Genomic DNA, 72,089 nt, shown 5'->3' with positions numbered 1-72,089 from the left:
GAAGCTTAAATTGTTGCAAGCTATTATGTTGGCTATTATCCCATCAAAATGGTCAACAGTCACATCATGATCTACAAAAGCTTGATCCAAAACTCTCATCAGGGCTTCCCTGTGGGCTTCTGAATTCAACAGCAATGAAAGTATTGAGATCTTTGAAGGAGTCTGCATAAGCTGATCCACAATCTTATATTCACTTCTTTTGATAAGTTTCAAAATTTCATCAAAGTTAGGATTGGCATTGGTTCCACTGGATTGACCAACATCAGTGTTTGTATTACTGACAGGAATTTCTACAGGACTCCCCACTGGTGTATTGACAGGATTTTGTTTGGTAGCAGGAGCAACAGGCTGCTTCGGAGGTAGTGGAGTATATACACGTCCACTTCTTGTTACTCGACTCACATCAGCGATGTTCACGACAGATGAAAGAGTAGGTAAAGGAACTTCTTGTCCATTCTTTATCATTGTGGCATTGTAATTGTATGGAACTGCCTTGTCAGAGTCATAAGGAACAGGTCCAGGTAGACAAATGATCAAAGGAGCAGTAGGAACCTTCAGCTTGTTGTAAGTAACTTCCATGCGCTCAGGCATGTTGAAATGAGGAACGATGACGTTAACTGTAGGCATTTCCGAGTTGATATCTGAGACTAAAAGCTCATGCGGATAACATCCTATCATGTTAACTTCATTTTCATCCCTATTTCTGTAGATCTGAATAGTACCATTATCCAACAGCACTTGGAGATCTCTTCTCACAATCGAACATCCATGAGGATCTACACAACATATGCTACAGGAACCATAGTGATGTTGGCGAAAACTCGGCCCTCGACAGAGAGTGGCGTGCATTTGTACCAAATCGGCTCTTGAGAAATTGATATTATAGACTCGGTACGGACCAGGACATCCATACACCATGTTTACAACATGCCCTCCATGATTGGGCAGCGGATTTGCTTGCACATTAGGATTCAAATTTCTGAAAGAGAGGAGATTAGATCTGACCAACCTCTGAACTTCATATTTCAAGGCTATGCAGTGCTCAAGATCATGGCCAGGCGCTCCTTGATGATAAGGGCATGAGACCTCAGCTTTGTACCACCATGGGAGTTTCTCAGGTACTGGTGGTGGTGCTTTAGTTTGAACAAGACCTCTTTCAATCAAAGCAGGGTACAATTCTGTGTAGGTTATTGGAATCGGATCAAACTGTGGAGCTCTTTGTACACGATTCTGATTATTGTTAAACTGCTGAGCCTGTGGTCGAGGCTGTTGTTGCTGAAACTGAGGAGTGAATCCCGGATTTGGTGTTGTATTAACGACTGGTGTGATAGAAGCAACCTGTCGCTGACGATTGACATTTCCTCTTGGCCTCCCTTGGGATACCATGTCAACACTTTGTTCCTTCTTCTTTGGGAAACCACTTCCGAACTTTTTGGTTCCGCTTGAAGATCCACCTTCTTTAGTCAGACGTCCGGTTCGGACTCCTTCTTCTAAACGCATCCCCATGTGTACCATTTCGGTGAAATCACTTGGAGCACTAGCAATCATGCGTTCATAATAAAACGGACTGAGAGTATTCAAGAAGATCTTTGTCATCTCTTTCTCTTTTAACGGTGGATTAATCTGAGCAGCAGTTTCTCTCCATCGTTGGACATACTCTTTGAAAGCTTCATGGTCTTTCTGAGCCATGGATCGAAGCTGATCTCTGTCTGGAGCCATATCCGAGTTATACTTGTATTATCGGACAAAGGCCTCGCCTAGGTCATTGAATGTTCGAATATTAGTGTTATCCAAGCCTGTGTACCACTTCAGTGCGGCACCAGTCAAACTGTCTTGAAAGTAATGGATAAGCAACTGATGATTATCTGCATAAGTAGACATCTTCCTGGCATACATCACAAGATGGATTTGTGGACAAGAACTACCTTTGTACTTCTCAAGGTCAGGGACCTTGAATTTAGCAGGTATTTGTACACTGGGAACCAAACATAGCTCCTGGGCATTCTTTCCAAACAAATCTTTTCCACGGATAGCTTTAACTTCCAACTGCATCTTGTTAAACTGCTCTTGGAGATCTTCCACAAGGTTACGCTGATTTGTGCTATCACCTTGATCATGATAAATCTCATTTCCATCGTAGGGAACAGTGTGAACCGTAGGGGTCGGAACTGTCATAGTGGGTTGAGAAAGTGCCATAGTGATTTGGGAAAAAGTTACCCCTGAATGTGGAATAAACGCCGAACCCTGTGCAGCAGGCGCTTCAATTGTAGCTGTTTGAACCCCGGAAAAATTATGGCGGAATCCTGTACCAAAACTGAAAGGCGGGCCCCAACCTTCTGGCATGGAGAAAGATGGAATACCGAACGCAAATGTAGAAACTGGAGTAGTGACTTCAGATGTCACTATTGTTTGACTGTTTGGTGGCGGCGGCTGATTCTGTGCGGCCATTAAGGAGTCAACCAGAGTAGTGAGACTTTCCAACTTTTCCTGAAGGGTGGTCACTGTACCACGAAGCTCAACATTCTCTTGTTCAGAGTGTTCCATTACTCTTCTTCTGCTTGAATGAGTATTGTATCTGTGATCTGATTGCGAGCGCGGTCGAGAAACTTTGAGACGCGACAGCTTGACGATCTAATGGAGAAAGATCCAAAATATGAGACTCTATACAACGGACTCAATATGCAAAATGATGTATGCAAAAAGAAATTTATGATTTTTTCCAAATATTTTAAAGATTATTTCCTTGCAAACATTTGAACACAAACAAATCTTTTATTCATTCATTTTTTTTTATTGCAATAATGGGAAATGTTACAACATTGGAGCGTAGCTCCTTACAAAAGCAAATGATAAATAAAAAAGCTAAACAAATCCTAAGCATCTTCATCAGACGAAGAACCAAATGCATTGTGCAGCTTGAGCTTCATGATTTCTTTCCCATAGTGAGCTTTCAATTCGGCCTTTTCAGTCCTCAGCTTGTCAACAATATTCTTCCAATCATCAGGAGTCGGAGCGTTGCTTGTTGAGCCTTCAAGATTCTTCTTGCTTTCTTTGATGTACCTCTTGATTGCAGCGTCTTTCTGGCGAATCTTCTCATCTTTGCTCATGAGCCATCCATCTTGATAATAGAGAGTTTCTTCGTGATCTTTCACTCTTTTCTTCAACTTTCTATTTTCCACCTCAGTGCTACGAAACTTTTCTTCCCAAGCATCTTTTTCTGTCCTTATTTTAGCCAAAGTGTCTTGGTATTCCTCCATAGTGGGAATGTTGGGTCGTTGAGACACTGCAGGAAACATGGGTTTTTCATAAGTATAAGGCATTTGAAACTCTTTTGCTCTTTTTTTTACCCAGCAGGTGTAGGCGTCCATGGCAATGCAATTTCTTTCCTTGTCTTTTTCTTTCCATCGGACGTCGTACCAAGCTCTCACCATTCTCGTTTTCAACCTTTTAGGATTATCCCCTTCTCGGTAGAAGTATCCTTCCACTGAGGGACCAACAGGTTTAATTGAATTTGCATACCCGAGTTGTCGTCGGGCTAGGACCGGATTATAGTTAATTCCTCCTTGTGTACCAATGAGGGGTACGTTGGCGAACTCTCCACAACTATTAATGGTTTCTGTACCACAGCGAGCCAAGGTATACCAATGAACATCATTATTAGTAAGAGACATAACTCTTCGAGGCCAACGCAAGCCTTCTCGGTTTTCCGTGAAAATAGGAGACTCAGGTAAGTGTGAAACAATCCATTTGAACAACAATGGTGCACAACATACAATGATTCCACCGCCTTGGCGATTCCTATGATGGACAGAGAAATACATGTCACCAAGTAAAGTCGGAACAGGATTTCCAATCAGAAAAATCTTTATGGCATTGATATCAACAAAGTTGTCGACATTGGGAAACAGAACCAACCCATAGATGAGCAAGGCTAGTATAGCTTCAAAAGCTATCATGCTACCAGTTTCGATGAAATCAAAGGCTTTCTTTATTAGGAAGTGTGAAGTTAAACCCGGGAGGTTTCCTTTGGTAGTCCAATTACTCTCTACTTCAGACTTTTTCATGTGGATACTTGATGAAATGACGTGTGACTTAGGAATGGCTTCCAAACCATTGAAGGGTATTTTGTCAGACACAGGAATACCCAAAAGATTGGCATATTCTTCCAAGGTCGGTACCAACTGGTAGTCTGGAAAGGTAAAACAACGGTAGACGGGATCATAGAACTGAACCAGAGTTTTGAAAAGTCCTTTATCAACATGAGTGTTCAAGATAGGCAAAAGCTTTCCATAACTTTTCCTAAAATTAGAAGGATCTTGTACAGAAGATGCTAACTCTATCAGTCTTTCTACATCAGGCGCTTTGAAACCGTACTTTTTGGTATACCTTTTTTCCATAACTTAATCCTATAATGTTTGCAAAGAAAATTCTCTAAATTTTTTTGGAAAAATCATGTTTTTTTTGGAAAAAGATGGGTTTTTTAATGAATGTATGAATGCATGGATGCATGGATGCCACATTTTCAAACATGGTAAAGCAAACATGGTAGTTCAAACATGGTAACACTAACATGGTACTACAAACATGGTACACAAACATGGTAACGCAAACATGGTAACGCATAGGTTCAAAGGTCCAAAGTCACGAGCATGAGGTCAGAGAACCAAAAATGGGATAGTTCTAGTTAATCACCTGCACAACATGTTCTACTGATACGTCAGAGTCTACATTTTTCTTTCGGATATTATCGGCCTTCCACAATTAAACTCATGAGCCAGTAATATTCTCAAGAAAAACTCGTCTGAGTGTGGTTCTCCGCATGACAACTAATCCAAGTCTTCACCTGAATAGTTTCTGCACCACAACCTAATAAGGCCAGGATGGGTTGGGGTTCTACGGCCAACTCAGCTTCTACAGTTCAATGAAAGTAATAATGTCTTCGCTACGAAACATGCTAAACATATATTACCAACAAGGAACCTCCACTGAGCGGAAGGATTCTCACGTGCGCCTGCACATGACTATACCCTCCACCTAATTTCTTATGTGTACTTAATCCGGGTTAGGATTTGTCCATAATGTATCACTTGTAACAGAACCACGCAAGTAACAGAACCAGAACCACACATATAAAAAATGAAATGAAAAATAAAGCAAATAGAATTAACCCTTCCTTTGGAAACAATAAAAAGATGGTCCCCAGTGAAGTCGCCATTTTTCTGTCGCGGGCGAAAAATCGTTTTGTTCCTCTTTTTTGTGGGATGAGACACCTGATGCCTTCTTTGGGCTCGAGTGCTCAAAAAAATGATTTTTCTTTGTTTCGACCAAACTTTTTATTATTTCCAAAGGAGGAAAAGGAAAAAAGCTGCAATAACCTAAAAGTGGGGGGAGAGATCTTGGGTAAGAGGGTTGGTTATACGAAGGGAAGGTATTAGCACCCAACGTATCTATAGTACTCTATAGGATTCTTTATTGTTTTTTCATTCCATGTTACGGTGGAGGTTCTGTTGTGAAATAGGTGGGACCTAAGGTGTTTGTTTGATTATGCTCGCAAAGATCATCGCAATCCTCTGCATACATATCCCTTAAAGGGAATCAGAGCATCTGTAGCTCGGGTCTACGGGTGCTAAGGTTTGAATGGTTTGAGAGAGAAGTTTTGCTCGCCAAGGATACGACCTTATGCCTACGTATTCTCAAAGGGATGTTGAGAAAGTCAGAGCAATCGTAGTTCCCACTTATGCTAGTGGAAGCAAAGGAAAAGAGACAAATGTCATCTAAATGTTCGATGTATCTAATCTATATCATCACATACATCTGTTTGTTTTTGTTTGAAAATCTTTTCATTATAAGCCCTGGGCCATGCCACTTATGGCGCTTAGAATGATAAAGATGTTTTTTTGTTTGTTTAACCAGCCTTGTGGCAAAAAACTTTCAATGAAGTCAGCCTTGTGACAAAAAGTTTTGATTAATCAGCCAGCCTTGTGGCAAAAGTTTCAATGAAGTCAGCCTTGTGACAAAAACATTGATTAATCAGCCAGTACGGTGGCAAAACGGTTTGATTGATTAGCCAGCCTTGTGGCAAAAAGTTATTTGATTGATTGATTGTTTGTGATGATATAGAAGAGATACTCCTATCATAGAGATGATAAATGTCTAATCTCCTAGGGTGTTTTGATTTGGATATTGGGGATGCTTATAAGAAGCCCGTGGGTCCTTGTACGAAGCCCAAGAGGAGGCTATCCGAGGGTCCTTGCATTGTAAGCCCAAGAGGAGGCTATGGGAGGGACAATCGAGGGTCCTTGCATTGTAAGCCCAAGAGGAGGCTATGGGAGGGTCACTCGTTTGTACAAAGCCCAAGGGGAGGCATGGTATAGTTGGTTTGAGCTCTTAGAGCGATTTCACCGGGAAACCATACTCTATGTCCTAACCTAAACTAGGGAGATTCTTTGCACGAAGCCCAATAGGAGGCTATGGGGAACCTAGTGTTGTACTAAGTTGAACAAGCACACATATCACACATATGAACAAACATGAACAAGTATGAACAAACGTGAACAGGTATGAACAAGCACATATATATGACAAAGTGTGTGTATATAATGGAGTTTATGAAGGAAATATACCTGTAAGCATGATCCATTTGTATACACAGGGGCTCGGGACTCATACTCGAGGAGAGGTCCACTTGAGTTTATTCAAAGCTATGTAAACAGGTATTTACAAAGGGCTTGGGACTTATACCTACATGGAGGCCCATGGTATTTTTGGGAAGATTTAAAGAAACCTTCATTTTGGTTTGTTATTCAAAGTTAAAAAACAGATTGAGATATGTACAAAAATGTGTGTGTACAATGAAATACCTAATTTCATGTACAGGAATGGGTATGTACAAAAGGGGCTTGGGACTTATACCTACATGGAGGCCCATGGTATATTTTATGAAACATGGTTGATTATTTTGTTAAAAGATGCGTCGTTTGAAAAACTGTTTCAAAGTTTTTGTTTTGAAAGAAGTTTATTGTTTAAAGAAAAAAAACTGTACAAAAGGAAAAAGGAGTGGGTCTTATACTCTCTAATATTCGAGAGGCCCCACATCGTTTTGAAAATCAATTGATCAATTAAAAAGATTTAATCAATAGTTTCAAAAAGAAATGGTTTATCGTTTTTGAAAAGAATCGCGACCGCTTGTTTTAAAATGGTTTGAATTTTGAAAGGAGTCAAATTAATCAAGATAAACAAAAAGATTATCTTCAATTAACACTTAGATGATCAGGGTTTGCTCAAAAAATATTTACAAGTGATTAAGTTTGAAAATCAAATGAAAAATAATATTTAAAAGTATTAAAAATACTTAAAAACAAGTCATTTTAAACTTATTTAAAAATGTATCAAATAAATATTTTTTGATGATCTTTTTTGATATTCTTAAAATATATGTGTTAAACAAGAAGTGTGTAAAAAATGAATGAAAAATGAATTAATTTGATGTGTTAAATAATTAATTAAAGTTGTGTGAAAAAAAGAAAGAAAAATAGTGTTAAAAAAAATGGTTTGTCTTCACAAGGGTTTGAACCCACGCCCTTATACTTACCAGCCAAAACAACAACCAACTGAGCTGCGCGTGCAGCTTGTTATTCACACGCGTCCATTCAATTATATTTTAAAACAAATATTTGAAAACTTTGAACAAAATCTGGCGCCAAGAACACACCCTAACTGGATTTTGAAATTCTTTGAAACTGAACCAAATTGATCAAGTGAAGGGTCTATCTTGCTCGGTTTTGGACGAGGAACATGATGGTAGCGTTTAATTTCATTTATTTTAACTCTAAGGCTATCAATTTTCTGATGAACACGAAGAACCCTAATATGACAAATTATTGTGAAATCGTGTATGATCATGATATGATGCAATTGATTGAGGGTTAATGATCCTCATAGGTGCAGAAACAAGATGGTATATCAATATTTCATTTATGATGCGTGCATGATAGAGTTTGAAGTTCATGAGCACTTACCTCAAAAACGGCCAAACTGAGAATTGAATTCTGCAAATGAGGAGTTCCAGTTGTTGTTTCTTGATCTGGACAGCATCAGTGGACCTTATGGAAGGTGTTTGAATGCTTGGAATGAATTGAAAACCCCTGGACCAGTTGGTGATGCTCGATCTGCAGTAGGACTCAAGTGAGGATCAAGCTTGATGATTTTGGTGTTTCAGATCATGGATGATGGTTGGAATAGTTCATATATGGTATATGGAATGTGTTTGGATGATTAGCTTGGACAGAATTGGCCTGGAATTGATTTTGGCATGATAAGGTTCAATATATGCAAATATGGAAGTGAGGTAGTGATTTTGTGATTTGAGGTGTTTTGGGGTGTATGAATGGATCAAACACATCCCATATGATGTTTATGAGTTGTGGGAAGCATCATTTTGCTCAGAACTTGCAAAGGATGGAACTTGCACTTTCTCCTCTTTGAAACTCATGAAACTTGCAATTCAAGAAAGAAGAGAGAAAACCTATAATTGTGAGGTTTTGGTGTGAATTGAAGAGTGGAAATGACCTCTATTTATAGGCCATGGATTCTGAATTCAGAGCTTGCAAGTTGATTCAAGAATGATGATTTGGCTTAAGAGATAGAAAGGAATCTTTTACATTAAATGCATATGGTTAAAGTTACTAAACCATGGTTAAATTCCAAGCTTCCTATCCTCTTCCATTCTGATCTTCAAATCAGAAAATATCATTCAATTATTGCTTCTATGCATCATTACTTGGATTATAGGTCATGTAGTCTTGAAACTTAGTGAAAAATGGTGAAAATTCAAGTGAAAATGATCACTAATGTCAAAATTCAAAACCATGGCTACACTCCATATTTTTTCATGCTCTTGGACATTTTGGAAAGCTCATGTTACACACTTCAAAACCCTAGTTGAAAGTTTCTTCAAGACCTTTAAGGAAATGGGTGAAAAAGATCCATGAACTTTGAAGAAAATGAAGTTTTAAGTGAAATTTTCCAAAGATGCCAACTTTGAAGCACCATATCTCTTAAATGGTTGATCTTATGGAAAAAAATTATATGTGACAAAGTTGTTTATTGGATCAAAATCTACAACTTTCATGTTGGAAGTTTTTTTCAGTTTGTAGGTGAAATTTTGAGAAATTCCCTTCCAAAGTTTGGAAAAAACCATGCAAAACACTTAGAAAATTTTCTAAGTATGGAAAGTCAAACTTTTGACTTTTTGATTCTTGATTGATTTTCTTGATTTTTCTTGATCAAATAACTTCATATATCATATATTGATGATTTTCAACTTCAAAAGTCATGGTTGACCAAAATTCCCAAAAGTCAAAGGTGTTCTTGTACAGTTGACTTTTTCAGACGAATCGCGTTTCTGGAGATTTCAAATGAAACAGGCTATCCTCACCAAATGAATGGTATGAATGGATCATATTGAGGCATTAGAGGATATTGAATCATAGTTTGAGTTGTGACATCTTGTCCTGATTAAAAAGTCAGTTGTTCAGATGAATTAGGTCAAAAACCCTAATTGTCGACCAGATGAAATTGATGACTGTAGGTCTTGAATTGAGATGTAATTTCCATTGGAGGTTGTCATAGGGATTATTTGAATATGATTGAAACTTTTGATTGACTTCCTGGGGATTTTTAGGGTTTCCCAAATGTGATCCCTGATTTCAGTCCCTGATAGTTCAAAACCCTGATCTGAGGATTTGTCTGATCAATCTTTGTGTAGGAGATGTCTTGAGCTAATGGATTAGGTCAAAATGATGTACTTGGGGTCTTGAGGTCTTGTCCCAAGTCATTGTGTCAAATCTTGAGCAAAAGTCAGGAGTATGCTATCTTCAGTCAAAACCCTAATCTGGTTGGTTCAGAGCCTTTGAGCTTGTTGAAATGAATCTCTGAGGACCAAATGTTGATTGTTGATGAAGATGATTCATTTGAGATGAAGGGAGAACAAAACCCTAGTTGATTGTTGCTTGTACTGATGAGTGATTTCTTGATTAAATCCCTGCTGAGTCACAAGTAGCAAACACAAACTATGCAATTTGTTAGAGATGCAAATGATGCATATGCAATGATATGAGGTGGTATCTTAGGTAAAAAATTGGGGTATGACAATAGTTCTCCATGATTCTTCTTCTGTGAGCTCTTGTCAGATATCGGTGTGGAGGAATCGTCTTGACTGATCTGATGGAGAGGAAGAGTGGTAAGAGTCTTGATAACCATGGATGCACATGCATGAATGCAAAAATGTTAATGAAGATGCAAATGTATCATAAATCAGGATCAAGGATCAAGGCCTCTTGGATAACAACTTCTCATGGTCAATAAGATATGGTCGAATCCTCCAGATTCAGAGGTTCGACGTTGCTCTCTGGATAAATAGCTTGTGCATAAGTCAAAGATGGTCGAACCCTCCAGATTCAGAGGTTCGACGTTGATTCTGATAGATAACTGATGTAGAACTTCTGTATAAGTCAAATGTCCCAGGATCAAAGGTTCGACGTCTTTTATTGAATAGCAGAAATCCGGGTATGATGGAGGTCAAGTTTCCTGTCCCACCCCAATCTCACGGGTATGTAGTCTAGACACGGACAAGTGGTCCCTAATGGTCACCAGGGTCTACAGTTCCCATGGGGTACAAAGTGTTTGAGGCAACAAGTGTGCCAGACACAGTGTTCCATGAAAGAACCTCGCCCAGTTGTGGTACCCCATTGTCATACCCCAAAATTTACCCGGTGCAATTCCCGTTCTAAATTACTAAGGGCATTAAAAATTAAGAGCCATAGGGTTTAATATACCTATTATTAAACTCGCTCTCTTATAAAAATGCCCGTATAAATAAGTAGAGTGTGAACATCAAATATTCAAGGTCCTTTTCAGTTTGGCCCATTTGTTTCTAGCCATTTACTCATTTTATTACAAATTTTTCATTTTTTTCTATATTACTATTATTAATAACTATTTTTGGTTATTATTATTTCTAAAATAATATGAGTTCAATTATATTAAGAATAATCATCCTTATCAGGGTTTTTTAATCTTAATTATCAATATTAGTAGTTAATTAGTTTGTTTTCGCTGATTAATTAATTGACTGATTAGTTAAAGTTAATTGGGGTTATTTTGATTTGGCGTTTTTGTTACCTTTTGGGCCACAAAGCAAAAGCAAATAAAAAAAGAGAGTCATTGGGCCTGATGGGTCACGCGTGGGTCGGACCGGGTCAAATCCAACCCGGTTCCTGTTCACCCTTCTCCCACATGCGGAAACCCTAGCTACCCCCTCCATTCCCAGCGGCGCCGCCGCTCCCTTCAGCTACAAACCCTAAGACCCTTCAGTTCCACCCAGGCCCAGAGATCCTCGATCAAAACGCAAACCAAAACGGATCAAAATCAAATCTTGATGAGAAAAACGGAATTTGAATCTAATATTAACAAAAACGAAATCAATTCGTATCAACTGTATTGATTCACAATCAGATTACAAGAAAGGAATTCCTAATCGAATCAAATCTGAATCTAACATTGCCTAAACTAACAAACTAACCCTAACTATAAATAAAAACGAAAAAGAAACGCGAATGGGGGGATTTTTCTGGAAAATTCTTCGGAGACACCTTGCGCCGCCACGGACTTCTCGTGGATCTTCATCTCCGTACCTACAAACACACGCGAAGAGAGAGATTAGGAGAGGAGCGAATACGTTCTGAAACTGAAGACGAAAGGTAACCTCAAACAAACTTAACTTTCTTTTTTTTCGTTTGTGCAGTTGGATCTGGGTTACGATTTAGTGTTAGGGTTCGTCAATTTGGGGCTTTTTAGATTCAGATGAAGAGATCTGGGTTTTAGATGAAGGAACTAGGTTAGGTGTTGAAGATCTCTGGGTTGGGGGATGAATGTTCCGATGAACATTCATCGGAAAACTGGAAAGGATGGTGATTTTGGGGTGGGAGTCGCGGTGGTTTGTGGTGTTTTGTTTGAATGAGGGGAGGACGAGAAGGAAAGAAGAGAGAGTTGAGAGAGACCGAAGGTGAAGAGAGAGAAAGATTTCGGAGAAATAAAATGGCTTGTTTTGGTTTTCTGGGCTAATTTGTCCCTCAGCCGTCAGATGGATGACATGTGGCTTCTGGATAGCCACATGTGTGGCACGAGGACTTTGATCCAGTGCTCATCACCATGTCGTACACCTCGTTCCAGGGGGACATGCAGGCCCTCGGATCTGGCACCAACGATCTGGATCGTTGAATGCACGCGCTTACCCTACACCTGCGCTGCACTAGATCAGGCGTATCTTTATTCCTAATGGGCTCAGTCCATTTGTTATTTGCACTCCCCAGGTTTACTACTCTAACGCAACATACACCCCCCTGCGCTAATAAAAAAAAAGAAATAAAATTTAATTGATAAAGACTAATTAATTTTTATATGATATTTTTTTTTATAATTGTTTAATATTCCTTTTGATAATTCAACATTAATTCTCTCCTTGAACCGACCATACCTATTGGTCGCATTAGGCGAGAGATGGATTGGATCAATTTAATTTAATTTATTAATTCTAAATTAATTCCCTCCCCGACCCGACTAAATCTATTAGTTGCTTTAGACGAGGGACAAAAATATCCAAAAATTAAAACACAGTTAATTTGCTGCCCGCGATGATCGAATCTATCGATCTGAGTAACCAGCAATGCTCATCAATCTGTTAGCTATACTGATTGAATCTATCGATCACCGCATCTAACAGTAACAAATTAAATCAGGGTTGTACGCCCAAACATCTAAAAAACACTAAACTACGTTACTACGGATTTTCATCCATTCACTGCGATTTCCAAACAATTTCAAATACACTTCAAACAATCAATTCAATTCTAAGGCGTACAACCCTTCCCCGAACTACGTTGACTCTGATTCTCCATAAGGAGATACGTAGGCACTTGGCAACAAGGCGAGTCCCCCTCCCTAAAATCTCAATTTTTCCCCTATTCACTTCCTTAGCTATAAACCTTGCCATAAACCTTTATCTTTGAAATGTTAGCCTTTAGGAAAGGGTTGAGGGTGCCTAACACCTTCCCTCGACCTGAATATAGTATCTTACCCTGATCTCTATACTACGTAGGGTTTCCTATTCGCCCTTCAGAATAGGTGGCGACTCTCTAAAGTTATAAATTTTTAGGGCAGGTTGCTACAGCTGGCGACTCTGCTGGGGATAACTCAAATGGTGAATACTATGCTCCTATAGGTTTTAGGTTTTGGCAGGGTTTAGGTTTGGCAAACTTTTTAGGGTTTAGCTAATTCGCCATTTTTATGGTTTGTGTTTCGTTTTATTTTTATTTATTTCTGCCTAAAATTATTTAATTATATATGTTTATATATTTGCATTTAATTGCCTAAATGTTATATTATATGCACTGTTGTGTTATTATGTTGTGTTAAAACCCTAAGTGTGGGAGTTAACTTTGAGATCAATAGGGGAGTATGAATCTCCTACGAGTCTCATTGATAACTCCACTCGGAGTGGGTTGAGTATTCGGAAATGTCCAAAACGAGACTTGACTTTGTTGAGGGCAGGACTGGATACTTGGCTGATCTCACCGAGAACCTACCCCAAAAACTCGAACCTCATGGATAAAATGAGTTGTTCTAAAATTCGAAGAGACAAAAGTCTCGGAGGTTACGAACGACCCCATGAGACCTTCTAGAACACCCCTATTAAAAGGTTGGCTCCCAAGAGCCACTACGTCGAACCTATGAACCTGGATTTCTTGAAATATTATGATATGATTTGCATTTTTGCCCTGTATGATTTGTTTTTGTTTTGTTTGTCTGTTGCTACATCTTTGTGTTTTCATGCATCATTCCTCATCTTCATTCTTGCATCATGTCTTATCCAAAAAAAAAAGATATAAAAAAAGGATTTTATCCATAGATGTGGGTAAAGGCATCAATATAAACAAAGCATATCACGCATGGCATACGCATCATTTTCATGGCATTAAGAGAAGATTTCTCTTCTATCTCCAGAGCAAGGGACCGTTGGGAAGGATAACCTAACATCCCGACCGTCTTATCAAACCAGACTTCAGCAAAAGAAATCGATGGAGCAGCTAGAACAGAATCAAACCGCTCTTCGTGAAGACGTGGATCAACTAAAGGTTAGTGTGGAAGAAGTTAAAGGAGGTATGACTCAGATACTAGAATTCATGAAGGCCCTCCTGGATAAACAAGAAAAAGCAAAAGAGGTTCAGTCTAGGGATACCCTGGTTCAGGATGAGATCCCCGATGACGAAAACCCGCCGCTAGGATTTGTTTCAGGCTTCGGCCCGGCTAAGGACAGACCTCAGGCTCGCTCTGTTAGGAGAGCTATCCAATTCCAAGAGAAAGGAGAAACCTCCCAAGAAGGATTTGTCCCCACTCTACAAACGAACGGGACAACCCGCACAGTTCGCATTCCTGCTGACGATCTCCCTAAGGACGAAGATTACCTGGATCTACAATACGGGGTGCAAGAGGTGGACAATACAGCCCAAGCACCTCAGACACAACAGTCTGTTCCTAACTCTAAGGAAGACTCCAAGGGTAGTGAACAAATCAAGGCGCTGGAGGAGAGACTAAAAGTGATAGAAGGATACGATGTCTTCGATGTGGATGCCTTCGAAATGAGTTTGGTCTCAGACTTGACCATCCCTCGCAAATTCAAGATTCCCGATTTTGAGAAATACAAAGGACTCACATGTCCGAGAAATCACTTGCGCATGTATGTACGAAAAATGGCTGCTTACGCCCACGATCAAAAGCTGATGATACATTTCTTTCAAGAAAGTTTAAGCGGAGCGTCTATTGACTGGTACATGCAACTAGAGAAGTCTTCTGTCCGAAGCTGGAATGATCTGGCCAACACCTTCTTAAAGCATTACAAGTACAACCTGGACATGGCACCCGATCGGATGCAATTACAAAACATGTTACATAAGAAGGATGAATCATTCAAGGAGTATGCCCAAAGGTGGAGGGAAATGGCTTCTCGAGTCCAACCTCCCCTAAAGGACAAAGAACTGGTGGACATATTTATGAGCACTTTGCAAGGACCATACTACGACAAGATGGTCGGATGCACATCTTCAGGGTTCTCGGACATGGTAGTCATTGGCGAAAGAATTGAAGATGGGATAAAAAATGGGAAGATACAAGGGGCACCCTCAGGTTCCTATCACACAAAAAAGTCATATGACGGAAAAAGGGAACCCAACACTGTTGGAGCGATCCTGGTTAATCAGACACCAGTATTACAACAAAGGGATCAGCAAAAGCACCAGGGTGGCCAACGCACCTGGAGGTCCAAGCCAAAACGATCATTCACCCCGTTGTACATGCCACTGTCTCAAGCTTTGCAACATCTGCTCAGTCAGAACTTGATAACTCTGCTGCCTCCATATTCAGCTCCGACTAACCCCGCTCCCGGGTACAAGCATCATGCTAGGTGCGCTTATCATTCAGATAGTCCTGGTCATGATACAGAGGATTGTGGTCCATTGAAGCACAAGATCCAAGATTTGATTGAAGAAGGGCTCATTGAGTTCGAAGATCCTAGCAAGTCTAACACCATAGGTGGCTAGAAGGAGGATTTCTTAGATCATTAGTTTTGTTTCCATTTGCAATTTCTTTCAGTTTGTTTAAACATTAGTCTTATGACATATGCTATGTACTTTACAACAATCATTAATGCATTGCTTACGTTTGTCTTGATTCATTCCTAGTGTTCTCACTATATTCAAAACTGTGTTTTTACTTGGTTTTCTCCTTTGTGATATTCAACTCTCGATTAAAGTCGTACACCTTTAGAGGGAGAATGACGAAAACGATACCACGATTTCACACACTACGCTTTCGAACAGACCGTGTTGACGATGTACAGGCATTTGTTCAATTCCTAAATAATGGAGATATAAGGATGTTAATCCCTCGTCAACCCCTTTGAGCCTAAAGAAGTAGGAGTTTTCCTTCATATAAAATAAAACCCTTAATATATAACCTGGGGTAGGGTAGCTGCTCAGTTAACTTAATTATTCCAAGTTGTTCCTTTGAACATAATCACCGATGGTTCCCCGTCATCATTAAGTCCGGCAGTCAATGTCCTCAAAGAAAAAGAAAGCAATGCAAAAGCCTGCTGAGTCAAAACCTATTAAGGAGACTTAGGCAAAACTGGGGCATCCCGCTGACTGTAGTTTTAAAACAAACAGTTCAGAAAAAGTTAGGGATAACAAATCCGAAAAAGGTTACTATGTACCTTCGACAAAAGGAAATACTACAAAAAAGGAGAATGACTGCCTCTGCAGATAAACCTTTGGTTTTTGAACCATCATAAATGTCAATGTCACAATTCCCAAATTCTTTTGGAGACTAAATGCATAGCTAACTGGGCATAGGACTGGAGAACATCACGAAGATGGGGATGGGTACAAATGAACTTTGAGCCTCTATCTTTTGTTTCTTTAAACCGTGAACCAGGCCACGTTACAACCCTTAAAAGTCCTAACTGAAGCATGGTTAGTTCGAAAGCATACAGTTACCAAAGGTATCCCGACTCCTTAAGGTCTACTATAACTCTTGAGTTGATATCACTTAAAAAAAAAAAACCTTGTTTTACTCAAAAGATGTTTTCAAACTTTCAAGACAGACGTATGCATTTGCATTTCATTATAAAGTACACTTGTCTATATAGATTTAAATGTTAACATCAGGGAGAAGTTGCATGGGGCATGGCTAATGACTAAAAATCCTGCCGACAGCTTCCAAATAGAAGCTTATAAAAAGAAGAAACATCTCTTACACATGACAGAGATAGCTGGGGTGCACACGGGGCATAACTCGTCATTATCCCATTTACATGGGGCGATCAAATCAAGATCCATGGAATCTCTCAAGGACGCTGGATAGCCCATGGGGCAAGCCCATTACCTGGGGGCACGTTGCAAAGGTCTCTCAGTATCAGATGACGTCAATGCCACTCTCACATCCTTTTCAGGAACATTTATAGGATACTTTTCAATCTGTCCATATAGTCTTCTTTAAGACGTGTTCAAATACTTCTTACCCTTTCTAGGAACCTTTTCCAAACAGTCTTTTAAAGACCCGCCTTCTTATCCTTTCTATTTTCAAACCCTTTCAGACAGTCTTCTCTAAGACACATTCCTTTCCAAGAACCTTTTCTAGGTAGTCTTCTGTAAGACATCTCCTAACTTCCTCAGTTAGTCTTTTAAGACATATTCAAACTTCTCTTGTGCTTCCAAGAACCTTGTCAAACTTTGTTTAAAGTACAGAGTCTTTTCTAAGACAATTCACCGTCCTTTCTGGGGATGATCTCCTTCAAGATGTCTTTTCCTAAGTTTTGTTTAAAACCCCACAAACAGTCTTTATCCTCTATAGGAATCATTTTTGACCATCTGCATAAACATATCCCTTCGAGCTTTGTTTAAAGCGCGGTCTTGTTTAAAACAATTTCCCATTCTTTCCAAGGACCTCTTCAGGTAATCTTATAAAGGACGTCATCGCATTCTGAGTACTCAGCAAATCACTATCCGTCAGGCGCTACCGAAACGCGTGACTCACTCTGAAAAGCTTCTGCTTCACATCCAACACTTACAATCAAGAATCCTATTGACTAGGGGCATTCTTTTCCAAGAATTCAAACACTGGGGCAATGCATATCAGGCAAGACATGGTGAAATTCGAGTTCCCTCGAAAGGTCCCTCCTTCAAATCCAGGGGCACATCTCTCAAAATTTCCGATATTCGGGAAGTCACACTGGCATCGTACAAGGAGCATTGTGGCATAATTGATCTTCCCACGCCTGTACTATTTACATCCCGCAATGTGGGATAAGCATACATGCATAATTCTCATTTATTTTGAGAATCTCATCACATGACACATGCATCATGACATTGCATAAAACTAACACTACCTTTTCAGGTCACTTCATAATCAAAAGGATGTTATCATCCAAAATACAGTGCAAATACGATCGTATCAACGATTCAATCTCAACAGATACAATTCTAATACCTTATTCCAAGTCTTTCTTCAAAGACAATCTAGGAGCAATCAAAGAATTTCTTACCTCTCCAGGTAGTCTTGTCCAAGACAATTATCAACCTTCCCAAGCAGTCTTGTTTAAGACGTATCCTAACCTTTCTAGGCAATCTTGTTCAAGATGTATCCTATCCCTTCCAAGCAGTCTTGTGTAAGACATATCCTGACCTTTTATAGGTAGTTTTGTTTAAAACGTTCCACGACCTTTATAGGAACCTTTCTAGGTAGTTTTGTTTAAAACGTCCCATGCCCTTTATAGGAACCTTTATAGGTAGTTTTGTTTAAAACGTTTCATGTCCTCTATAGGAACCTTTCTAGGTAGTTTTGTTTAAAACATATCGTTCCCTTTATAGGAATCTTTATAGGTAGTTTTGTTTAAAACATATCGTTCCCTTTATAGGAGTCTTTCTAGATAGTTTTGTTTAAAACGTACCGTTCCCCTTTATAGGAACCTCTCTAGGTAAGTCTTGTTTAAGATATCCCGTATCCTATCTAAGAGCCTTTCCAGGTAAATCTTGTTTAAGACATATCCTAAACCTTTCTAGGTAGTTTTGTTTAAAAACATTGCATGACCTCTATAGGAACCTGTCTAGGTAGTTTTATTAAAAATATATTGTGTCCTTTATAGGAATCTTTTTAGATAATTTTGTTTAAAAATATTTCATATCCTTTATAGGAATCTTTTTAGATAGTTTTGTTTAAAACATTTCATATCCTTTATAGGAATCTTTTAGATAGTTTTGTTCAAAACGTTTCATGTCCTTTATAGAAACCTCTCTAGGTTAGTCTTGTTTAAAACATGTCATCTCCCGTCTAAGAGCCTTTCCAGGTCAGTCTTGTTTGACACATATCCAAGCTAACCTTACAGTCTTGTTTAAGACGCTTTATACCTTTTTAAAAAAAAACCTCTATAGGTAATCGTGTCTAAGATATTCCATACCTCTCTAGGTAATCTTATATAAGATGTTTCATACCTCTCTGGGTAATCTTATTTAAGAAGTTTCAGAGCCTTTATAGGAACTTGTCAAAGTTGTCTTGTTTGAGACGTTTCACATCCTGTTAGGAGCTTTTTCAGGTGATCTTGTTCAAGACATCACACAATCTTTTTAGAAACCTCTCTAGGTAATATTCTTCAAATATTTATCCAGTCTTTTCTAAGACATATTTCAGCCTTCTTAGGTAATCTTGTTTAAGAATGTTCACACCCTTTAAAGGGATCTGTCAAGGACGTCTTGGTTAAGACGTCTCATATCTTTTTTAGGAGCCTTTCTGGGTAACATTACTCAAGAAATTTCATAATCTTTTTAGAAACCTCTCTAGGATAATCTGGTTTAAAACATTTCAGGAGCCTTTCTGGTTTCGTTTAAGACATACTTCAACCTCCTTAGGTAATATTCAAAAAAAACTTCCAGTCTTTTTCTAAAGACATCTCGCACTTCCAAAGAGTTTCCGCATTCAGTCTTCTCTAAGACATTTCTCCACGGAGCTTTGTCTAAAGCCTAATCTCCTTCACATCTGTTGATGATCTATCCTGTTCAGAAACCTCTTTAGGTAGTCTTATGTAAGACATTGCTTTATCTCCTCAAATACAATCCGAACTAGGATTCACAAACATCTCAAAGAGTTTCAACAAATTCAATGGGTAATCATACATACATACTCATTTGCATACATGCAACATTTTCATGCATAAGCATTCATACATGTACATTGTACAAACAGCATGATCATACACATAATGCATATACATTCACAAAAACAATCTTTTACACAACTGATTGCGAGTCCTCGCTATGTAAGTCTCAGGCTTTTAGCAGAACACTTCTTTCCTCACACACCTGAGCACAAGGTAAATTTAGGGGTCTTCCATTATTTAATAACTCTTCGATTCGAAAAGCGTGAGACCTGCGTATTCTCACGCCATTCAATCCAAGATAATTAAATAGGGGCAGCTGTCATACCCCAAAATTTACCCGGTGCAATTCCCGTTCTAAATTACTAAGGGCATTAAAAATTAAGAGCCATAGGGTTTAATATACCTATTATTAAACTCGCTCTCTTATAAAAATGCCCGTATAAATAAGTAGAGTGTGAACATCAAATATTCAAGGTCCTTTTCAGTTTGGCCCATTTGTTTCTAGCCATTTACTCATTTTATTACAAATTTTTCATTTTTTTCTATATTACTATTATTAATAACTATTTTTGGTTATTATTATTTCTAAAATAATATGAGTTCAATTATATTAAGAATAATCATCCTTATCAGGGTTTTTTAATCTTAATTATCAATATTAGTAGTTAATTAGTTTGTTTTCGCTGATTAATTAATTGACTGATTAGTTAAAGTTAATTGGGGTTATTTTGATTTGGCGTTTTTGTTACCTTTTGGGCCACAAAGCAAAAGCAAATAAAAAAAGAGAGTCATTGGGCCTGATGGGTCACGCGTGGGTCGGACCGGGTCAAATCCAACCCGGTTCCTGTTCACCCTTCTCCCACATGCGGAAACCCTAGCTACCCCCTCCATTCCCAGCGGCGCCGCCGCTCCCTTCAGCTACAAACCCTAAGACCCTTCAGTTCCACCCAGGCCCAGAGATCCTCGATCAAAACGCAAACCAAAACGGATCAAAATCAAATCTTGATGAGAAAAACGGAATTTGAATCTAATATTAACAAAAACGAAATCAATTCGTATCAACTGTATTGATTCACAATCAGATTACAAGAAAGGAATTCCTAATCGAATCAAATCTGAATCTAACATTGCCTAAACTAACAAACTAACCCTAACTATAAATAAAAACGAAAAAGAAACGCGAATGGGGGGATTTTTCTGGAAAATTCTTCGGAGACACCTTGCGCCGCCACAGACTTCTCGTGGATCTTCATCTCCGTACCTACAAACACACGCGAAGAGAGAGATTAGGAGAGGAGCGAATACGTTCTGAAACTGAAGACGAAAGGTAACCTCAAACAAACTTAACTTTCTTTTTTTTCGTTTGTGCAGTTGGATCTGGGTTACGATTTAGTGTTAGGGTTCGTCAATTTGGGGCTTTTTAGATTCAGATGAAGAGATCTGGGTTTTAGATGAAGGAACTAGGTTAGGTGTTGAAGATCTCTGGGTTGGGGGATGAATGTTCCGATGAACATTCATCGGAAAACTGGAAAGGATGGTGATTTTGGGGTGGGAGTCGCGGTGGTTTGTGGTGTTTTGTTTGAATGAGGGGAGGACGAGAAGGAAAGAAGAGAGAGTTGAGAGAGACCGAAGGTGAAGAGAGAGAAAGATTTCGGAGAAATAAAATGGCTTGTTTTGGTTTTCTGGGCTAATTTGTCCCTCAGCCGTCAGATGGATGACATGTGGCTTCTGGATAGCCACATGTGTGGCACGAGGACTTTGATCCAGTGCTCATCACCATGTCGTACACCTCGTTCCAGGGGGACATGCAGGCCCTCGGATCTGGCACCAACGATCTGGATCGTTGAATGCACGCGCTTACCCTACACCTGCGCTGCACTAGATCAGGCGTATCTTTATTCCTAATGGGCTCAGTCCATTTGTTATTTGCACTCCCCAGGTTTACTACTCTAACGCAACATACACCCCCCTGCGCTAATAAAAAAAAAGAAATAAAATTTAATTGATAAAGACTAATTAATTTTTATATGATATTTTTTTTTATAATTGTTTAATATTCCTTTTGATAATTCAACATTAATTCTCTCCTTGAACCGACCATACCTATTGGTCGCATTAGGCGAGAGATGGATTGGATCAATTTAATTTAATTTATTAATTCTAAATTAATTCCCTCCCCGACCCGACTAAATCTATTAGTCGCTTTAGACGAGGGACAAAAATATCCAAAAATTAAAACACAGTTAATTTGCTGCCCGCGATGATCGAATCTATCGATCTGAGTAACCAGCAATGCTCATCAATCTGTTAGCTATACTGATTGAATCTATCGATCACCGCATCTAACAGTAACAAATTAAATCAGGGTTGTACGCCCAAACATCTAAAAAACACTAAACTACGTTACTACGGATTTTCATCCATTCACTGCGATTTCCAAACAATTTCAAATACACTTCAAACAATCAATTCAATTCTAAGGCGTACAACCCTTCCCCGAACTACGTTGACTCTGATTCTCCATAAGGAGATACGTAGGCACTTGGCAACAAGGCGAGTCCCCCTCCCTAAAATCTCAATTTTTCCCCTATTCACTTCCTTAGCTATAAACCTTGCCATAAACCTTTATCTTTGAAATGTTAGCCTTTAGGAAAGGGTTGAGGGTGCCTAACACCTTCCCTCGACCTGAATATAGTATCTTACCCTGATCTCTATACTACGTAGGGTTTCCTATTCGCCCTTCAGAATAGGTGGCGACTCTCTAAAGTTATAAATTTTTAGGGCAGGTTGCTACACCCATGTCAAGCTCGATCGTAGCAAGGGCTACGGGAGTCGACATGAGCATCCACGCTAATCCTATGTGTCACTGGCCTGGGTAGTGGGCCTTTTACCTCATACAAACCCCCCACCTGCAAAACAGAACAGAAGACCCCAGGGAACACAAAATATTATCCATATGCATGATGTGCAAACAGAAATAAACATGATATGCAGGCAAAGAATAAGCATGCAAACATATATACAAGGTATAGACATAAAACAAGTAAACACCCAGTAAATAAACAAACAAACGCAGGCTAGGATCGACTCGCTAAGAATGGACCCGCAATAGGTCTAGCAACATCCCCAGCAGAGTCGCCAGCTGTCGCACGCTCGCGAAAAATGAACAGAGTCGCCACCAATATATTGATCCCAAAGAGGGAAAGGAATATCAAAAAACCTAAGGTGAGTAAGAATGAGGTCTTTCGACCAGAGATAAGGTACGGGAGTCGGTTACGTAAGGGTAAGGTGCTAGCACCCCTCACGCCCATCGTACTCGATGGTATCCACCTATGTTTGTTGCTATCTAAAGGGTGTATAACTCTAAAGCTTAATTACTAAGGGAATGCATGCAAATGAAAGAAAAGAAACACGGGGAAAATAAGGGTTATAAATAGTTGTGCTCGCTTAGGCCCCGCGACCTAATGCCTACGTATCCTTTTCAGGAATCAGAGCGCCGTAGTTCGGCTCTTTCGTTTTTGTTTATTTTTGTGTTTTTTAGTTGAACAGTTACATTCGCACTCCGCTGCTCGACCTCTGGAGTCTTAAGCTGGGAATGGAGCGGAAATAACGTGTCCGATTAAAGAATGCCTCAGAGGCGAGATAGAGAAAAGAGTTTGAGCGTTCAAGTTGCACCCTAAAGCAAGGGAGACTCGAGTTGCTCTTTGGTTTGTGTTTTTTAGAATTTGGGAACTTACGCTCGAATGGTTCCCTAAAGCAAGGGAGATCCAAGCACTCGAATGATTCCCTAAAGCAAGGGATATTCAAGCTTCCATTCCCTTTTTAATGATTTTCACTTTTTTATTAATGTTTTTTTTTAGTATTTTCTTGGTATTTTTTATGGGGATTTAATTTGGATATTGTTAGGTGTTTTAAAGTTGAAAAGGAAAAGAAACTAGCCTAAGTATGAAGGGAATTTCTAGGGGTGATCAAAACCAAACCAACCCAATAGAAAACCGCAAACCAAACCAAACCAAACCGAAACCGCAAAAAACCGCATTTGGTTCGGATTAGTTTGGGTCATCTTTTAACAAAACCGCATGGTTCGGTTTGGTTTGCGGTTTGTATTTTAAAAACCGAACCAAACCAAATCAAACCGCATTATGTTACAACCTAACTTTTATTTAACTCACATTCAACCCAAACTTAAATCTATAATACCTTAACCTTATGTTACGAACAATTTTCTCATCCTTACACATGATTTTAGTCTCGATCTTCTCAAATCTCTAATAGCATTATCGCGTTTTCTTTGCCACATACATCTTCCCTCTTTTTCTATAATCTATACTCTCTTGTATTCTTTCTTTTTCACCTTCTCATTTTTAGACAAATGTTCCCTATTTCAGTTTCGTTTTTATCGCACATCTTCTTCTCTAATCTCTCAACTCTTTTGTTTTTTCTTTTTCACCTTCACTAATCTCTCGTATCTTCTATTTTATTGTTTCATTCTAATAATTTTTATATTGTTTTATACTATTATTTTATGTTTGTTATTCCACTTTTGTCTAATTTAATTTTTACATATTAAATAGAAAGTTATTGTCAAAATATGACGGATATTGTTGTTATTTAATAGTGTATGAATGTCTCAATACAAAGTTATGTTATCATCTATATGTATATGAATGATTCAATAAAATATTTTTAAAAAACCGAACCAACCGCACCGAACCAAACCGCATTAGGTTGGTTTGGTTTGGTTCGGATTTTTTTTAAAAGCCAACCGAACCAAACCAAACCTCACGATTTTTTCTCTTGCGGTTCGGATGATTTTTTTCGTCAAAACCGCCCAAACCGCACCGCGATCACCCCTAGGAATTTCTACCTAATGTTATCATGGTTTCTACCTAAGGTTAGGAATAAAAGAACATGAAAAATAAAGATCACAATTAGAAGTCAATAAGTAGGATACATGAAAATAGTACAAGAGCATGAAATAGAACAAGTCAAAATATAGCACAAAAGTGAATTAAAAGTACTACTATTTTTATGTTGATTTTTATGAGAGAAATTGAATTACAAGTCAAGTAAAAAGACTAAAAAACAAATAGCCTAAGAGCTAATATTTTTTGAATATTTTTTATATGACAAAATATGTATTTAAAGTCTAAAAGTAATAGAGGAAAAATTAGCATTTTTATTGTCTAAAAGAAATGACAAAGTCTAGTTAAAAGCATAAAAGAATCAATTAAAAAAAAGGAAACAGGGGGTGCAATTCTGAATTGCAGGGTGTAAGTAGCAGACAGGGCGTAGGGCCCAGAGGGAAAGGCCCAGAAGTGTTTATACACAGATTTTGTTATTTACCATTATTATTAAAAAAAACAACTAAATAAAATAATTAAATAAAAATAACAAAAAGAAGAATTAGATTGGGATTAGGGTTGAGAAGTGTGACCATTGGAGTTCTCGCGAATCTTCTTCTCCCTTCTCGTGAATGAACGGCGCGGCGGCGAAATGGGGACGGCGTCGGAGTTTCGCCCCTCTGATCAAGACTTATGATTCAGCAAAGGCTTATTCACTTCGTTCTTCTCTCCGAACTCAGTTCTTTCGACCTCCTCTGAGCTTTTGCGTTGACGTTAATGGCACGGCGCCGTTGTTGGTTCGAAACAAAGAGCGAAGATGATGATGAGATACCGTTGTTGGTTACGTGAAGATGTCGTTGCAGAAACGACCGCGAACTGCCGTGTGATGAAGCTTGGTGTGTTTCTGTTAAAGATCAAATCAAGGAGAAGACGACAAAGATTCTTAGGTGAGTTTCAATCTTTGTTTTCAGTTCCCATTCTTCTGTTGTTCTTTCTGCTACATATTCTGAATTTGGCTATGCTGATGAAGGTGAGTTGAAAAAGAGAAGAAGATTGATGAAGATGATGAAGTGAAGGGACGGAAGCAGAGTAAAGGGAGTGATGATTGATGAGTGAAGAAGATCAAAAATGGTGGAGGATTGTGAACTGAAGATGGTGCTGATGAATGAATCCAGAGAGAGTGAGAATTGAAGAGTGTGTGAAGGTCGTGAAGATGATGGAGAAGATGAATGTGGAGTAGAGTAATGGTGGCAGCGGTATGGAAAATGGTGGAGAGAAGGGTGATTGAAGAAGTGAATTGTGGAAGTGAAGATGGGTGAAAGAAGAGTGATGAAGAATAATTATGGAGGAGAATAGAGAAAATGGCGTGGACTGAATTGAAGGTGATGATGTGTATATATAGAGCACAGGTTCAGATGATTTTGGTTTGGAGTTAGGATCAGAGTTTGTTAAGTGAGGTTGAGAGTTAGTTGGCTTTAGGCTTCGAGGAGATTCTGAGCCATTGGATTAGAGGGAGTTAGTTATGAGATCAAGGGTGAGGATTGAGTTAAGTGGAGAGGTTAGTTACATTCTGTTATAGGTTGTTATGTAGGTTAGTTAGGTTGAAATGAAAACTGTTAGAAAGTGAGGAAAAGTTAGTTAGGGGGATTGTAGTTAGTTTTCTGTTTGAGTTTGGTTATAGTCAGTTATATATCAGTAAGAAAACCGTTCCATTTAATTAACAGGCTAGTTTGAATGTCACTGATTTTGAACAAACTATGTGGTGATGAGTAATGCTGAATTAAGTGGCTGATTCCTTTTCTTGAATTCTGGATTCAAATTTTCCTGTAGAAATAGGCTGCTTGCACTTCATTTGATTCTTGCTTGCTTTGAACCTGTGTTATGAGCTGTTTCTTCTGATTTTTTTATTTGTTCTTGTTGTGCAATGCTGGACTGTTGTGTGCAGGGACTATTAGCAGGGCTGAATCATGAGACTGGAATTGATTTTTTTTTTGTTTTGATATGCAGGTTCTGATTTGCACTTGAATTGGTGGCATGCGTTGTTTACCGGCGAGTTTTGCCGGAGCTTTAGTATGCATCAGATTTTCCAGAAAGGAAGACTTTGGAGAAGGCCTTAAATCAGACATGGTGCAAAATCTTTACATCTTTGGTGGAGCTGAGAACACAACTGCAGATATATACATATGTATCGGGCAGCAAACTGTTTGATTGAGGCATAGGTTTAAGATAGCACCATTAGCATCTTGTGTAACTTAAATATAAAACACTTGTGAATCTGTATAATTCTAACTGAAAGGCATCTTTCTTTCCACCTGACTTTCCTTTTTCTTTTTAATGTGAATGACACTTGAAGTTGTACCATAGATTTTGTATAAGCTTGGAATTCTAGTGTCTTCATTATGTAATGCACCACTTTGAGAATGACTTTGGATGAAACTTGATAATGTCTTGGGAATGGTTAAATCTTGAATGAGCTATCAACTTAAGCTTCCTAATAACACAGAGAATGAGTTATGATCTCAAGTCCTCTTTTTGAATGATGATCGTATGTTGAATTGGAATTAAATGAAGAATTTTTGTCTTGTAGAACTATTCCATTGGATGAGCATGAGCCATTTTGGATTTTGGTGGACTTTGATGGATAAGATCAATAAAAGCCTTGGGTGACTTTTACATTCCCACTTTAATTCTCAATGAAAACCTAAATTAAATCTCCAATTCAAGTTACCTTGTACTACAATCAATAAGTAATTGAGAAAGTGACTAGATTCTGGATCCCATGTCCATGTTATTGATTAAATGTTATTGATTAAATGATGCATGATATGTTAATGACCTAATGGATACATGCAAATGAAATGTGCATCTTAAGCCAATTAGAAATAAAATTAGATGGGCAAATTTTGGGGTGCAACACATGGAAGGAAGTTGCTGATAAGCTGATGGTCGAGAAGACTCATTTGAAGGCCTTTTATGAAGATGAGTTGGAGAAGCTCCGTAGGAAGCTGCAAAGAGGAGTTGGATATTCATCAGAAGTGTTCCCTTCTAGTTTTTAGCTTTTCCATTGTTTTGTAATCTTGGATCTTTGAATCCTTTTGTAAGCTTTTCCATTACTAATGAAAGAATGATGTTATGTTTTTATGTTGTTTTTGCTAATGTTTACAATTAATGTCTTAAAGTTCCTTGAAAACCAAAAATAAAAATCATTTGCATTGCATTTCATGCATCATTCTGCATTTTGGTCTTGCTTCCGATAATATTCCCGAGGTCTTATTCAGTGTTCTTCATACAGAATCAAGTTGTCTCACCGGTATAACACTCGAGCTAACTGCAAGAAGAATATGGAAGGTCTTGAACAAGAGAACCGTGAGCTACGCGAAGAGGTTGTTACTTTGAGATCTTGTGTGGATCGTCTCACTACTCTAGTTGAGACATTGATGGCTGCTCAGACTCAGAATCAGAATCAGGTTCCTCCTCCCAATGCCCAAGCTCAGGGTCAGGCCACTGTGATTTCTGAAATTGCTGCTACAACAATTCCTGCTATTCCTGTTGGTGCTACTCAGCAACGTATGCCTAATGGATATCCTTGGGGTATGCCTGAAGGTTATCTGTCTGTTCCTGAGATGACTCGTCCGTTGACTCCTGTTATGGTCAACACATCTCCTATTGTTCATACTGGTCCTTTTTTCCCGGAGCCCAATTATGACGCTGCTCCAAGTGAAATTCATGACAGAATGGATGGTTTCCAAGATCAGTTTGAAGAATTGCAGAAAGAGATGAAAGCCCTACGTGGGAAAGAACTGTTTGGAAGGAATGTGCATGATCTCTGCCTTGTTCCCAATGTGAAAGTACCTGCTAAGTTCAAGCTGCCTGAATTTGAGAAGTATAAAGGAAATTCCTATCCTCAGGCACATTTGGTGATGTATGTAAGGAAGATGTCCACTCAGGCTGATGATTAACGTCTGTTGATCCACTATTTCCAAGACAGTTTGACTGGAGCTGCTTCTAAGTGGTATATGGGCCTTGATAGCACCCATATTCACACTTTTAATGACTTGGATGAAGCATTTGTGAAACAATACAAGTATAATATGGACATGGCTCCTGATAGGGATCAATTGCGAGCTATGATGCAAAAAGAGAAGGAATCTTTCAAGGAATATGCTCAGAGATGGCGTGAGGTTGCCGCCCAAGTGATTCCTCCGATGGAAGAGAAAGAGATGACTAAGATTTTCCTGAAGACTCTTGGTCCGTTTTACTATGAGAAGATCATTGCAAGTGCTCCTGTAGACTTCACCGAAATGGTGGGTATGGGTGTCAGGTTGGAAGAAGCTGTGCGAGAAGGCTGTCTGGTTCGGAATGACAGTTCGTCTGGTGGTGCGAAGAAGTATGGTTCTTCTTTCCATAAGAAGAAGGAATCAGATACTAATGTTGTTTCTCATGGGAGGAATAGTCGATCCAGAAATCAACCTCAACAAGTGGAATCAGTGACTCCTGTTGTGAATTCAGTGCCTGTAGCTCCTGTTAACCAACAACCAGCGAGGCGGAATCCGTATCCTCGAATTAATTTTGATCCAATCCCCATGACGTACACTGAATTGTATCCTGCTCTAATTCATAAGAAGTTGGTTCAACCAAGGCCACTGCCTCCTGTTCCAGAGAAAATCCCTTGGTGGTATAAGGCTGATGCCACTTGTGCTTTTCATCAGAATGCTCCTGGGCATGATTTAGAGAATTGCTGGCCTCTAAAGAACGAAGTTCAGAGATTGGTCCGTTCTGGTATGCTTTCCTTCCGTGATATTGGTCCTAATGTGCAGAATAATCCATTGCCGACTCATGAAGCATCTGCCATGAAAATGGTGCATGGATGCCCTGGAAAGTATAAGATTTATCGTGTGGAACACATCAGAGGATCATTGGTAGAGATGCATGCCACTCTATGTGAATATAGTCATTATGAGCATAATCATGCTGCTTGTAGGATTCGTTCAGTCAATCCTCGTGGATGTTATGTTGTGAAAAGAGACTTACAAGAGATGATATATCAAAGGCTCATTGAGATTCTGAGGGACAGAGATGAAGACGATGTCAATGTGATCGAGCCGTGCTTTGAAATTCCGGAATGTGTAGAAATTGGTTATTATGGAAAAGCTGTTGTAGAACCTCTTGTGATATGTCTGCCTGGATCTGTACCTTATAGTTCTGATAAAGCTGTACCCTACAGATACAATGCCACCATGCTGGAAGCCGGAAAAGAAGTCGAGATTAAGCCTCTGTCTTCTGTTGAGAATATAGCAGATGTTAGTAGAGTGACTAGAAGTGGACGAGTTTTTACTCAGCCCCACGCAGTTGTGGATGTCCATAGGAATCCTACTCAAGTGCCTGTGAATGATGCGACAAGAGTTAATGAAGGGTCGTCTTCAGGAAAGGAAATGGATGAGATTTTGAAGCTTATCAAGATGAGTGATTATAAGATCGTGGATCAGTTGCATCACACTCCGTATAAGATCTCTATAATGGAATTAGTGACAAGTTCTCCTGCTCATAGGGATTCTTTAATGAAGATACTTGATCAAGCCTTTGTGGATCATGATGTGACGTTGGATCAGTTTAATGGGGTTGTGAGTAATATCACTGCGTGTAACAATTTGAGCTTCAGTGATGAAGATTTGCCTGAGGAAGGAAGAAATCATAATTTGGCTTTGCACATCTCTGTCAGTTGCAAAGAGGACTCAATGTCTAATGTGTTGATCGATACTGGCTCGTCGCTGAATGTCATGCCAAAATCTACTCTTGCTAAGCTGTCTTATGGTAGCACACCAATGAGATTTAGCAATGTGATTGTCAAGGCTTTTGATGGATTGAAGAAATCAATGATTGGAGAGGTTGACTTACCCATTTGTATTAGACCATTTGTCTTCAAGATTACTTTTCAAGTGATGGACATCTTTCCCGCATATAGTTGCTTATTGGGACGCCCATGGATCCATGAAGCTGGGGCAGGTACTTCAACTCTTCACCAGAAGTTGAAATTTGTGAAAGATGGAAAGCTGGTCATTGTAAATGGAGAATAAGCTTTGCTGATTAGTCATCTCTCTTTGTTCCGTACTATAGAAGCTGATGAAGTGGTCATTGGAACTGCATTCCAAGCCCTGACTGTTAATGATGAATTCAAAAAGGATGAAGCTTCCATTGCCTCCTTCAAAGATGCTCAGCTGGTGGTTCAGAATGGACATTCAGGAGTCTGGGGACAAGTGGTAAGTCTGCAAGAGAACAAGAATAGAGCTGGTTTGGGATTTTCTTCCTCAGGCAAGTCTGTGATGAAGCCTGAATCTGCTTTTCGTCCTTATCAAGAGATATTTCATAGTGCTGGGTTCCTACATCCGACTCCTCCAGAGGTGGACGCTATCATTAAAGATGAACCAGAGCCAGAAGTGCCAAACTATGTGACCCATGGAAAGATGATCAAGAACTGGATCACCATTGACATTCCCGAGTGTACTCATGTTTCAAAGTAATTTGCTTTTACGTTTTTCAAAATCCTTTCATTCTGCCCAAGATGAAAATGAAGTTGTTGGGGCTTTTTCCTGTTTGTTTTAAACATTAAAATCATCAATAAAAGTCATTTTGTTTCTGCATATACATGCTTTTTATCTTTTTGCTTTTTCTGGAAAGTGGTAACACAAAAAACCTTAAAAATATTTTCATTTACCATAATCTGCACGATTACATGTTTGCATATATCTTTCCTTTTCCTGAAATAATAATCACCTGTGCAGATTAATCAATAAAACCGTTGAAAGTAATGACCCTGCACCCTCTCCTAACTTCGAGTGTCCTGTGTATGAGGCGGAAGAAGAGAGTGATGAATGTATTCCTGATGAGATTTCTCGACTGCTTGAGCACGAGGAAGACACCATTCAGCCATATAAAGAACCATTGGAAGTCATCAACTTGGGTTCTGAAGAGGATAAAAAGGAAGTCAAGATTGGGGCACTGCTTGGTCAAGGTGTTAAGAAGAGGATTGTAGAGCTTCTTAAAGAGTATGTTGACATTTTTGCGTGGTCCTACCAAGACATGCCTGGGTTGGACACAGATATTGTGGAGCATCGTTTGCCGTTGAAACCAGAATGTCCTCTTGTCAAGCAAAAGCTAAGAAGGAGTCATCCTGATATGGCGGAGAAGATTAAGAATGAGGTCTTGAAGCAGATAGATGCAGGATTCCTTGTCACTTCTGTATATCCTCAATGGATTGCCAATATTGTGCATGTTCCGAAGAAAGACGGAAAAGTTCGCATGTGTGTTGATTATAGAGATTTGAATAAAGCCAGTCCGAAAGATGATTTTCCTCTACCTCACATTGATATGTTGGTAGACAGCACGACAAAGTTTGAGGTTTTCTCCTTCATGGATGGTTTTTCAGGATACAACCAGATTAAGATGGCACTTGAAGACATGGAAAAGACAACCTTTATTACGCCATGGGGGACATTCTGCTAAAAAGTAATGCCTTTTGGGTTGAAGAATGCTGGCGCGACGTATTAGAGGGCCATGACCACTCTTTTCCATGATATGATGCACAAAGAAATTGAGGTTTATGTGGATGACATGATTGCCAAGTCCCAGTGAGAGGAACGGCACATGAAAGATCTTTTAAAGTTGTTTCAGCGTTTGAGAAAGTATCGTCTCCGCGTAAATCCAAACAAATGCACTTTTGGTGTCCGTTCCGGAAAATTATTGGGTTTCATTGTTAGTCAGAGAGGAATTGAAGTAGATCCTGATAAAGTTAAAGCAATTCAGGAAATGCCAGCACCAAAGACTGAGAAACAAGTGAGAGGTTTCCTCGGACGTTTGAATTATATCTCCAGGTTCATTTCCAATATGACTGCTACTTGTGAGCCAATCTTCAAGTTGTTAAAGAAAAATCAGGGATGTGTGTGGAATGAAGATTGTCAGAAAGCTTTTGACTACATCAAAGAATATCTGCTTGAACCTCCCATTTTGTTCCCTCTAGTTGAGGGAAGACCTTTGATTATGTACCTCACAATGCTTGAGAATTCAATGGGATGTGTGTTGGGTCAGCATGATGAGTCTGGTCGAAAAGAGTATGCAATATACTACCTTAGCAAAACGTTTACCGAGTGCGAAACAAGATACTCGCTGCTTGAGAAAACTTGTTGTGCTTTGGTGTGGGCTGCTCGCCGACTGAGACAGTATACGTTGAACCACACCACCCTATTGATTTCCAAAACGGATCCAATTAAGTACATATTTGAAAAACCTGCGTTAACCGGAAGGATTTCTCGCTGGCAAATGTTGTTATCAGAATATGATATTGAATACCGAGCTCAAAAAGCTGTGAAAGAAAGTGTGTTGGCAGAGTACCTCGCTCACCAACCAATTGATGACCATCAATCTATCAGAATGGACTTCCCAGATGAAGATATAATGTATTTGAGAGCTCAAGATTGGGATGAACCGTTGCCAGAAGAAGGGCCAGAGCCTGGATCCAAATGGGGTTTAATTTTTGATGGAGTTTATAATGTTCATGGCCATGGTATTGGTGCCATTATTATAACTCCGCAAGGATCGCATGTTCCTTTCACTGCAAGGATATGTTTTGATTGTACAAATAATATTGCTGAGTATGAAGCTTGCATCATGGGACTTGAAGAAGCCATCAATCTAAGGATTAAGATCCTTGATGTTTATGGAGATTCTGCGCTTGTAATTAATCAGATCAAAGGAGAATGGGAAACTCGTCATCCTGGTTTAATCCCTTACCAAGATTACGCCAGAAGGCTATTGACATTCTTCAACAAAGTTGAATTCCACCACATCCCTCGAGATGAGAATCAGATGGCTGATGCTTTAGCCACACTGTCGTCCATGTACAAAGTGAATTTCCATAATGAGGAACCTCAGATTACAATCAGGCGTCTTGATAGACCTACTCATGTATTTGCAGTTGAGGAATCAACAGACGAAAAGCCTTGGTACTTCGATATTAAGCATTTTCTTCATACCCAAGAGTACCCACTTGGGGCATCAAATAAGGATAAGAAAACTTTGAGGAGATTGGCTGGCAGTTTCTTCATCAATGCGGATGTTTTGTATAAAAGAAATTATGACATGGTTTTGCTCAGATGCGTGGATAGACACGAAGCAGAGATGTTGATGCATGAAATTCATGAAGGTTCTTTTGGTACTCATGCCAATGGACATTCGATGGCTAAAAAGATGCTTAGAGCAGGTTACTATTGGATGACAATGGAATCTGATTGCTACAAGCTTGTAAAGAAGTGTCACAAATGTCAAGTGTACGCTGACAAGATTCATGTGCCTCCGACACTTCTCAATGTTATTTCCTCTCCATGGCCTTTCTCCATGTGGGGTATTGATATGATTGGCATGATTGAACCCAAGGCTTCGAATGGACATCGGTTCATCCTGGTAGCAATTGATTATTTTACCAAGTGGGTAGAAGCTGCTTCATATGCTAATGTGACAAGACAAGTTGTGGTCAGATTTATCAAAAACAACATTATTTGCAGATATGGTGTACCAAGCAAGATCATCACTGATAATGGCTCGAATCTAAATAACAGTATGATGAGAACTGTGTGAAAATTTCAAAATTGAACATCACAACTCTTCGCCTTATAGGCCAAAGATGAATGGAGCTGTTGAAGCAGCAAATAATAATATCAAGAAGATTGTGCAAAAGATGGTTGTTACATACAAGGACTGGCACGAGATGCTCCCATTTGCTTTGCATGGGTACCGTACTTCTGTTCGTACTTCAACCGGGGCAACCCCCTTTTCTTTGGTTTATGGTATGGAAGCAGTGCTCCCCGTTGAGGTTGAGATTCCATCGTTGAGAGTTTTAATGGAAACCAAGTTATCTGAGGCTGAGTGGTGTCAGAGCAGTTTTGATCAATTGAATTTGATAGAAGAAAAGAGAATGACGGCTTTATGCCATGGTCAGCTGTACCAGAAAAGAATGAAGAAAGGTTTTGATAAGAAGGTTCGACCTCGTGTATTCAGAGAAGGCGACCTCGTGCTCAAAAGGATCTTGTCTTTCACCTCCGATTCAAGGGGCAAGTGGACTCCTAATTTTGAAGGACCATATGTTGTTAAGAAAGCCTTCTCTGGCGGTGCATTAATTCTTGCAACTATGGATGGAGAGGAACTCCCACGTCCCGTGAATGCTGATGTAGTCAAGAAATACTTCGCCTAAAAATAATAAAAGAACTGCTCGCTAAGTAGAAAACCCGAAAGGGCGGCTTAGGCAAAAAAGAGCTTCTCGGTGGATCGAAAACCCGAAAGGGCGGTCCAGGCAAAAATTAGAGACATAAACAGAATAAAAACCCAGTGGACTAAAAACCCGAAAGGGCGGTCCAACCAAAGTTAGGGATTCATGGCAAGTAACTACATTAGACAAGACTTGATCATCAGTAGTCATCTGTTTATCATGAAGAAGTTCAACACATTTCAACGGAAGCCTTTGCTCAGGAATTCCAAGTTGAGAGAGAGGATGGGGTCATTACATTTCAATGTACCTTTTCCACAAAATTACCACTTTCGAAACTTTGTAATCATTCATGGGGTCTTGCCTTTTGCAGGCTACCATTCTATTAAAAAAAAAGTTTGAGCTTTTGCCCGTTATTTGCAATCTTATTTCTTTCATATTTCTTAAAATGTCATTTATTGTTGATAGTAATTTTTGAAACAAAGAGAAAAATTGATTTCAACAAAATCCTTTTGAAAAATATAAAAGAAGTTTTACTTTGATTCATGAGTGCATTATAAGGAATGGATATGTTGATGTATTCATGTACAAGAGAGTAAGAATATATTCCACTCAATGTACCTTTGGCCTGGTTCGAATATGATGTAGAACTCAACTATTTTGTTCTCTCAGCTCCGATGTTCCCCTAGTGTGGGTAGCATTTATTCTGAGGCCATCAAAAGTTTGTAGCAATTTCTGCTCATGTTTGTGGATGATACCTCTAGTGTTCAGCTTGAGACGTTGCTTGATTATGTTATTTTTGTACTCTATCTCTTGAGTTACTCCTTGTGCTAAGTTTTGGCAGCATATGCATCATTAACATGCATCAAAAACAGTCATGCATTTATATTTGCTATCATGAAGTTTATTGTCTATCAGATTGCTCTTTCATTTAGAGTGTCTTAAGCAGAAAAAACTCACTTTCTTTGAAATCCCCGCTGAATTTGTTTCTAGGTGGATAATATGTTTCAGTTGTGTTGTTCAAATGCCTACGAACAAAAATTCAGTGAGTTTCTCCCTCACTTGGTCCAGTCTTTTTTTGGCAGCTTCTTTCCATTTGACCATGGATTGAATTTTGGTCGCTGGATGATGAATGTTGAGATTATGCATTTGTATTTGCATCCTTAATCTTTGAAAAGAAAAGCAAAGTATTATTGATTGCTCTTCACCGTCAGTGATACGTCGGTGCATCTCTTCACCTTCAGTGGAACGTTGGTGTATCTTGTTCATCGTCAGTGGTACGTCGATGTATTTCTCTTTTCTACCTTCAGTGGAACGTTGGTAGCTCAACTTCAGTGGAACGTTGGTGTATCTTGTTATATCTTCATCGTCAATGGTACGTCGATGTACGTGTTTCTATTCATACCTTCAGTGGAACGTTGGTATATGTTATCGTCAGTGGTACGGAGGTACATTCCTTTTCTACCTCTAGTGGAACGTTGGTAGCTCACCTTCAGTGGAACATTGGTGTATATTGATTATATCTTCATCGTCAGTGGTACGTCGATGTATTTCTATTTAATACCTTCAGTGGAACGTTGGTATATATTATCGTCAATGGTACGGCGATATATCTCCTTTCTACCTCCAGTGGAACGTTGGTAGCTCACCTTCAGTGGAACGTTGGTGTATATTGATTATATCTTCATCGCCAGTGGTACGTCGATGTATTTCTCTTTAATACCTTCAGTGGAACGTTGGTATATGTTATCGTCAATGGTACGGCGATATATCTCTTTTCTACCTCTAGTGGAACGTTGGTAGCTCACCTTTAGTGGAACATTGGTGTATATTGATTATATCTTCATCGTCAGTAGTACGTCGATGTATTTCTCTTTAATACCTTCAGTGGAACGTTGGTATATGTTATCGTCAATGGTACGGCGATATATCTCTTTTCTACCTCCAGTGGAACGTTGGTAGCTCACCTTCAGTGGAACGTTGGTGTATATTGATTATATCTTCATCGTTAGTGGTACGTCGATGTATGTCTCTTCATACCTTCAGTGGAACGTTGGTATCTGTTATCGTCAGTGGTACAACGGTACATCTCTTTATTACCTTCAGTGGAACGTTGGTGTATATTGTTATATTTTCATCGTCAGTGGTACGTCGATGCATTCATATCATCAGTGGAACGATGGTGTGTTCTCTGTTAATGAAAGATGGGTATTCTGATTCTCCAGTGAAAGGTAACATATCTTCTCATCCGCAGTGAAATAGGATGCATATTTTCTCATCCCCAGTGAAAGAGGATACCCCCCTTTTTTTTTCATCCCCAGTGAAAGAGGATGCTATAACCTCTCTGGCGCGAAATGCTTTCCCCAGTGAAGTTTCTTTTCCCAGCAAAGTTTCGTCTCTCCAACAGAGTCTTGTCTTCCCCAGTGGAGTTCTTCCCGCAAGACATTTTGTTTTCCCCAGTGGAGTTCTTCCCGCAAGACATTTTGTTTTCCCCAGTGGAGTTCCTTTGCCTCCCCAGTGTTGCCGTGTTTCATCGTCATCATATGCATTCATTAAACATCGCATTATGTTTTAGGTTCAAAAATTGTGTGTTTTATATATTTAAGTCTCTTCAATTTCGTCAAAACGAAGATTTCCAATCATCGTATCTCCGAACCGAAGAAACTTAAATAGGGGCATCTGTCATACCCCAATTTTTGACCCTAAAATCATACATCAATTGCATATTAATCATTAATCAAGAGCACCATTATGAGGCTCTATCTTTGATACTGTGATTGTCTCTGAGGGGAATCATCAAGCACTTTCAGCTTTTTATTTGTTCATACTAACCAAAATCAAAAAAATTTGTGTTTTGTCTCTTTTGTTTATATTTTACAGGTAAAAGATCGGGCAAAAATCAAAATAGTGCAAGAAAACTTTTTTGGAAAATTGAAGGTGGAATTCGATTTACCCCTATGGGAAATCGATTTCCTGTGCGCAAAATTCAAAAAAATATAAGGAGGGAAGCTTGACATCATTTTGGCACCTTTTTTATTTTGATCACTTTACCAATTTTCCATCTCACCAAAATTAATCCCTTCATTAAACCCACTTAAACCTCATTTTACCATTTTTACCATTTAAATGCCATTTAAGTACCAATTAAACACAAGTTAATTAACCAAGAGCAAATGACCAAATTGCCACTACTCTTGCTCTCATCCTATAAATAGAGGTCTCTACTCTCTCATTTCTCAAGCCTGGAGAGCCAAAAAATTGCTTGCAAATTCATTTCTCACCCTTTCCAAAACCCTCACCCAAAGTTCATTCTCATAGAATTAGTGAGATTCACATTGAATCTTACTAGTTTTGAACTAAACCTCCTACATTTCTCTCTTTGCTTTGTTTGTTCATCTCCAATTTTGAAGGATCTACACACTTTGTGCTTGTTCTTGAAGTTACTCCAACAATTTGTTTCAAGAATTGGTAAATTTCTAAATTCTAAGATGTAGATCTTTGTTGCTTGTGTTCAATGCATCTTTGATGCTATATTGGTCCTATTTGATGGTGATTTGGTGGAAAATTTGTGCTCCAATGGATATGTGATCATAAGGTGTTTGTATGTTTGCCTAACTCAAGTTTTATAGTTCATAATGTTGTTTTTTTTGAAAACTGTGCGCAGGAAATCGATTTCCTACAGAGGGAAATCGATTTCCACTCTGTTTTTTGCGCCAGAATTGAACTCTGCACTCAGGAAATCGATTTCCTACAGAGGTAAATCGATTTCCAGTGAGGCAGAATGCTTTTTTTTTTGCCTTTTTATGCTTGTTTTGGCTTCCTTCTTCCTCCACTTCATTAATATCATTGGATCTAGGATGTTGATAGGTTTGAAATGACCAAATCCATAATATTAGATGAATGATATTAATGATAGTGTGAGTTGATTATCTTTTAGGAATTTATTCTTCTTCCCCCATTTCATTAATATCATTGGATCTAGGATGTTGATAGGTTGGAAATGACCAAATCCATAATATTAGACTAATGATATTAATGATAGTGTGAGTTGATTATCTTTTATGATTTTATTCTTCTTCTCTTTTTTTCTTTTGATCGATGAAAGTCTTAACACCTTGAGAATTCTTATGGATTCTTGGTAAAGACTAGATCGTTACCTATTTTCTTTTCGTGCGGTATTGCTTTCGGAGAGTGATCTACATATCGCTTCTCTCGCATGCATTAGCACATAAAGTTTTGACTGGCCTCGTTGTAGGGTGATTTCTACATAAATCACTTGGCGATCTGCTTAACATAGCGCAATATTTCGTGTCCCGAATCAAAAAAGATCAAATATGGAAGAGAATTGTATGCGGTTGATTTAAGACTTATGGAAATTTATCGTGTAGTCGCTATGATTTTATCAAGTTTCTGATAAAGTTCCATTGAATTTAAATCCGAGAACATCCTTCACTCACCATCGATCTTTCTTACTAACTTTGATAACATACTTGACAAGTTTCAAGATGGTTATCTTTAACATCTAACAATTGACTTTAATTTCCGCAATTTATTATATTGCTCTTTATATTTTGCTTTATGCTTTATCATTTCATCATATTTACATTCCGCTATTTTCTCTTTGTCCATTTGGACGCTATGTTTATGTTTCCGCTATTTTCTTTTTGTCCACTTGGACCATACTTTACTTTTATGCTAAAACACTAATAATCAACAAAAATCTAAAAAACACATAAGGCTCTCTTTCGGACTATTGGTTACTATCCCGAGCATTTTGGAGATTCGGACTTATGGACTTAGTGCCTCTGGACCCTTATTCTGTTGTTACTATGTTGTTATTCTGTCTGTCAGGCATTGGATTGTTGTCTGTTTGTGTATGCAGGTATTTCCTTGAAAGTCCTTGATGGTTAATTCCAAGGCATTGAGATAAGGATTTTACCCAAAAACAGCCGTTACTCTGCCCGATTTTTGTCAGGATTTTAATGTGCTTAATGCAAAGTGGTGCTAAGATAAATATTTCATCTGGATCCCCAAGTGGTAATGTGTTGGTTTAGTATTAATAAGTCCAAAGGATGGGAAATATACCTTGACTCATAATGTCAAGTGTTGGCTTCTTCTTCGGTTAGACCGTTTCTTTCCTTTGCTTTTATTTTTACGCAATAGGATAGCCTCTTCATCTCCTCCCATTCTTAAATTTTCAAAATCTTCTCCCTTTTTCCAAAATATTCTTATGTTTGTAAAATCCCTTTCAAAACCTTTCTTTAAAATATCTTTTACCTTCAATGGCCTTTTCTTCAAAAAGTTTAGACACTGTTAATTGTCGAAACGAGTGGTTATACCCCACGATTTTGAAATTGATTGATATAATGAGATCTTTTCCGCGTGAGAGAGCTAGCGGCATACTCGTTGATTTTATCCGAGTTGGAGCCCTTCTTTCATTAGCGATGCAAAGAACTCGTTTGTTCTCATGCTCAAGATCAATGGCTGAGTATTTCTCTCCAACGACGATAAAGTGTTTATTCGTTTTTAAAATGTTTTCCCTTTAAAGCCGAACTACATTAGCTCTGACTTCTCCATTGCACCGAGGAGGTATGTAGGCACAAAGCTTAACGCTTTGCCGAGCTTATTTTAAAATTAAAACAAACCGTTTTTTAGCACACACGACACAGATTTTCAAAAAGGTTCCTGTGGAATACCACAGATATGAGGGGTGCTTAAAACCTTCCCCTTGTATAATCAACACCCGAACCTGAGTTCTCTTTTGTTTTAAAAACAAACTGTGGGTTTTACGTTCTTTTCCCTTTTCCTTTGGAAACAATAAAGCGCGGTGGCGATTTCAAATGAAATATTGAGTCGAGTCAATTCCATGGCTTTGATCTCAGAGTTTCCCCGCTACAATACCCCTCATTTTTTCCATAAAATCTCGCATCAAATTTCACCCATCTCCCAAATTTCTATCATACTATCTCATAATCATTTCCTCTTCTTCCCCGGCAAAAAATGGCAAAGTGGGTGGATACGTTTCTTCTTGTGGTCATCACTGTTTTTGTGGTGATCATGTCCTTTTTCTGTCTGCATAGTCCTGAAAAATGCGGACCTGGGATGTTTGCAGTCCCGTACATCTATATACTGTTGTTTATAGCATGGATTTTTAATCGTCATACTTAAAGTTTGTCGTATCTTTCGCTTTCAAATAATGTACCGTTCATTATATTTGTCGTACTGTTCGCTATATTTTATGTAATATTTGTACTGTCCGTATTAAATATTGTACTATCTGTTGTACCGTTGTTTTATTATTGAGATAATATTATGTGTGTTTATTGCTAGTTAAATATTTATTTTTGTGCATTAAATCCTTTTCAATTTTATTATCGGTATTTTCGTTCGCGTACAGTATATTTTATTTATTTATTATGTTTATGTTTTTCTAACAACTCATGTAAATAATTTTTCACCATTAACACAACAAAAACAAAAAAATTAAATTAACTTTAACTGTTAAGTTTTCCCTTTAACTGCTATGATAATACCCGGACAGTCAGTTAACAGTCAAACCCGCTGACAACACGATTCTCCGTGTTTGTACCATCAGTCAAATCAATCTTTTGCATTTCAAATTTCCAAGATTTTTGTTCCAGAAGTCTTCTGATAATCACATGATCAGCAGAGACTCGACACTGCACAAAAATCAGGTACGCCTAACTGTCTCCTACACAAACAGTCCCTAACTAGGGTTTTTGCTTTTTTTTTAGGAGAACAAGTTTTTGAGACCTCAAAATGGATTTCATGGATCTCCATATGTCTCAAATTACCACCAAACAAATTTTCAAACTTCGATTCGCTCGGACGCACAGTCAACAGCTCAAACAATCAACAGACGACCAGTTTGACCGAAAAGTTAACAGACAGTCAAAAATGCAATTTTTTTTCAACATCCACATTTTGTCAAAAGATTCATCATTTGATCAATGGTTGATCATAATTCATCAAGAAAAGTTCAGAAATCGACAAAACTCTAAGTTTCAAAATTAGGGTTTTCTCCTAAAAAGTCAACTGAACTTTGACCGGCCATAACTCTCTCCTCGCTCATCCGAAAAATTCCAACCAAATCTCACTTTGAAGGAAATTCAATTATCTTTCAAATGAAATTGGTCCCATGGTCATTGGATTTACCATTTGGAAAATATGAGCCAAGACATTACAGGTCATTTTCAAAGTCAACAAAAAGCAGTTTTTTTGTCAAAGCCCATAACATCAAGATAACTTCTCCAAATGCAAAAAAGCTTCCAAAGTAGCTTATAGAGGACATCTTGAGGTTTCTAAAAAGTACAAGAACTCCTTCATATGATCAAAATTGAGGGAGTTATGCCTTGTTGAAGTTGTCCATTTTTTTGGGAAAATGCATGAAACCAACATTGATCAAATTTGTTTTTTTTTCAAAAGGGCCCAAGCATTTGTGATCCAAACATGTTCCTAAGGATGTTTAAGGCCACCCACGACCAACCTTAGGCCCATGACATTTTTATTTCTTTTTTTGATTTAATTTTACTTCATTTAAAGTTAAATTAAAAAAGAAATGATCCAAGACAATTATCCAAGGTTTTGTCTCTAGCATGAGTCACCAAGATTGATTCAAATAATGGGGTAGAGATGTACAAAAGACCTATGGCAAGAGGGGTGAAGAAAATTGAAGCCATGGCCAAGATTTTCAAAGTTTTTATTCATAAAAAATTCAAAGATTCAAAAGCACTCAAGTATGGAAGAAAGGCATGGTTGCTTAAGTTCTCAGCATTCAATATTGCCTATAAGTAGCTTGAGTCCATCAGCATCAAACACACACGAATTCAGAGCCAATATTATACTTGTATCACACTTGAAATTTTCAAAGAAATTTAAATTTCGAATTCTGAGTTTAAGCTAATTTCAAGTACAAATAAACATCCAAACACGTTCCTCAAGTAATTCTGAAACTATCCCAATCCTTTCCAATAATCAAAACGCCCTGAATCATCCATTAAAGCCTACGGTTTGTTCAAACAAAAACTTACAAAAATACGATTGCACATGCATATTTAACACGATGTAATCATATATTTAAGTTTGTTTTGATGTTTTGATCGTTTCTGGAAACTTAATTGGTGTTTGGACACCTGTACGAGCAATTACCATTTTAAGGTTCTTGAGCTCAAAATTAGGGATTTACGATTTAGGCAAAATTGTAGGTTCTAAGTGGTGCTATTAAACTCATATGAACCAGACGAATCGAACCATGGCCTCGCGCCAAATTTCTTTTGTGTCTAACCCCTATTCGTGTTGCACAGGTGTAAAAGATTGAAGCTTTTTACAGCTCCCTGTAAATGAACGGTGTAAAAAGCTTTTCTGAGGAAGAAGATGAGACGTGGCTCCCTCCCATTGGCCAGAGGGCGCGCGCGTTTTATTTTTTTTAAAATCTCTGATCCGGTGCTTTGCAAGTTATGTTTGTGCCATACACCTTCGCTCCAGTCACCATCAGATTCATCTGGTCACTCAATCAAACGCACATGACATGCCAGTCCATACCATGGACTCCCCCTTCAACCACACATGACCATTGATTTTATATTTTCCATTTTATTTAATTTTCTTTGCAAAATTATTTAAAAATAGTTTAAAAAATAAAAAAAAAATATAAAAAAAATATTTTTAGGTTGATAAAATATTGTATTATTTTTTTGACACAAAAATATTATATTTTTATTCATAATTAAAATATTATGTTTAATTAATTAGATAATACTTATATATTTATCTTTTAATTATTTCTAACCTATCAAAAAATCAGAAAAAAAATATTTTCTTTTATTAAATTAAGTTTACATATCATGAACTAATTTTGTACATAATTAGAATATTTTTATCTTTAAGTTTAATTTATGTGTATAATTATTTGTATAATTATATGTTAATTAACTTAAGAATCTCCAAAACAATTTCAAAAATCACAAAAAATTAATTTTATTTTAAAATTAATTAACAAACAATTTGAACATATTTTAGACTTAAATTTTTTTAGGTTTAAATTTTATTTCTAATTCTTAACCTTTTAATTAAATTAAATATGCCTTAATTATAATTAAATTAACCAATCCAAAAAATCCAAAAATATTTTCCCTTTATCTTATTGCAATTTAAATTCATAGATAAGTGTATAGGTTGTCAAATTCATGTAAATAGCGTAGTTTACATTTCTCGCACAATCGATGTAATAGCGTAGATTTACTTTCCGCATTTTACATTCCCGCACTTTAAATTTTAGTACATATAAAACTGCGTGTATGTCAAGAATAATAACTGAAGCACTAGATCACTAATCTCAAGACAAAACATATCTGAAAACAAAACACAATCACACTTGCACCTCTTAGGGTAATCCCTCTGTTACTCTTTTCAAAACCAATCATATTATTTCAAATGCAAAAGTTCAAATTTTTCTTCTATATCCAGTCAAAGAAAACTTTCTAAAGAAATGGGAAAAAACCTTATAAACTTAGGGTATACCTCCTAATTTCTTGCTCAATCAAAAACAACAAAAGTTCTCACATATCACTGTTTTTCCAAAACAAACTTTCAAAAGACTACACTTTGTATAGATCCAAACAAGGATCATTACGAAGTTAAAAATCTATTTCAAACCATCAAAACATCTTTCGAAAGATAAATACTTTGTATACATCCGCACAAGGATCATTACAAAGTTAACTCTTTACAAAATATTTAAAACCACATACAAGCATTTCAAGCAAAACAAACAATTCAAACAAGTGAGCTAAGCAATTAAGAGCCCATGGATAACCATGGATACAAAGGGTGCTAACACCTTCCCTTTGTATAACCTACCCCCGAACCCAAAATCTCTTTAAGGTCTTTTTCTGTTTCTTTTATAAACCTTTCCTTAATTGGATAAAATAAACGTCGGTGGCGACTCTTTGATTTTCACAACTCAAAAATAAAAGAAGAGTCAGTTCGCATCCCACAAAAAAAACCGAGGCGACATATCATGGAACAAAGCTACCATTGTGTGATACGGTGAACTGACTTTTTATCAATCGAAATGTCGCGGTTAAGCAAGAGTTGCCACCGACTTTTATTTTATCCAAACGAATTCAGAAAAGCTAAAAGAAACAGAAAAAACCTTTTTAAGAAATCTAAGTTCGGGGGGTAATTTATGCAAAGGGAAGGTGTAAGGCACCCTTTGCATCCATGGTTTTCCATGGGCTCTTAATTGCTTTGCTTGCTCGTTTGTTTTTTAGAAAAAGTAGATGAAAGAAAAAAGTGGACTTTAACTCGTAAATGAGTGTAGCCAGTTTTCGAAGAATTGTGAGAAAGAATATTAAAATTGTTTGAGCATTGCAAGGCAATTAGGGGCAATTACCTTAAACTCAGATGATAGGTCTCTTTTTAGCCTTTCAGAATGAAAGGGTCAATCCTTGCCATAAGTGGGCAGGAAGCCTTTCGTTTGGAGGTTGAAGGGTCGTCGAGATATCCTTTGCCCAAAGACTGACCCATGCCATAGAGGGGAAGGTAGTCTAAGGGGAAGGATCAGAATAAGCCTTTTCGTAGGCAGCCAGAAGATACCTCAGCCTTTTTCCGTAGGCAACTTCCGAGGGTCGAGGTCATATTTGTGTATCGAAGGCAGCATCATTTAGGGTATATGACCTTTAATTATCGAGGCAGCATGGCTGAGGTATCCTCGTATTCGAGGGACATGGCTTATTCTGCAAAAAACACAAAGGCAACAGGCAACAGGCAACAAGGCAACAAGGCAACAGAGAGGTTACCCCAAAAGGGTGCGTGTGTGCAACAATCACGTGATTAATTCGATTAAATTATCTTATAGTTAGTGAGGCTAATTCAATTCAAGGTTACACTCCCTAAATTACTAACCACGCAGTTTATCATACAGCAATAACAATAGCAATATGGGGAAGGGGACAATGAAACCAGCGGATCCCTAATAGGGTTTGGCACAAGTAATAAAAGACAAGAAATATCAGGGTTTAGGGTTACCAGTACTCGTAGCTTTGGCAGTCGACGAACCCTAAAAATTGAAAAAGACAGAATAAACAGAGGGAGTGAGTGCATTATTGGTTCGAAGGTAAAAGAACTAGCCCTAAAATAAAAGGACAAATATTGTAAGGCTAAATAAATAAATAAAGAAAAATAGATACTTAGCTTTGCATTTGATCTGATATGGTTGGCGGGAAGCCTCGGGCAGGACAAACCCTTCGAGTGAGGGTGCATGGTAAACCTTCAGCTTTGTGTACGTTAGATCTGGATGGTAGGAGATTGATGATGAATTTGCAAATATCCACAGGAATAGATGAACAGCTCGAATGTACCTCGCAATAAACAAGAAAGTGGGAGGACGGATATATAAAATAATATGAACAATGATTAATAAAAAAATTAACAAAAAATACAAATATATTAATTTCTAAACAAATATTAACTAAAATAATATTTTTTAATATTTTTAAATATTGTTATATCGAGTAAATAGAAAAGAAACTAAACCTAATATTTTTGATATTTTATAATGGTAGAAATTAAGTAAACTAATCTCACAAAAAACAAATTAGTGAAGTTGAGTAAACTAATAAATCTAAATTTGTACGAAAAAAGCTTATTGGATAAAAACTAACAAAATAAAAAAGGGTTATTTTTGTTTCTTGACATGTTTGATTAATATGATTAAAAACAATGCAATAAAATAAACTAAACTAAAATTAATGAATTATAATAAATTAGTTAAACAAAATTAATTAAATTAATCTAACTAACTAACTAAAGATCCAAAGTCCATTTTTATAATTTCTAAAATCCTAATTGAATTTATATAACTAGTGGATAAATACTAAGAAATTAAAACAAGAGGGAAAAAAAAGTGAAACATGGCATCAACAACAATCCTTCGTTCTCTCTCTTTGAATTTTCAAAGTAAAAAAGTACCATCCAATCACAGTTTCACATGTGGTCTAATTAAAAAAACAAAACATTATAACAATAAAAAAAAGAAGGTCACGATACATTTCCTTTACTATGTTCTTCTTTTATCCCTGTACACCGAACAAAATACAGAAACAACACAGCCATGTTTGTTCTAATAAAAAAAAACCACGGTGAATATTCAAGGAAAAAACCAGAGAATTAACAACGTTATCGCCTATAGATGCAGATCAAACAAGAAAAGAGAAAAACTTACATCAACACATTGAAACGGCAATCCGAGGGCGGACGATGATTTCATCGGAGGATCACGCGAAGGATGAGTTTGACCGGAGGCGCTGTGGATCCAGCGCGGTGGTTTTCCGGCCGACAGAGTTGTTGGATGCGTCAGCTGCTGGTAGTTGCGGTGTTGTCAGCGAGAGAATTACGCAGTGATGCCTATCAGAAACCCGTGAGCGACGGAGGCGCTGGTAGCGTTCCGACCGTGTGGAATGGTTGACGGCGGTGTTTGTCAAAGTTCAACTTTTCTTCGCTGCTATTCCAATTTTGCTGTTATCCGTGAATGTCCCCCCAAAAGTGTAGAAAATGTTAGTATATATATACACATAAAATTAGGTTAATTAAAAATAGAATAAAATCATTTAATCAATCAAATATAATTCAGGTTTAAAAATCAAATATTATTTCATTTAAGACTCAAAAATTATTTTAACTAATTACAATAATTCTTTTCTAAAAATAAGTGTTCTTCCTAAAAAGAGAAAAAGGAAAGAAAGTTTTCAAATCTTTTTTTATTTTATTTTATGATTTTTTTGGTAATTTCTATGAATAAAAATGGAAAAATAAAAAAAAATAAAAAAATTAATATTTTAAAATACATAATTAATAAAATACGAAAATTGATTAAAAATAATTAAAAAAATACAATTTTATGATTTTTTTGAAAATAATTTAAAACAGAAGTAAAGTTAAATAAAAAAAAATAAAAAATGCCAGACATGGGATTCGAACTTGGGACCTTGTACCCGCAAACCTTACACTCTTACCAAACGTGCCATTACTTTTATTCGTAATAAAGTGTCATTCGTAAATATATGAGGGCAAATTTTGGGGTATGACAGCTGCCCCTGTTCAATTGTCTTAAACCTGAAGATGTAGAGTGGTTTGTATGCCAGTCGGTATCTGAAGGTGGAAGATGATTGAACACTAGAATACCAAGAAATTTGCCCTAGCTGATGTAGGGACTTTTGTCGGAGATGGGCTTGAATATGCCATCCAGCAAATCATGCATTAGATTCGGTTCGGAGCGTTTGAGAAGTATTTGTTAGAGATTGATCGTGTTAGCGTTGTTTGTGATGAGAGAAACGGGTCATACATTTAGACCATATCTGTAGAGGAATAGCAGAACGAGTCGTACATTAGACCATATCTGAGGAGGGATATCAGAACGAGTTATTCATTAAACCATATCTGAAGGTGAATACCAGAACGAGTCATACATTAAACCATATCTGATGGTTAATGCCAGAACGAGTCATACATTTAGACCATATCTGACTAAAAATACCGGAACGGGTCGTATATTAGACCATATCTGATGGATAATGCCAGAACGAGTCATACATTTGACCATATCTGACTGAGAATACCGGAACGGGTCATATATTAGACCATATCTGATGAAGGATGTCAGAACGAGTTATTCACTAAACCATATCTGAAGGATAACGCCAGAACGAGTCATACATTTGACCATATCTGACTGAGAATACCGGAACGGGTCATATATTAGACCATATCTGATAGAGAATGCTTGTACATTGGAGTTGGTAAGTTATTTTGATGAAGTTTTGGAATGTGAATCTTCATCTCGATTATATTTGAGAGGAATGTTTGTCGAAGCGGAACCTGAAAACAAAATTAGAAATATGCAATGTCATGATGCATGTACTGTATGACGAGTTTTCTCCTGTATGTTTATCATAAAGTAATGTATGCAATGTATGAATATGTATGTGATGTATATGATGTATGACTGATGTTGTTCTGAGAAAACAAATCTATGTATCCTTGTGGATTGGATATTTGATCTTGTTTTGAAGATGTGTAGCTGGGGATTTATGATTTCTGCTTGGGGATGATCAGTAACTTGATGTACCCTGACTGGGGATTAATAAACCATGTTGGAGAAGAACAAAGTGTTGGAGAACCAGCAGTGTTGAAAATGTAAACTTTGTTGAGGAGCTATGTCTTTGTCAGGACGAGTATGTTTGAAGATGTCTTCTTAATGATTACTCTGCGGGGAGGTGGTTTTGTGAACCTGGCTCTGTGGGGAGACATGGGTGTCTTGAAAGTTGCCCCCAGTATCATAGTAACTTACTACTTGATTCAGGACACGCCACTGAGTATTGATCAAGATGTTGAATTTGGACTTGCATAGATTTGCCCCAGTTAGCAGGAACTTTGGAAAGATTCGCCTCGCGAGGACTTTATGAGATGTTTACTATGGGCGATATGCCCCCAGTAATCATAGGCTCATGACAATGTCTCACGTTGATTGGGGAGTAGCTTTAGATATGCTTGGGTGCATGCCCCTGATTGTTCGAGCATCCATGAGAGATTCTCAGAATCTTGACTTGATTGCCCCAGATTGATTGGACGAAACATGTCATGCCCCTTGTATACGTAAGAGACATGGCTTCCTTGGAGTAATTTTGTTTATCGGGATAACTTTCAATCATTAGTTGTACCCTGTGCAAATTCTTTCTGTTGCTAACATTTGAAATTATGTAGCAGAATATGTTTAATAATGTATTCATGAGATGCAATGCATACGTTTGTCTTGAGTTTTTGAAAAACATTAAAACTGGAGATGTAAAAACATGACATTTGTAAAGACATGATATTTGTAACAACGTGACGTTTGTAAAAGCGTGATGTTTGTAAAAAATGAAATATCAACTCAGCATTTTTGGTAAACCTTAAGGAGTCAGGATACCTTTTTTGTGACAGTATGCTTTCGAACTAACCATGCTTCAGTTAGGACTTTTAAGGGTTGTAACGTGGCTTGGTTCACGGTTTAAGAAACGAAGGATAAAGGCTCAAAAATTGATTGTACCCACCCCTCTTCGTGATGATCTTCGATCCTAAGCTCAGTTAATTCAACTTGTGCATTCAGGTTCCAAGAGACTTTTGGATTTGCACCTTTGATAATGATGATGGTTCACAAGCAAGGAAAGCTTTTGAGATGGCAGTCGCTTCTTCCTTTGGTAGTCACAACATTGTGTTGTATATTGACTTCTCTTTTTTCATCTTTTTGATATTCCTAACTTTTGCCTGAACTGTTTATTTCTGAGATTACAGTCAGCGGGATGCCTTGATTTTGCCTAAGTCGTCTTTTGATTTTTGACTTAGCAGGCTTTTCTTTGTATATATATTTTTTCATTTTTTCTTTTGAAGATATTGACTGTCTTGTTTGATGATTGACGAACCATCATTGTTTTTTGATTGTCATCTCCAACACTTCTTTGATGTGTGCGGATGAACGCTTGTGATTGAAGCCTTTATCGAAAGGGGTACTGAATGATTCTCTTAAAATAGAATGCACAGCCAAATTAACTGAGAACTACCCTGCCCCAGGTTATGATCAAGGGTTTTTAATTTGTTCAAGAGAGAAACTTCTACTTCTTAGGCTCAAAGGGGTTGACGAGGGATTAACATCCTTATATCTCCACTGTTTAGGAATTAAAGCAATGCCTGTACATCGTCAGCATAGTCCGCTCAAAAGCATACTGTATGAGTTCGCGGTATCATTTTCGTCATCCTCCCTCAAAAGGTATACAGCTTTAGCAGGAGTTGAGTATCATAAAACATATGTAGAGTAAAGATGCAGTTTAGATGAGTGATAGTGAAATAATTTATTCAAGACAAACATATGCAATGCACTGATGATGATTATTAAAATAGATAATGTATATCATAAGCCGAATGTTTAAACAAACAGAATAGGAATTGCGCATGAAAGTAGATATAATGATCCAAAAGTTCGTCCTGCCAGACGTCAATCAGTATTGTCATGACTAGGCATAAGAGCGGTGATCACCACAGGAATATTCAAGAGGGTCGAATTTGATTTCTCCGTCATTGATCAGATCTTTGATCTTATTCTTCAATGTCCAGCAATTGTTTTTGTAATGTCCAGGAAAGTTGGAATGGCACGCGCACCTCGCATTGAGTTTATAGCCAGGAGTGGAGGTGTTAGAATTCTTAGGAGAATCTCTCAGAGTAATCAATTTGATCTTTACAAATGTTGTAATGCTTGAGCTGACGACATATTGATTTTGGTGAATTGGCGCTTAGGTACATCTGGCTTGCGTTGTTGTTGTGGAACTGGTGTAGAGATTCAGAGTATCCGGGGTTCGAGCTTCCGGAATGTATGTCTGATTGGAATGTTTCAGAAGTCTGGGGGTCAAGCTTCCAGAATGTTCATCTGATTGGAACTTTCAGAATGTCCAGGGTTCAAGCTTCCGGAATGTATATCTGATTGGAATGTTTCAGAAGTCTGGGGGTCAAGCTTCCAGAATGTTCATCTGATTGGAACTTTCAGAATGTCTGGGGTTCGAGCTTCCGGAATGTATATCTGATTGGAATGTTTCAGAAGTCTGGGGGTCATGCTTCCAGAATGTTCATCTGATTGGAACTTTCAGAATGTCCGGGGTTCAAGCTTCCGAAATGTTTATCTGATTGGAATGTTTCAGAAGTCTGGGGGTCAAGCTTCCAGAATGTTCATCTGATTGGAACTTTCAGAATGTCCGGGGTTCGAGCTTCCGGAATGTATATCTAATTGGAATGTTTCAGAAGTCTGGGGGTCAAGCTTCCAGAATGTTCATCTGATAGAGATTGATTTGTTGATGGTATCTGTCTGACCAGTTGGTCGACCTGAAAGGAAAAGTTAGTTCTATGTGATGTTATGAATGCAAATGCAATCTTTTCAAGGATCTTTAGGAATTTAGTTAGCAATATTAGAAAATGATTTGGTCGCGTCTTTGTCTGAAGAATTCTGAATTTTGTCTTTGAACGTCTTTCTTAGAGAACCAAGCTCACCATATCGAGTGGGTCATCGCCTCTGATTCAGGATATCTCTGAATTTGAAGGTATATGGCTAGAGGAAGATAAATCCTTTTGCCCCTTGATAGGTACGGAGCCTTTGAATTGGAAGGCATAACGCCAAAGGAAAATAAATCCTTTTGCCCATTGATAGGTGTGGTGTCTTTGATTTGGAAGACAAATGGCCAGAGGAAAGTAAATCCTCCTGCCCCTAGATAGGAATTCCGTCCTTGATAAGAGCACATGAAATTGTGTGCCCTAAATCCCTAAGATCCTTGAAAGGGTTAGTTAAATCATGTTATGCTTATGATGTCATGATGTTATGCGAATGAAGTTAATTAGGCATAGTGTGAGATAATAGTAAGGACAAGTGAGTCCTTTCAACAAAACCTGCGAGGAACGAAGGTTAGTAGCAAACACAAACAAGTCACACAAGTCACGCAAGTCACACAATTTTTGGCTTAAGGCTTGCATGGAGTCTGATCAGGTGTCCTTCCCAAGGGTATTTTTATGGATAAGGAGATTTCAGCAACGGGTTCTACCAAGTGACTCAGAATTGTCAGCCCCCTCTAAAGCACCCTCGAACATGGTACATGCATACCACGCAATGATACTTTAGGAAGAAACCTATCTGAGCTGTAGTATCGGGTAGCGACCATAACTTGGCATGCACCAAGAATAGCCCTCCCACTACGTTCCTAAAAGTCAGGATGGGTTAAAGGTGACTAAAGGTCCTTGAGCTCCGACGCACCCAAAGATACATGCATAAACCTCTCTCATGCAAAAGAGGTACACAATAACCAGTGGAGGCCTAACTCAAGCGCGAACTTCATTTTGACCAACCCCAAGCATGCACAAGGGGGGTCTCCATGACTATGCCGCTCCTAATCTTAAGTGTTCTTGAATCCGGGAATAGGATTCGTCCTTCAATTTTCCCAAAACAGCCCTGAAAAATAAAATAAGCAAAGCAGGCAATAGAAAACATTTTAGTGATTCCTAAACTTTTAAGGTAACCCCTCTTTTATCGAATTTTAATCCCCAGCAGAGTCGCCAGTTCTGTGATACGGTGAACTGACTTTTTATCAATCGAAATGTCGCGGTTAAGCAAGAGTCGCCACCGACTTTTATTTTATCCAAACGAATTCAGAAAGGCTAAAAGAAACAGAAAAAACCTTTTTAAGAAATCTAAGTTCGGGGGGTAATTTATGCAAAGGGAAGGTGTAAGGCACCCTTTGCATCCATGGTTTTCCATGGGCTCTTAATTGCTTTGCTTGCTCGTTTGTTTTTTTAGAAAAAGTAGATGAAAGAAAAAAGTGGACTTTAACTCGTAAATGAGTGTAGCCAGTTTTCGAAGAATTGTGAGAAAGAATATTAAAATTGTTTGAGCATTGCAAGGCAATTAGGGGCAATTACCTTAAACTCAGATGATAGGTCTCTTTTTAGCCTTTCAGAATGAAAGGGTCAATCCTTGCCATAAGTGGGCAGGAAGCCTTTCGTTTGGAGGTTGAAGGGTCGTCGAGATATCCTTTGCCCAAAGACTGACCCATGCCATAGAGGGGCAGGTAGTCTAAGGGGAAGGATCAGAATAAGCCTTTTCGTAGGCAGCCAGAAGATACCTCAGCCTTTTTCCGTAGGCAACTTCCGAGGGTCGAGGTCATATTTGTGTATCGAAGGCAGCATCATTTAGGGTCATATGACCTTTAATTATCGAGGCAGCATGGCTGAGGTATCCTCGTATTCGAGGGACATGGCTTATTCTGCAAAAAACACAAAGGCAACAGGCAACAGGCAACAAGGCAACAGAGAGGTTACCCCAAAAGGGTGCGTGTGTGCAACAATCACGTGATTAATTCGATTAAATTATCTTATAGTTAGTGAGGCTAATTCAATTCAAGGTTACACTCCCTAAATTACTAACCACGCAGTTTATCATACAGCAATAACAATAGCAATATGGGGAAGGGGACAATGAAACCAGCGGATCCCTAATAGGGTTTGGCACAAGTAATAAAAGACAAGAAATATCAGGGTTTAGGGTTACCAGTACTCGTAGCTTTGGCAGTCGACGAACCCTAAAAATTGAAAAAGACAGAATAAACAGAGGGAGTGAGTGCATTATTGGTTCGAAGGTAAAAGAACTAGCCCTAAAATAAAAGGACAAATATTGTAAGGCTAAATAAATAAATAAAGAAAAATAGATACTTAGCTTTGCATTTGATCTGATATGGTTGGCGGGAAGCCTCGGGCAGGACAAACCCTTCGAGTGAGGGTGCATGGTAAACCTTCAGCTTTGTGTACGTTAGATCTGGATGGTAGGAGATTGATGATGAATTTGCAAATATCCACAGGAATAGATGAACAGCTCGAATGTACCTCGCAATAAACAAGAAAGTGGGAGGACGGATATATAAAATAATATGAACAATGATTAATAAAAAAATTAACAAAAAATACAAATATATTAATTTCTAAACAAATATTAACTAAAATAATATTTTTTAATATTTTTAAATATTGTTATATCGAGTAAATAGAAAAGAAACTAAACCTAATATTTTTGATATTTTATAATGGTAGAAATTAAGTAAACTAATCTCACAAAAAACAAATTAGTGAAGTTGAGTAAACTAATAAATCTAAATTTGTACGAAAAAAGCTTATTGGATAAAAACTAACAAAATAAAAAAGGGTTATTTTTGTTTCTTGACATGTTTGATTAATATGATTAAAAACAATGCAATAAAATAAACTAAACTAAAATTAATGAATTATAATAAATTAGTTAAACAAAATTAATTAAATTAATCTAACTAACTAACTAAAGATCCAAAGTCCATTTTTATAATTTCTAAAATCCTAATTGAATTTATATAACTAGTGGATAAATACTAAGAAATTAAAACAAGAGGGAAAAAAAAGTGAAACATGGCATCAACAACAATCCTTCGTTCTCTCTCTTTGAATTTTCAAAGTAAAAAAGTACCATCCAATCACAGTTTCACATGTGGTCTAATTAAAAAAACAAAACATTATAACAATAAAAAAAAGAAGGTCACGATACATTTCCTTTACTATGTTCTTCTTTTATCCCTGTACACCGAACAAAATACAGAAACAACACAGCCATGTTTGTTCTAATAAAAAAAAACCACGGTGAATATTCAAGGAAAAAACCAGAGAATTAACAACGTTATCGCCTATAGATGCAGATCAAACAAGAAAAGAGAAAAACTTACATCAACACATTGAAACGGCAATCCGAGGGCGGACGATGATTTCATCGGAGGATCACGCGAAGGATGAGTTTGACCGGAGGCGCTGTGGATCCAGCGCGGTGGTTTTCCGGCCGACAGAGTTGTTGGATGCGTCAGCTGCTGGTAGTTGCGGTGTTGTCAGCGAGAGAATTACGCAGTGATGCCTATCAGAAACCCGTGAGCGACGGAGGCGCTGGTAGCGTTCCGACCGTGTGGAATGGTTGACGGCGGTGTTTGTCAAAGTTCAACTTTTCTTCGCTGCTATTCCAATTTTGCTGTTATCCGTGAATGTCCCCCCAAAAGTGTAGAAAATGTTAGTATATATATACACATAAAATTAGGTTAATTAAAAATAGAATAAAATCATTTAATCAATCAAATATAATTCAGGTTTAAAAATCAAATATTATTTCATTTAAGACTCAAAAATTATTTTAACTAATTACAATAATTCTTTTCTAAAAATAAGTGTTCTTCCTAAAAAGAGAAAAAGGAAAGAAAGTTTTCAAATCTTTTTTTATTTTATTTTATGATTTTTTTGGTAATTTCTATGAATAAAAATGGAAAAATAAAAAAAAATAAAAAAATTAATATTTTAAAATACATAATTAATAAAATACGAAAATTGATTAAAAATAATTAAAAAAATACAATTTTATGATTTTTTTGAAAATAATTTAAAACAGAAGTAAAGTTAAATAAAAAAAAATAAAAAATGCCAGACATGGGATTCGAACTTGGGACCTTGTACCCGCAAACCTTACACTCTTACCAAACGTGCCATTACTTTTATTCGTAATAAAGTGTCATTCGTAAATATATGAGGGCAAATTTTGGGGTATGACAGCTGCCCCTGTTCAATTGTCTTAAACCTGAAGATGTAGAGTGGTTTGTATGCCAGTCGGTATCTGAAGGTGGAAGATGATTGAACACTAGAATACCAAGAAATTTGCCCTAGCTGATGTAGGGACTTTTGTCGGAGATGGGCTTGAATATGCCATCCAGCAAATCATGCATTAGATTCGGTTCGGAGCGTTTGAGAAGTATTTGTTAGAGATTGATCGTGTTAGCGTTGTTTGTGATGAGAGAAACGGGTCATACATTTAGACCATATCTGTAGAGGAATAGCAGAACGAGTCGTACATTAGACCATATCTGAGGAGGGATATCAGAACGAGTTATTCATTAAACCATATCTGAAGGTGAATACCAGAACGAGTCATACATTAAACCATATCTGATGGTTAATGCCAGAACGAGTCATACATTTAGACCATATCTGACTAAAAATACCGGAACGGGTCGTATATTAGACCATATCTGATGGATAATGCCAGAACGAGTCATACATTTGACCATATCTGACTGAGAATACCGGAACGGGTCATATATTAGACCATATCTGATGAAGGATGTCAGAACGAGTTATTCACTAAACCATATCTGAAGGATAACGCCAGAACGAGTCATACATTTGACCATATCTGACTGAGAATACCGGAACGGGTCATATATTAGACCATATCTGATAGAGAATGCTTGTACATTGGAGTTGGTAAGTTATTTTGATGAAGTTTTGGAATGTGAATCTTCATCTCGATTATATTTGAGAGGAATGTTTGTCGAAGCGGAACCTGAAAACAAAATTAGAAATATGCAATGTCATGATGCATGTACTGTATGACGAGTTTTCTCCTGTATGTTTATCATAAAGTAATGTATGCAATGTATGAATATGTATGTGATGTATATGATGTATGACTGATGTTGTTCTGAGAAAACAAATCTATGTATCCTTGTGGATTGGATATTTGATCTTGTTTTGAAGATGTGTAGCTGGGGATTTATGATTTCTGCTTGGGGATGATCAGTAACTTGATGTACCCTGACTGGGGATTAATAAACCATGTTGGAGAAGAACAAAGTGTTGGAGAACCAGCAGTGTTGAAAATGTAAACTTTGTTGAGGAGCTATGTCTTTGTCAGGACGAGTATGTTTGAAGATGTCTTCTTAATGATTACTCTGCGGGGAGGTGGTTTTGTGAACCTGGCTCTGTGGGGAGACATGGGTGTCTTGAAAGTTGCCCCCAGTATCATAGTAACTTACTACTTGATTCAGGACACGCCACTGAGTATTGATCAAGATGTTGAATTTGGACTTGCATAGATTTGCCCCAGTTAGCAGGAACTTTGGAAAGATTCGCCTCGCGAGGACTTTATGAGATGTTTACTATGGGCGATATGCCCCCAGTAATCATAGGCTCATGACAATGTCTCACGTTGATTGGGGAGTAGCTTTAGATATGCTTGGGTGCATGCCCCTGATTGTTCGAGCATCCATGAGAGATTCTCAGAATCTTGACTTGATTGCCCCAGATTGATTGGACGAAACATGTCATGCCCCTTGTATACGTAAGAGACATGGCTTCCTTGGAGTAATTTTGTTTATCGGGATAACTTTCAATCATTAGTTGTACCCTGTGCAAATTCTTTCTGTTGCTAACATTTGAAATTATGTAGCAGAATATGTTTAATAATGTATTCATGAGATGCAATGCATACGTTTGTCTTGAGTTTTTGAAAAACATTAAAACTGGAGATGTAAAAACATGACATTTGTAAAGACATGATATTTGTAACAACGTGACGTTTGTAAAAGCGTGATGTTTGTAAAAAATGAAATATCAACTCAGCATTTTTGGTAAACCTTAAGGAGTCAGGATACCTTTTTTGTGACAGTATGCTTTCGAACTAACCATGCTTCAGTTAGGACTTTTAAGGGTTGTAACGTGGCTTGGTTCACGGTTTAAGAAACGAAGGATAAAGGCTCAAAAATTGATTGTACCCACCCCTCTTCGTGATGATCTTCGATCCTAAGCTCAGTTAATTCAACTTGTGCATTCAGGTTCCAAGAGACTTTTGGATTTGCACCTTTGATAATGATGATGGTTCACAAGCAAGGAAAGCTTTTGAGATGGCAGTCGCTTCTTCCTTTGGTAGTCACAACATTGTGTTGTATATTGACTTCTCTTTTTTCATCTTTTTGATATTCCTAACTTTTGCCTGAACTGTTTATTTCTGAGATTACAGTCAGCGGGATGCCTTGATTTTGCCTAAGTCGTCTTTTGATTTTTGACTTAGCAGGCTTTTCTTTGTATATATATTTTTTCATTTTTTCTTTTGAAGATATTGACTGTCTTGTTTGATGATTGACGAACCATCATTGTTTTTTGATTGTCATCTCCAACACTTCTTTGATGTGTGCGGATGAACGCTTGTGATTGAAGCCTTTATCGAAAGGGGTACTGAATGATTCTCTTAAAATAGAATGCACAGCCAAATTAACTGAGAACTACCCTGCCCCAGGTTATGATCAAGGGTTTTTAATTTGTTCAAGAGAGAAACTTCTACTTCTTAGGCTCAAAGGGGTTGACGAGGGATTAACATCCTTATATCTCCACTGTTTAGGAATTAAAGCAATGCCTGTACATCGTCAGCATAGTCCGCTCAAAAGCATACTGTATGAGTTCGCGGTATCATTTTCGTCATCCTCCCTCAAAAGGTATACAGCTTTAGCAGGAGTTGAGTATCATAAAACATATGTAGAGTAAAGATGCAGTTTAGATGAGTGATAGTGAAATAATTTATTCAAGACAAACATATGCAATGCACTGATGATGATTATTAAAACAGATAATGTATATCATAAGCCGAATGTTTAAACAAACAGAATAGGAATTGCGCATGAAAGTAGATATAATGATCCAAAAGTTCGTCCTGCCAGACGTCAATCAGTATTGTCATGACTAGGCATAAGAGCGGTGATCACCACAGGAATATTCAAGAGGGTCGAATTTGATTTCTCCGTCATTGATCAGATCTTTGATCTTATTCTTCAATGTCCAGCAATTGTTTTTGTAATGTCCAGGAAAGTTGGAATGGCACGCGCACCTCGCATTGAGTTTATAGCCAGGAGTGGAGGTGTTAGAATTCTTAGGAGAATCTCTCAGAGTAATCAATTTGATCTTTACAAATGTTGTAATGCTTGAGCTGACGACATATTGATTTTGGTGAATTGGCGCTTAGGTACATCTGGCTTGCGTTGTTGTTGTGGAACTGGTGTAGAGATTCAGAGTATCCGGGGTTCGAGCTTCCGGAATGTATGTCTGATTGGAATGTTTCAGAAGTCTGGGGGTCAAGCTTCCAGAATGTTCATCTGATTGGAACTTTCAGAATGTCCAGGGTTCAAGCTTCCGGAATGTATATCTGATTGGAATGTTTCAGAAGTCTGGGGGTCAAGCTTCCAGAATGTTCATCTGATTGGAACTTTCAGAATGTCTGGGGTTCGAGCTTCCGGAATGTATATCTGATTGGAATGTTTCAGAAGTCTGGGGGTCATGCTTCCAGAATGTTCATCTGATTGGAACTTTCAGAATGTCCGGGGTTCAAGCTTCCGAAATGTTTATCTGATTGGAATGTTTCAGAAGTCTGGGGGTCAAGCTTCCAGAATGTTCATCTGATTGGAACTTTCAGAATGTCCGGGGTTCGAGCTTCCGGAATGTATATCTAATTGGAATGTTTCAGAAGTCTGGGGGTCAAGCTTCCAGAATGTTCATCTGATAGAGATTGATTTGTTGATGGTATCTGTCTGACCAGTTGGTCGACCTGAAAGGAAAAGTTAGTTCTATGTGATGTTATGAATGCAAATGCAATCTTTTCAAGGATCTTTAGGAATTTAGTTAGCAATATTAGAAAATGATTTGGTCGCGTCTTTGTCTGAAGAATTCTGAATTTTGTCTTTGAACGTCTTTCTTAGAGAACCAAGCTCACCATATCGAGTGGGTCATCGCCTCTGATTCAGGATATCTCTGAATTTGAAGGTATATGGCTAGAGGAAGATAAATCCTTTTGCCCCTTGATAGGTACGGAGCCTTTGAATTGGAAGGCATAACGCCAAAGGAAAATAAATCCTTTTGCCCATTGATAGGTGTGGTGTCTTTGATTTGGAAGACAAATGGCCAGAGGAAAGTAAATCCTCCTGCCCCTAGATAGGAATTCCGTCCTTGATAAGAGCACATGAAATTGTGTGCCCTAAATCCCTAAGATCCTTGAAAGGGTTAGTTAAATCATGTTATGCTTATGATGTCATGATGTTATGCGAATGAAGTTAATTAGGCATAGTGTGAGATAATAGTAAGGACAAGTGAGTCCTTTCAACAAAACCTGCGAGGAACGAAGGTTAGTAGCAAACACAAACAAGTCACACAAGTCACGCAAGTCACACAATTTTTGGCTTAAGGCTTGCATGGAGTCTGATCAGGTGTCCTTCCCAAGGGTATTTTTATGGATAAGGAGATTTCAGCAACGGGTTCTACCAAGTGACTCAGAATTGTCAGCCCCCTCTAAAGCACCCTCGAACATGGTACATGCATACCACGCAATGATACTTTAGGAAGAAACCTATCTGAGCTGTAGTATCGGGTAGCGACCATAACTTGGCATGCACCAAGAATAGCCCTCCCACTACGTTCCTAAAAGTCAGGATGGGTTAAAGGTGACTAAAGGTCCTTGAGCTCCGACGCACCCAAAGATACATGCATAAACCTCTCTCATGCAAAAGAGGTACACAATAACCAGTGGAGGCCTAACTCAAGCGCGAACTTCATTTTGACCAACCCCAAGCATGCACAAGGGGGGTCTCCATGACTATGCCGCTCCTAATCTTAAGTGTTCTTGAATCCGGGAATAGGATTCGTCCTTCAATTTTCCCAAAACAGCCCTGAAAAATAAAATAAGCAAAGCAGGCAATAGAAAACATTTTAGTGATTCCTAAACTTTTAAGGTAACCCCTCTTTTATCGAATTTTAATCCCCAGCAGAGTCGCCAGTTCTGTGATACGGTGAACTGACTTTTTATCAATCGAAATGTCGCGGTTAAGCAAGAGTCGCCACCGACTTTTATTTTATCCAAACGAATTCAGAAAGGCTAAAAGAAACAGAAAAAACCTTTTTAAGAAATCTAAGTTCGGGGGGTAATTTATGCAAAGGGAAGGTGTAAGGCACCCTTTGCATCCATGGTTTTCCATGGGCTCTTAATTGCTTTGCTTGCTCGTTTGTTTTTTTAGAAAAAGTAGATGAAAGAAAAAAGTGGACTTTAACTCGTAAATGAGTGTAGCCAGTTTTCGAAGAATTGTGAGAAAGAATATTAAAATTGTTTGAGCATTGCAAGGCAATTAGGGGCAATTACCTTAAACTCAGATGATAGGTCTCTTTTTAGCCTTTCAGAATGAAAGGGTCAATCCTTGCCATAAGTGGGCAGGAAGCCTTTCGTTTGGAGGTTGAAGGGTCGTCGAGATATCCTTTGCCCAAAGACTGACCCATGCCATAGAGGGGCAGGTAGTCTAAGGGGAAGGATCAGAATAAGCCTTTTCGTAGGCAGCCAGAAGATACCTCAGCCTTTTTCCGTAGGCAACTTCCGAGGGTCGAGGTCATATTTGTGTATCGAAGGCAGCATCATTTAGGGTCATATGACCTTTAATTATCGAGGCAGCATGGCTGAGGTATCCTCGTATTCGAGGGACATGGCTTATTCTGCAAAAAACACAAAGGCAACAGGCAACAGGCAACAAGGCAACAGAGAGGTTACCCCAAAAGGGTGCGTGTGTGCAACAATCACGTGATTAATTCGATTAAATTATCTTATAGTTAGTGAGGCTAATTCAATTCAAGGTTACACTCCCTAAATTACTAACCACGCAGTTTATCATACAGCAATAACAATAGCAATATGGGGAAGGGGACAATGAAACCAGCGGATCCCTAATAGGGTTTGGCACAAGTAATAAAAGACAAGAAATATCAGGGTTTAGGGTTACCAGTACTCGTAGCTTTGGCAGTCGACGAACCCTAAAAATTGAAAAAGACAGAATAAACAGAGGGAGTGAGTGCATTATTGGTTCGAAGGTAAAAGAACTAGCCCTAAAATAAAAGGACAAATATTGTAAGGCTAAATAAATAAATAAAGAAAAATAGATACTTAGCTTTGCATTTGATCTGATATGGTTGGCGGGAAGCCTCGGGCAGGACAAACCCTTCGAGTGAGGGTGCATGGTAAACCTTCAGCTTTGTGTACGTTAGATCTGGATGGTAGGAGATTGATGATGAATTTGCAAATATCCACAGGAATAGATGAACAGCTCGAATGTACCTCGCAATAAACAAGAAAGTGGGAGGACGGATATATAAAATAATATGAACAATGATTAATAAAAAAATTAACAAAAAATACAAATATATTAATTTCTAAACAAATATTAACTAAAATAATATTTTTTAATATTTTTAAATATTGTTATATCGAGTAAATAGAAAAGAAACTAAACCTAATATTTTTGATATTTTATAATGGTAGAAATTAAGTAAACTAATCTCACAAAAAACAAATTAGTGAAGTTGAGTAAACTAATAAATCTAAATTTGTACGAAAAAAGCTTATTGGATAAAAACTAACAAAATAAAAAAGGGTTATTTTTGTTTCTTGACATGTTTGATTAATATGATTAAAAACAATGCAATAAAATAAACTAAACTAAAATTAATGAATTATAATAAATTAGTTAAACAAAATTAATTAAATTAATCTAACTAACTAACTAAAGATCCAAAGTCCATTTTTATAATTTCTAAAATCCTAATTGAATTTATATAACTAGTGGATAAATACTAAGAAATTAAAACAAGAGGGAAAAAAAAGTGAAACATGGCATCAACAACAATCCTTCGTTCTCTCTCTTTGAATTTTCAAAGTAAAAAAGTACCATCCAATCACAGTTTCACATGTGGTCTAATTAAAAAAACAAAACATTATAACAATAAAAAAAAGAAGGTCACGATACATTTCCTTTACTATGTTCTTCTTTTATCCCTGTACACCGAACAAAATACAGAAACAACACAGCCATGTTTGTTCTAATAAAAAAAAACCACGGTGAATATTCAAGGAAAAAACCAGAGAATTAACAACGTTATCGCCTATAGATGCAGATCAAACAAGAAAAGAGAAATACTTACATCAACACATTGAAACGGCAATCCGAGGGCGGACGATGATTTCATCGGAGGATCACGCGAAGGATGAGTTTGACCGGAGGCGCTGTGGATCCAGCGCGGTGGTTTTCCGGCCGACAGAGTTGTTGGATGCGTCAGCTGCTGGTAGTTGCGGTGTTGTCAGCGAGAGAATTACGCAGTGATGCCTATCAGAAACCCGTGAGCGACGGAGGCGCTGGTAGCGTTCCGACCGTGTGGAATGGTTGACGGCGGTGTTTGTCAAAGTTCAACTTTTCTTCGCTGCTATTCCAATTTTGCTGTTATCCGTGAATGTCCCCCCAAAAGTGTAGAAAATGTTAGTATATATATACACATAAAATTAGGTTAATTAAAAATAGAATAAAATCATTTAATCAATCAAATATAATTCAGGTTTAAAAATCAAATATTATTTCATTTAAGACTCAAAAATTATTTTAACTAATTACAATAATTCTTTTCTAAAAATAAGTGTTCTTCCTAAAAAGAGAAAAAGGAAAGAAAGTTTTCAAATCTTTTTTTATTTTATTTTATGATTTTTTTGGTAATTTCTATGAATAAAAATGGAAAAATAAAAAAAAATAAAAAAATTAATATTTTAAAATACATAATTAATAAAATACGAAAATTGATTAAAAATAATTAAAAAAATACAATTTTATGATTTTTTTGAAAATAATTTAAAACAGAAGTAAAGTTAAATAAAAAAAAATAAAAAATGCCAGACATGGGATTCGAACTTGGGACCTTGTACCCGCAAACCTTACACTCTTACCAAACGTGCCATTACTTTTATTCGTAATAAAGTGTCATTCGTAAATATATGAGGGCAAATTTTGGGGTATGACACATTGCATGCTGATACGTTGCCCCTGCATTATTCAACCCAAACGGCATGACTTTGTAACAAAATGTGCCCCAAGGAGTAGTGAAAGTTGTCTTTTCCATATCTTCGGGTGCCATCTTAATCTATTTATAACCTGAGAAACCATCCATTAAAGAAAACACTTTTTACTGCGTAGTACTATCAACTAGGATATCAATATGTGGTAGGGGAAAATCATCTTAGGGACTTGCTCGATTCAAATCTCTGTAGTCTACACACATTCTGACTTTTCTGTCTTTCTTAGGTACTGGGAATATATTAGTAATCCATGGTGGATAGCTCACAACCTTCAAGAATCGGCATTGAACTGTTTCTCAACCTCTTCCTTGATCTTTTGAGCCATGTCAGGCCTGCTCCTTCGTAACTTCTGCTTAACCGGAGGATTGTTTTCTTTGATAGGCAGACGGTGAACCACAATATCAGTATCGAGCCCAGGCATGTCTTCGTAAGACCAAGCAAATATCTCAACATTGTCTCGTAGCATCTGGATCAATCTTTGTTTGACACCCTCCTCTAGCTCAGCCCCTATCTTGATTTCTTTCTTTTCTTCGTCAGTACCTACATTCACAACCTCAATTGGTTCTTCGTGCGGCTGTATAGTCTTTTCTTCTTGCTCTAGCAGTCTGGCAAGTTCTCTGGGCACTTCGAAATCTTCCTCACCTTCATCCTCAGATTGGTAGATCGGATTTTCAAAGTCATATTTAGCAATAGCAGAGTCGTTATCAATGGGATCCAGAGAGGATATGGATCTGTAGTGCATTATGTGGGTGTGTGTAAGAACACATAGCTATAGAAGAGTAAATAAAAATAAAAGCGAACACATAATTTGAATACGAAACGTCCAATGCTTTATTGAATGAAAATATGCTTATGAAATGACAAGCCCTAACAACGGACCGTTGTGCCCCGGGCAAGACACACGACTTTAAAGTTTATCGTTTATTGAAATACACAAAGTAAAACTAGGAAACATAAAGGAAAAAACAAAACTAGAAATGGAAATTACTCCTGACTATAGGAGAAAGAGACAATGTCTTCAGTCTTCCAGTTGTCCAGCCCTTTGTCAGGTGTAGGAAAGATCCATTTGCTCAGGTTGCAATCATCTTCTTCTTCCCCTATGGTATTGACCCCTTTGCTAATGAAACGATATTTCAAACCTTATGGACGAGAGTGTTGTTCTCCATTCTGATCTTTAGCAGTGCAGCCTAAACCCCATTTGTTGGACTTGTAGGGGATATCAGGGAGTTGCCCCCAGATAGTACAACCAACTTCTTCAACCACAGCCCTAGCACCTTTCAAAGAAGCCATTGTAGGAGGAATTCTGGCAACCTTAGGAACATTATGGGCAGGCTTAGCTCCAGGAATCACTTGAGGGACCAACTCAAATGCCTGACGGGGAGATTCAAAGGTTTCTCCAGTAAACTCAACATACTTGGTCTCATCTATGAAGCTCACCACGTATTCCTCCTCACCATACACAATGACGATCTTGGCTTTCGCCGGGTATTTCAGTTTTTGATGCAGAGTCGAAGTCACGACATTTGCCCCATGTATCCAAGGACGCCCAAGCAGACAAGAATAGGCGGGATGGATGTCCATCACATAGAACACAGTGTTGAAAGTCTGAGAGCCTACTTTAATTGGGAGCTCAACTTCGCTGTATACCGTACTCATTGAACCATCGAAAGCTTTTACTATCACATCACTGGATTTCAGCATGATTCCCTCGGGGTTGAGTTTGTCTAATACCATCTTGGGTAGCACATTCAAAGACGAACCATTGTCTACTAATACATGGGCCAGAGTGGTTCCCTCACATTCAATGGAGATGTGCAAAGACTTGTTATGATTCCTTCCACTGGGACTTAGATCAGCATCAAAAAACCCAAGGTAATTGTCTATCGTCAGATTTGAAATACAATTCTCAAGTTGGGTGACAAAAATCTCTTGTGGCACGTGGGCAGCCTCTAGAAGCTTCATCATAGCTTTAGCGTGAGTCTTGGAACAACTTAGGAGTGACAACATAGAGATCTTGGAAGGAGTATGCCCCATCTGTTCAACAATGTCATAATCACTCTCGCGGATGATCTTCAAGAACTCATTTGCTTCTTCAGGAGATGGATTTTCAGTAACAGTCTCAACTGGTGTCTGGATGGGTTCATGCAACGGCCCTTTACCTCGGGTATCAGCATTCTGATTAGGAATAGGGGTATCAGCAGGTGCAACAGTGTTTGGAGAGATTTCTGGAGAAAACAACCTTCCACTTCTTGTTACTTTACTAGTTCCGGCAATATTACCCACATCAGGATTAGTGTCTTCGACAGCCTTATCAGCTACAAGTTCTTGCTTAACTCTCTGAATATAGACCTCGGCACCATAGTTCCAAGGGATAGCCTTATCAGAAGAATATAGAATTGGACCAGACTTAGTGATAATTACAGGAGCCACCCGGGGTTCAGCAGAAATCTTGAATGGAGCCTTAGTAGGGATCTTCAACGGAGCTTTGGAAATTACCGACACGTATTCAATCTTCAGGCCACGGGAGAAACCTTCGCACAAATTCTCTACAGAAGGAATCTTTTCAAACATGATAGTGCGACGATCCATCCAGCCTTGGATTCCTCTTTTCAGATTCTCACAACCATTGGATTGGGATGCACAATAATAACAATCTGGGTCGCAACCCGGAAATAAACCAGCTTGCAGCATCTTTCTCTTTATGACTGGGAGCGGAGTTGACAGATCTCTCACATCATAGACATAGACCGTGTCCATGATAGCGTTGATAGCTTTGTCATGATTTGGCATAGGGGCAGTAATAACATTCGGAGTTTCTGGAGGATCAAACTCGATTTCGCCAGCCTCTATCATGTCTTGAATCTTATTTTTCAGTGCCCAGCAATTATCAGCATGGTGTCCAGGACTATTGGATTGGTACGCACATTTTGCATTAGGATCATAGTTTGGAGACGTTGTAGTGACATTCTTCGGAGGATCTCTTATAGTGAGATAAAGGCATGTTGATCTTAGTGAATTGCCTTCTGGGTGCGTCTGACCTACGCTGATACCCTTGTCTGGGAGCTTGCTGAAGTGTTGGTGCAGAGATTAGAACGGCCCCAACAGACTGGTTCTGATCATTCTTATTACGAACCCTCTGACTATGAACAGCATTAGACTCATTCCTTCCATGGTATGGCTTCTATGTAGTACCAGAGGTGGCGCCTACTTGAATCTTCCCACTTCGAATACCACTCTCAACACGTTCTCCAGTCAATATGAGGTCAGTGAAGTCAGATGAGGAACTACCTAGCAAGTGACTATAGAACGGCCCGGTTAGTGTACCCATGAACATGTCCACCAATTCCCTATCAGTCAAGGGAGGTTGAACTCTTCCAGCTAGATCTCTCCACTTTTGAGCATACTCCTTGAAACTTTCCTTCGATCCCATAGACATGCTTTGCAATTGCATGCGAGTTGGTGCAAGGTCAGCATTGTATTGATATTGCTTGTAAAAAGCAGCAGCCATGTCTTCCCAAGTGCAAATGCTGGCACTCTCCGGCTGATAGTGCCATTCCAGTTGAGTTCCAGACAAACTCTCTTGGAAGAAATGAATCCACAGTCTCTTGTCTTTAGTGTGAGGTTGGATTTTCCTCACATATGATCTCAGATGCATCTTAGGGTAGGAAACTCCATCATATTTAGAAAACGTCGGAATCTTGAACTTTGGAGGGATAATGACTCCGGGGATGAGCCCTAGTTCCTCAAAATCCAGCCCAGGTACCTTCTGGATTTCCATAGCCTTCATACGTTCCTCCAGTTGCCTGTACTTCTCTTCAGGATATTCTTCCTCATGGTAATAGTCCTCTTCATCATCCTGATCAGCGGAGCCTATGTTACTCTTGGCGTCAGTCTTGATGCTATCATCGTCTTCCTGTTCATTTTTTTCAGGAATTTCAGTTTCTTTGACCTTTTTGAGGGGGCCCTTGAATCTTCTTCCCATGTTGAGAATACTTACCGGCTTCCTAGTCTTCTTCTCCTTCTTAGTTAGAAGGGATTTCAGCTCATCTTGCCTCTTGGACAAGTTCAGGATCAAAGCTTGGAACTCAACATTCTGAGCCTGGAGATTCTTGACGGATTGTTCGAGATACATTTCCTTACTGAAATAAACAGCGGAAAGATGAGAGACCTGTTATAGAAACCTGTGATGTAATGTTTATGAATGATATGTTTATGCGTATGCAATTTTTTCAAGGACCTTGGAATTCAAATTCGTTTAAACCAAATAAGAAAGAAACTTTATTAATAATGTTTAAAGAAAAAACTCTAAATTGTTTTATTATCCTCTTTTACAAAAAGGAAAGCATAAAAATAGGAATAAAAATAAAATAATAAAGATAAAGCAAAGTCTTCAAGTCTCCCATGGATGCTTCCTTTTTGACCCAACGTAAGCGTTGACCTTCTGTTCGTCTTGAAGTTGCCTTGTAAGCTCCAACACTTTCTTCTCTTTAGCGTGTAATTGAGCTTTAAAAGTATCTCTTTCTTCTTTTAGCTGAATCCAAGATCTCTTTAGTTCCTCGATGTCAGTTGGCATGTCTGGATGAGAAATAACTTGAGGAACCTTTTCTTCGTACTCGGGTTCCACAATCACAGGTCAGACATATGCATAAGGCATGATGAAGCGTTGAGCACGAGTGTGCACCCATCTGAGGTAAGGCCCTAAAGGAATGGAGTTCCTTTGCCCCAAGCTCTTGCTATCAATTCTGTTTACCATATCCCATGCTCGTATAAAGTTCCGGAGGTGACATTGAGCATCATCTTCATAATCAAACACAACCCCTTGTATAAGCATCTGATGAGGACCATCTCTTCGAGCATAACCAAACTGACGTAGGGCCAAGCAAGGGTTATATGTAATATCCCCTCTTATGCCAAGCAAAGGCACATTAGGATATTGTCCACAAAGATCGATGATAGTAACATTATCCTTGGATAAGGAAAGCCAACGGATATTAGAATGAGAAAGTGACATTACTCTCTTATGCCATTTCAGCCCTTGGTCATTCCTCATTATTGAGCGAGGAAAGTGCGAAATAAACCACTTAGATAGAAAAGGTATACAACACATAAGAGTCCCTCGTTTCTTCATAGTACGAGTGTGAAGAGAGTGTAAGATGTCTCCAAGCAAAGTAGGCACCGGGTTGCGTGTCAGAAATATCTTTATGGCATGCACATCTATAAACTGATCAGGACTAGGAAATAGCACCAAACCATAAATAAGTAGAGCTAATATGTCTTCGAAGGCTTGATAACTCATGGTTTTCAAAAACATACGAGCTTTTTCGAATAAGAACTTAGCGAGGAAACCCTTGACTCCACTTCTCGTTTCCCAATGAACTTCAATTTCAGATTTCTTAAGATGCAAAGCAGCGGCAATGACTTCCAGTTTCGGAGTCTCTTCCAAACCAGTGAACGGAATCTGATCTCGGATAGGGAGGCCAAGTATGTCAAAAAACTCTTCCATAGTAGGTACTAGCTGATAATTCGGGAAAGTAAAACAATGGTGCTCGGGGTCAAAGAACTGAAACAATACACTCATCATCTCTTCTTCGAAACCTGATGTAACCAAATTGGGCAAGATACCATGTCTTTCAGTGAAGCGGGAACCTCCAGGAATCTCTAATACCAACTCTTTCATCTCAGAAGGTACCTTCACAAAGTTAACTCGAATGGTGTTTCTAGTCTTCATGACCTACAAAATAGAACAAAGATGAATTCCTTGGTCTTCGAAACGGTTAGTAAAATGATATGTCATGATGATGCTTATGATATTATGATGTCAGGTAGATAACAAACACAAACAAGTCACACAATTGCCTTAGGATTAGGCTTGTATATAGTCCAAAGGTGTATACCCTCCCACTGAAGTTTAGTTGGTTCAACCTGTCCTATATAAAGATCGGGTTCCAGGGAGCTCATATCATTGACCTTTCTCGAAGGCACTTATCTCAGTTCAGCAATCGAATCACTGACCAAAAATGTCTTGAAAGTCTAGTCCATATGAGTGTATCTTCGAGTACCAACCAGCTTCAGTCGGAACCAAAGCCAGCCATCTCGCTACTTTCTAATAGGCCAAAGTCAAGTTCAACTAGGGTTCTAAGGGCAAATTAGTGCTTAATGACACCACGCAGCAGCCAAGTGTTTCCTCAAGCCGGATCCCAAGGAACACCAGGACACACCAACGTGTCACACTAACGATGGCCACCATACCAACCACATCAGTATACGCTGTGTAGTCTCCTTGGTCTCATGCCATTTACCTAAGGTACTCAGATCTGGGTTAGGATCTTTCACACAAGTAAACCCAAATGGGCCCACAAATATAAAGCAAACAATACAAACAATTGAAAACATTTAAAGTGAATCCTAAACTTTAAGGTAACCCCTCTTTTATTCGAAAAATCCCCAGCAGAGTCGCCAGTTCTGTAATACGGTGAACTGACTTTAAAGAAATGTTGCGGTAAGCAAGAGTCGCCACCGACTTTTATTTTATCCAAATTAGAGAAAGGCTAAAAGAACAAAAAAGACCTTTAAAAAAAAGATTTTGAGTTCGGGGGGTAAATTATACAAAGGGAAGGTTTAAAGCACCCTTTGTATCCATGGTTATCCATGGGCTCTTAATTGCTTAGCTCACTTTGTTTTCAAAAATGTTTGTAATGTGAAAAAGGATTTTGTTTAAGGACTTTAGCCTGTAAAATAAGCGTAGCCTTTTTTGAAGGTTTTTGAAAAAAAGGAAAGTTAGAATTTAAACCACAGCAAGCAATTAAAAGCAACTACCCTAAGTTTGAAAAAAATGTTCTTTTAGCTTTTCATGGCTATCCATACCATAGGAGGGTAGGAAGTCCTTTTATTGGATTTAAAGGGTCATCGGAGCTATCGTTCGCCATAAGACTGACCCTGCCATAAAGAGGGCAGGTAGTCTAAGGGAAGGATATAATAGTTATTTGATCTTTTAGGCAGCAGGCGAGGATACCTTAGCAATAGGGACAAATCATCATTTACCGAGGCAACATCGAGGGACAAAATTGATGATGAATGAACTGAGGGCAACATTTGCTTTAGGTATCCTCAGAATCGAGGGATTTGACTATTTTGTAATAATAAGAGGCAACAAAATAATAAGGCAACAAGGCAGCAAATCATAAGGCAACAGGCAACAAGAGGGGTTACCCAAAAGTGTGTGTGTGTGGCACAATCAGGTGGTTCAATTCAGATATTTAATCTTATAAAATTAACGATTCTAGGTTCAATTCAGGGTTGCACTCCCTAGGGTTACTAACCACATCAATTAATATTAAGGCAAAATAAAAGGCAGAAAAAATAAAATCCTACGCTATTACAATAAACACCTGCGGGGAAGGGAAAATAAAAGGCAAAAAATAATAAAGGCAAAAAGAAAAATGATTAATTTATGTGTCTCGAGCCTTCATCGCATCCCTGATCAATCCTGAAAATTATGAATGAAAAAGAGAAAAGGTTAGTGCATTAAAGATCGTCAACCCTAATTTATCAGGATACATCAGGGTTAAAACAAATTGCTTAAGTAACTAAATTAATATTTTAAATAGACATTTAAGAAAATCGAAAGTTCGATTAAATATAAACAATTAAAATAATTATTAGATTAAATCCTAATTATTTAATTAATTAAAGTATGTATGAAAATAAAATTGAGTTTTAAATATATAAACAATTATTAATAGAATTATGGAAAAAAATCGAGTTTTCGATAAAAAATAAATAAGTATAAAATTATTATATAAAAAAACTAATTTTTTAAATAAGTAAAAATAAATAAGTAAAAAAAAAAGAATTATAATAAAAGAAAAAGGAAAATAAATAAAAGGGATTTAT

At 38.0% G+C, this 72,089-nt stretch overlaps 1 protein-coding gene and 1 long non-coding RNA gene across 3 annotated transcripts; both read right to left on the bottom strand.

Moving 5' to 3' along the window:
* Positions 1-45,697: 45,697 nt before the first annotated feature.
* LOC131625592 (uncharacterized) lies at positions 45,698-64,105 on the bottom strand. Of its 2 annotated transcripts, none has more exons than XR_009290910.1 (2): positions 47,106-64,105; positions 45,698-47,003 (listed from the first exon to the last, which is right to left on the bottom strand). It is a non-coding gene; the product is annotated as an uncharacterized LOC131625592 (long non-coding RNA). The 2 variants fall into 2 exon arrangements; XR_009290911.1 differs by having other exon boundaries at positions 45,698-46,242.
* A 1,231-nt stretch (positions 64,106-65,336) lies between these two features.
* Positions 65,337-68,178, bottom strand: LOC131625597 (uncharacterized). The gene is made up of 4 exons (XM_058896443.1): positions 67,685-68,178; positions 66,848-67,176; positions 66,254-66,727; positions 65,337-66,076 (listed from the first exon to the last, which is right to left on the bottom strand). The coding sequence occupies exons 1-4, from the start codon at positions 68,176-68,178 to the stop codon at positions 65,337-65,339; spliced, it is 2,037 nt and encodes a 678-aa protein (XP_058752426.1).
* Between the last annotated feature and the right edge of the window lie 3,911 nt (positions 68,179-72,089).

The sequence above is a fragment of the Vicia villosa genome, unplaced genomic scaffold (assembly GCF_029867415.1).
Source record: "Vicia villosa cultivar HV-30 ecotype Madison, WI unplaced genomic scaffold, Vvil1.0 ctg.000227F_1_1, whole genome shotgun sequence".
NCBI lineage: Eukaryota > Viridiplantae > Streptophyta > Magnoliopsida > Fabales > Fabaceae > Vicia > Vicia villosa.
Note: the sequence above shows the minus strand (reverse complement) of the source record. Positions and strands in the feature narration are given on the sequence as shown.

Excerpts from the sequence above, each read along its gene's own strand:
- LOC131625597 (XM_058896443.1), bottom strand. The coding sequence starts at position 68,178 with ATGGGAAGAAGATTCAAGGGCCCCCTCAAAAAGGTCAAAGAAACTGAA. Across the intron at positions 67,177-67,684 it reads ATGGCTGCTGCTTTTTACAA|AGATCCTCCGAAGAATGTCA; the intron begins GCAATATCAATA and ends TCTCACTATAAG. Across the intron at positions 66,728-66,847 it reads TCCGGGTTGCGACCCAGATT|GTTTCTCCCGTGGCCTGAAG; the intron begins GTTATTATTGTG and ends ATTTGTGCGAAG.